Raw genomic sequence first — 72089 nt, 5'->3', positions numbered from 1 at the left:
GGGTTCAGCTGATTTTTTTGGAGATGGGAGTGGGATAGTGGAGATGAAGCAATGGACATAGGGGGAGAAGTAGGTTCAAGCTCAAGGTCAGGTATGCCATCATGGGCATTCTCAAAGAACTTTGATGAGCATTACTTCAAGACAACCCTGATCCAGTTAATTAGTCAGACAAATACTGCTCTTCAAACCACTACCAATGCAAGCACCAAGAAGCTCCTTCAGGCACATCTTGCCTCCCTGCAACTTCAGCAAATACAAGGCCTCCAGCATGCTAGAGATGTGGATTCTATGAAGGGTGATATTGAGGAGATGAAGAAGGCTATTTCAGACAGGATAGATTCTAAACTTCCAGAAGCTACAATGCTTGACATCAAGAGGCAATTAAGGAAAAATTATGATCTGTCAACCAAGATAGATGCCTTGGATACAAGAATGTCAGCCATGGAAGCATCTTTGACTGCCATTCATCTTCATCAAGCCCAACAGACTAATCTACTTCAAAAACTGATGGCAGCTCAAACCCCCTCCACAGCTCAACTTGATGATAACAAAAAGGGGGAGAAAGGACCAAGTGAGGGGGAGAAGCTTCAGATACAAATCAGTAAAGTAATTGTGCCTTCAATTACTATCTCAAAGCCACCAGTCACAGATGGTATAGATCTGATTCAAGTAGCAGCAGCCAACTTGAAAGTTGTTAAGAAAGAAAAGTTGAGTTTAGTCAACTGGGAGAAGATTGATGAGGAGATACAGAAAAAGTTTGAACTTTTCAAGGAGCCAGTTAAGTCAGCCATCCATCACTCTCAAGTCAAGCAAATTAGTGTGAATGAGATGAGCATGAACTATCTGGAAAGAGGATAATCTTCCTACATCAAGTCTCCAAAGGCTGAAATGATTCTTAAACCAAGGGCAAACTACTCAAAATCATCCTTGAAGAACCCCTTGGACACTATATATGAGACACCCAAACCTGATGAGAAGAAGCTTCTGTCAAGATCAATTGTCTTCTATAAAGATCCAGCTGATTCAGTTTCTAAAAGGAGGATTGCTAAGATTTTCAGAAATGGGAAAGAAATTTGTGTGGTGGCTGGACACCCTCAATTTGCTCAAGCAAAGAGAGAAGAAAAAGCTAGATTGAAGCAGGAAAAGAAGCAGGCTGCTCTAGATGCTAAAAAGGCTAAACAAAAGAGAGAGCAGATTGCTATCTTGGCCAAGCTACATGCTGTAAACTCATCACAACAAATTCCCTATCAATCATCTGAAGCTACTGAATCAAGGAAACAAGTTGAAGAATAGAAGAAATCTCCAAGAAAGAAGCAATTGGCTAAAAGAACTAAAAGAAAACTGGATATTATTGACAAAGAATTGGAAGATAAATTTCCTAAGGAATTCACACCAGCTACAACTCAAGCATCAAAGCCCTCTGTGGTATTTGAAGATATAAGGGTGGTGGATCCCTACAGGAATATTCATGGTGAACCTATTGTGCCCAAGGATGAGTCAATAGAATGGGAGAATATATCAATTCCAGACTTCAATCTACCAATCTTTAGCAAGCCAAAAAGGACAAAGTCAAGAGCAGTCAAGAAAGTAAAGCTTTCACCTCTCAAATCCAAATCTATAGTCAAAGCTCAACCCAAAGTCAATAGGGGAGACTATATGTACTTGTGTGACATCAAAGAATTTTCAGATCTAAATCTCTATCTGGATGAACTAGATGAAGTGAGGGCAATTGATGCATACAGAAACCTACCTGAAAGGTTAGTGTTCAAGTACAAAGGAGGAAAGGAGATTCAGTGGCCACTTCACAGGATTCTTCAAGAGAGCCAAGCTGTACTGGTTAAAGTGTATTCATCCTTCAAGAAGAACTTTGGGTTCAATGTCACTGCAAGAAGACTAGTATTGAAGAAGATTGAAAAACTAAGGAGTGTTAGAGTTAAAAATGCACTCCCAAAAACTCTAATCATCCCATACACAGGGAGAAGAGTGCATCTAAGGCCCTACTGGCTGATGGAGTTCATGGATGACAAAGGTGTGAGAAGATTCTTCAGATTAGAAGACCAATTGAGCATCTCTAGCAATGAGACTTTCTTGGAAATACAACGAAATCTAAATCTCTCAGAATCTGATAAACTGGAATTCCACAGGTAGCTCCAAAATCAGATTGATGAAAACAACTGAAAGCTTGGAAGAAGATCCAAACCTTCAAGAAACTAGAAAAATCTGCTCAGGCTAGAGGAGCATCTTGAAAATAACTGTGAGCTAAACTTTGTACATTTTGTTATTTGAAGCACTTTTCAGTATTATCTACTTTTTTTTAAAGCTGTATGTTTAGGGTGTTTTGTTATCATCAAGTATCTCTTAATTTATGGCTACAATTCCAGTAGACATAAATTGGGGGAGATTGTTGTGCATATGTTGTGTACTTGATGATTACATAAACAAAACACCTAAGTAGATTTTACTTAGTGAAATTATGTAGCACTCGGCGGATAAGAATTTTAGTCCCGACGGATAACTCATTATAGTCCCGACGGATGATGACTTATTATCCATCGAGTGAGTAGCTTATTTAATAATGAGTCTGTAGAACATTTCTGCATACACCTTTGTATAGATTCTATAGTAGCATTTAAGTCATGTTGACTTTAACTAGATATGCAGAATAGGTTGATTAATTGTACATAGATGATGCCTTGTAATTCTTCATAAATGAATTGAAGTCAAGTGCCAAAATAGCTACCGACGGATGATTAACAAAGCAGTCGACGGATGATCAAATGGCTATCAACGGATGTTCAATATAGCAGTCGACGGATGATCAATGAAGTCATCAACGGATGATCATAAAATCGACGGATGATCATGTACTCAACGGATAAAGAATTCAAATATCAGTTGACAGTGACAACTAGTCACATGCGTCGAAGTGTATGCAAATGGAATGAGGAAGCCTATTAACTGGGTAATAGAGAACAAAGTAGAAAAGCATTAGACCTGATAGTTTTTATAATGATCTTGTCTTTTGACTTTGTAATCTTGGTAATATATAAACCAAGAAGTAGCAAATAGAAATATATCTGAGATACAAAAAGTGAGAAATATTTGTAAGCAGAATTATTAGCATTTCTCTGTATTCTCAGTAGTTCATATTTGTAAGCAGCTGTGAGCATTCTTGCACACAGAGTTCTCTCGATATATATTATATATCTCTGGTGGAATTATTCAAATCCACCAGAAAGTTTTTAAAGACTCTTGTTTTTAATTACTTGTGTTTTGATTCACTTAAGTTTTTATTCCGCATTGTGCTAATCAATACACTTATATTTATATTCGAGTTTGAACATTTTATTTCAAGAAAAAGTTTCAAGAATTTCATTCAACCCCCCTTCTGTAATTCTTGTCATAATTGTTAAGGGACTAACAAATCTTCCAGTAACTTTATGTTTGTTCGTCGTGCTTCCATTTGTTCACGGGTATCTGTCATATACATATTAAGTAATATACTAGATTATTAACTGATTAAACATTATATGAATCTAATTCCAAACTGTTCACTAGTTTGTACTTTTGTCTACTGCTCTCGCATAAGAGTTTGTTCCAACTATTAACTGTAATCGTCTTAATACATATCACAAGTACAAACATTAGTATACAAATTCTACAACATACATAAGAACTTAAACATATACAAAACATATAAAGATGCAGAACATACATAATCTACTAACATACATAACAGAGTGTATACAAACAATACTTACAATAATCACAATTTGTCAGTGATAATCTAGCCCGTGCATACAATACTCACAACTTCAATCCTATTATCAATACCAATTAACAATATTCATGGGTCAATACAACACATTGAGCAATTATACGAACTTATTGATATTACTGAACCAGATAAAGTTAAATCAAAGTCAATTATTGACAAATTTGAGTGTTAATTGAAAGATAAACCTTGAAGAAACGCAAACCTGATTAATCGAAGTGAAATTTGTTCGCTCGGCCGCTATTTTCCCTCTTCTCCCTCTTTTCCGGTCGTTTTCTCCTAGATCTACATGCGACGGTTTTGTGTCCCAGTGTTTTGAGATATAAATATGTAGGATATTTTAAAAGTAAATATAAATATTAATATGTAAGGTAGTTTAAAAACAAATATAAAATGTGTAAGCTATTTTAAAAATAAATGTAAAGATAGTTTTCTCAACTAATATAAAAATTTTGTCATTAATGGATTTTATTGATATTATAATTTTAAAAGATATAGGTCAAAATAATATTCTAAGGATCGTAATATTTTCATCATTATCAACCAAAATGAACCAAAAGGAGAAGTATCAAGTAGAGTACAGTACAGTTAAATTAAAATATGAGATTATTTAAATTATTTATTATATTTTTAAATAACACTTTATTATTTAATATATAATGAAAATATATTATGAATATCCTATATTTTTAGATGTAAGATAATTTACCCAACTAACATAAAACCTGTGTCATTAATGGATTTTACTGATATTATAATTTCATTATAATATACATTACAATCACATTATACGGATACGTTATATAACCGCGGTAGAACGTAATATTTTTTTTTATCATTATCCACTCAAATGAACAAGAATTGTTGAACTATAACTTAATAGAACAAAAATTGCTCAAAAACTTTCTATGATTACAAAATTACTTGAAATAAAATAAAATAAATAAAATATTTAGAAAGAGTTAGGTGTCTGCTTATTGTATCCTCTTCAATTTTCACTGTTTCTACATGTTTGTACAATGTAAATGCAACTATTATAATACGACCGACAATATGATATTATTAATGACTCAAGAATTTAATGTGATAAATTAAATAAAGTAAAATAATTTTTTTGGAGTCCATAATAATCATTATTCCGATTGCTGTCTGTTGTTGGTTCGTATCCATTTTGTGTGTTTTATCCATAGATTACGATTGAAATGCAACTATTTTATTACAACTGCCAATTTGATATGTTATTTGCAGAAACAAGCATCTATTGACATGAGCGGTTTACTGTCACAACAATACTTATCCAACATATTTGTTCGTATGTTCTACCATTACTCCTTTCATGTCGAATACTAATTGTAAAATTTCATGAGTAGCAAAATGTTTAGTTATGAAGTAAGTGAAATATATCAGATGAAAAATGACAGAACTAATTAAATTTTACGAGATAACATAATCTTAAATTCTTTATTGTCAAATATTTCATTAATACCCATTTCTATAACACAAGTCACATATTAGCCAGAACTAAACTTATAAAACAGTTAAAATTCAATAAAATGATGTACGACACAATTCTAAATCTTATTATCTTTAATAATATTTCAAGAAATTAAATTAATAAAATAAAATAGATATGGTGGTTGTTGCTATTTATCCTCTCCATTTTTCGTTTTTTCTACCTTTATACAATTTTTTGTAACTATTAAATCTCAACAGACAATATGATATTACTATTGTCTCAAAAATTTAAAATAAAAAAATAATAAAAAAATTAACTAAGGTCCATAATAATAATCATAAACGACATGATGTCCGTTGCTTCTTATCCTATCCATTTTTTGTGTTTTCTCAATATAAGATGATATAAGTGCAACTATTATATTATAATAATAATTGGCAATATGATAAACTATAAACGAAACCAAGTACGTATTGACACATAATGAAACTTATAATATAAATCCTCAACTTAAATTTATTCGTATTATAGCAATGCAGTAAATCCTGGAATTTGCATCAACGGTTTTCTGTCACAGCTGAATTTATTTGTTCGCACGTTCTACCATTACTCTGTTCATGTCTAATACTAATCGAAAACAGCAAACAAAAAAAGTATATTCAGCTATGAAATAAGTGTTATCTTATTACGTTTTGGATGATAAAATATATCACAAATTGTAATAGAAATGTGAAATATATCATATGGTAAATCATAAAACAATTTTAACGTGTATAAATTAAATAATATTTCAAGAACTTAAATAAATTAAATAAAATAGATATAATAATTAGGAACTACATGGTCTCTACTGCTATGTATCCTCTATAATCGATTTAAATGCAACTATTATAATACAGCCATAAATATAACATGTTATTTGTAAAATCAAGTATTTGTTAACATATAAAATAATAGTTTTAAAATTGTTCGATTAGGTTCAAAGTATAATCTTAAACAATATCCCTTATTAGGTTTTTCCAATATATATGTTATTAATAACTTAATAATATTCTACATTTTTATTTTATATTTAATATGTAAAGCGATTTTATCAAGAAGCCTAATGAAGTCATATTATATATACAGAGCTCTCTCATGGATGTAGATCACGTATGATCACATGATTTAAGTTTATTATTACTTATTTATTATTGATAAATAATACATTTTGGACTTTAACAAAATCAGGTTACATTCTTATCACCTAATCAAAGTTAGGTCATATATGGTAATTTCTTAATTTCCATATGATTAGCACAATCAAATATTTATAACGATTTACATATATAAGACAAACAATGCAAATGTACCTAATTATGTGGTTTAAGGTATACAAAAATGGAAGGTAAAATGTGTTTGGAACAACTTTATTTTGAAATATCTACAAAGATATCTGATTGCCCCTTATCAGTTTATTTGTTAAGGAATGTTTAGCTGTTAATTTGTTTAGATAAATCAGAATAATGCAGGATTACAAGATCAATCAATATCCTAACAATCAATAGTGAACCATGATATGTGGGAAGATGGTAGTTAAATAGAACACGATCACATCATTTATATGATACTAAAACATCACGCAGACCTGTTTCACTACCACTGATCAATAGCTTCTCTGCAACCGGTAAAACAACCATTATAAACACATTAGTGTTTTCTTATGGAACCTTTTATACTCATTATTTGTTGAACATTTTGCAGATATGGAGATGCACAATCATTTGTCTGCTTTGAATGAGACTAGGAACGATTGGTTCCTGAGAGTTCGTGTCACCAGGATTTGGAACAATACTACTAGCTCTGGCATTTTGATTCGTTACAACATGATTTTGTTAGATTATGAGGTTAGTTACAACAAATCTGTATATTTGGAACAATACTACTAGCACTTCCATTTTGATTCGTTACAATATGATTCATTACAACATTGCATAAACTATCATATTTTCTAAATATGGAATTTAGTTTTATATAAATACATTACCCATTTCTGTTATTCAATTTCCAGAATAACCATATGCACGCGGTCGTTGCTCCAGAGCTTTGGAATCTCTTTGCTGGTATTATTACTCCAGGTAATGTCTATTGCATCAGAAACATGAATGTTTCCCCGTCCACTGGTTTGTTTAGGCCTGTACATTCGAAGGATATGATCCATTTTACTGCTTCCACCACTATTGTATTGGACCTGAACAATGATCTCTTCATCCCGAGGCACAAGTTTCATATCACACCATTGAACGAGCTTCACGATTCTTTCTATTTATATGGATCTGAAAACCAGCCCGTGTACTCTACAGGTAACTTATAAAATTTAGCAAGACCAACTGGTAGTATATTATGTATTGAACTTATGGCTAAATGTCTAAATTAACAGATGTCTTTGGAGTTGTTGAGAATCTGGAAGCCATGAGAACTGTGCAGACCCGACATGGTTTAAGGGATCTTATGCGCTTCTATATTAGTGACGGATGGTAAATGTGATTTACTTCCGTGTGTCTTAGTTGCTTATATTCAATGTTATAACTCCTTATACTTTACACAATTCACATGAATAGGCACTGTGTATCCTTTTATTCTCCATTTCCAGAACATTATGAAGCATTGTATGAAACTCAGTTGGAGAATCTTGTTATTGTTATACTGGCATCAACCAGAGTCTCAGTATTTCGAAGTAAATTATTGCATTCTATACCTATTTTCAATGTCTTTAAAAGTTCACATGCATTATTCTATTCATGAGTTAATTATGATTTGGAATATTTTAGATACATATGTAATTGGTAATCTGCCGTCTACCAAGATTTATATCAACATTAATGATCCACAAGTTTTCCTCATGCGACAGAGGTACATTAAACTTTGAACGATACTTATTGTAGTTAAGCAAGACAATAAGACAACTCAAATATTTTATCAATGATTTTTTTCTGAATTATTTAAGAATATCATGTAGGTTGGAGGATATGGCTTACCTTGCTGCCCATGCACCTTGATGATAAAATATCTCGAAGAAAGATATGGTTGCTGGAATTTACTATTCTATTCATCAATAAGACACTATTTCATCTGTTTTATTATTTAATTCTGAAATATCTTTCAATGTTAGGACATCCAGTCTTCGAATTTGGAATGAATATTAAATTCTATCCGTGAACTTATTGTCATTGTTAACTTTCGATGTTTTTCATTTGGTTTTTTGTGTCCTCTTAACTTTAATTTGTCATTAGTTTAATATGTCTACCATTTATATATCAACATTTGTGCGATTATTGAAAATCCTATATAGCAGCAATGATAAATATATCTCCATATGAAAATCGTATTAACACGACAATAATGTTGGTGAATTATAAAACGATAATATCCAATTGCTAGGTGTACAACAATAATTTTAGAGACAAACCAATTTTTTTTCAAGTATAGAGATCGAACCAATCTTTGCAAGATGGCCTTTTGAATCTAAAATAAATAAAGAATTTTATTGTCAACAAGTTTGCCTTTCTATTACGGTTTTTCTTTAACATCCATTCGGGATGCATGCTATTTATTAATTTACAAAGACAATAAATCTATATGTAACAATTTTACTTAACATTAAAGTTATTTTAACGAAAGCCTATTTTTTGTCTTGCCCAATTATAATATTTATATTATTAGTGATAAATCTTCTATTAGTTCTGAAATATTGAAAAGATAATTCAGTTTTAGATGCCTATCAATTACCTGCAAAGTAGTATATACGAAAAAATTCATGTAGAGGTGATAATTTGTAATATATAATATATTTAAATAAAGCACCAAACATAATTGTCTAATATAACTTCAGGTTTTTATAATATAACTTTAGATTTTTATAATATGAATACATGTAAACGATACAAGTACGATTTTTAAATATAATTTGATGAATTTTTCTTTGCACTATTGATTAAATCAATAATGTATACGTGAGTTGAGTATTTAAATGGTATTTTTAGTAATACAATAGTGCACTATATTAATATTGTTGCTTTTTATATTTGTAAAATATGTTATATCTTTTTATTTTTTACAGAGATCATAAAAATTAATTTGCCTCATAATTTTATGTCTCTAGATTGATATAGGTATGTAATGTATATCAGTAAAACAACTTTACAATTAATCAGTTTATCTGTCATATCTTATGATTTGTAACAAACATAAACTGATTAATCCTCCTAATTTTGTGCTTAGAGATATTTACTCCTACTTTTTCATCCATCACTTTCTTCTATAAACTGCTTCTTCTTTTTTGGCAGACCATATTTGATTTCTACAGCATACAAATTGACTTCATACAGGTAAATAACCACATCAAACAGTCCTTTTCTTCTATCTTACTATTGTACTTAATGTTTTCGTTTTATGACACAGATAACTATCCACAATGTTTGATCAGCTCTCTTCTATTGACGCTTCTAGAACCACATGGAAGATAAAGGCTAGAGTTACCAGAATGTGGCCTTCTGTTTCTGTCACGGACAATGGTACTGAAACAATGAAAGGATACAATTTAGTTTTACTGGATGACGATGTAAGCCTCTAAATTTATTATTTACTTTCTTACGTTTTCCAATTAATTAGACTCATATTGACTGATTTATACAACATTATTTTGTCTATTTTATTGTATGATCAGGACTGTCATGTTCATGTTTTTGTTTATGCTGATAACTGGAAATATCATGCTAACAAAATAGTAGAAGGTGGAGTCTTTGTTATTTCTAATTTTTACACAAAAGATGCTTTGGGCTCTCTCAGACCAGTGAGCTCTAAATTTTGCATCAACTTCTCGCCATCAACTAATATTGAAAGAGATGAAGACGACTTCATGATAGCCACACACAAGTTTGAATTTGTTGATTTGAGCGATTTGTTTGTTGTTGTAAACGCATATGAGAAACCTGATTCTCCCGATTATTCAACAGGTTAAACTATTTTTCAAGTACTTAAGTATCAATAAGTCGAACAAATTAAGTTTTTATATTAGTCTCACAAATTATTTCATTTTATACACTTATTAATCCAACATATATAATTGGTCTTGGTATGTAGATGTGATTGGTGTTTTAGTAGATTTTGAGCATGTATGGAAAATCAAAACTATGTACGGTCTGAAGGATATTTGCAAGTTCAGGATTACTGACGGAAGGTTTATACTGGACTTCTCATTGACTAATATTTATTGTTGATCAAACTATGTTTTTTTCGGCTATTGTATTATTTCATAATCTTGAACTTACATATACAGAGATTCTCATAAGGTCACTTTATGGGGTAATCTTGCCGTGACTACTGATGCACGTGTTAAAGAGGTTAAGGCAGGATTTAAAGATGGTGAGGAGGAGCCTATAATTGTTATAGCGTCAAGTACAAAGCTTAAGATTTGGAAGAGTAAGTACTATAAAATTCAATATTAAAGTAGTAAAGTGTGAGGTTATTAACATGTACTCAACAAGATTTCATTTCATATGTATATATAGGTTCCGTTCAGATTAGCACACTACCCGCGTCTAAGATATACATCAATTTGGATCATGATTTTGTTTTTGCTATGAGACAGAGGTGCATTCATTTTTATCAACTATATTTCATCTATATATCTTAGATGATTAGTTAGTTATTTTTTGAAGAGTTTAAAATCATTTATCCATATTTGCATCAGGGTTCGCGAAGAAGGTTATGTACCTTTTGACAAGACAACTTCTTCTCCAACTACGACAGATGTTAAGGAGGTGGTGCCTGTCATTGAAACGGTTACACTAAAGGAGTTAAGTGAGAAAACTTCTACTGATTTTCTGAAGGTATTCTTTATCTATATGCTACCAATTTAAGATCAGTGTGTAAGTTCACATATAATACATTCGGTATTTGATTAATATTGCATGCATACATACGAAGTAGAGTTATTTGTGAATGTAATAAATTAAAACATGTTAATGGAATATGTAGATGGGTTTTATGTGCAAAGTAAAGGTTAAATCCGTTGAAGAAAGTGACAACTGGTGGTATGGTAGCTGCAACAAGAATGATTGTCACGAAGAAGTTATAAAGTTTGAAGGAAAGTATCAATGTGCCAGATACCAGAAGAATTATCCAGTACCACAAAAGAGGTTATCTAAAAACAAATTCAGTCTCTACTCTTATCAATATAAATATGTAACGTTAAAGGTATATATGAACAAATAGCTGTATGACTAAACAATCACCAACAATTCATATATCGCATTTGCAGGTTCAAGATCGTTGTTCTTGCTGAAGATGACACATAAGCTTTTAATTTTGTTTTATATGATCGTGTCGTGAAACGACTGTTGGGTAAAACAGTAACTAAGCTGATGGCTGAAGGATACAATGTAAAGTACTTTAATTCCTTTAATGTCAATAAATTGTTTTATCCGAAACATATGTTACCGTTTTTATGATTATATCAAGTTATCTACTGATTGTAACTTTGTAGGATCCTGCATCATATCCTCCACCTTTGAAGCAAATTGCAGGAAGAGAAATTACTGTTAAAGTTGAGCTCACTGATGATAAGATATTAGTTAGCAGCACAGTATAGTATGCTCATGATGCATATGAATGTTCAGTTAGCACTTCTCCTGTGCTTGAAGACATTGATACTGGGACTTCAGTTTTGAATTATACAAATGTGAGCTTCATGTTTCACATCTTAAAAATTTCCTGCTTATTCCACAATATACCTACAATACTATATATCCTAAAGATATTTGTTAGCTCTTGAATTTACAAATGTTTTCATACTATATCCAAAATTGCAGATAAGTGTTCCCAGTCAATCAGATGGTGCAGGCACTCCAGGTTCAGCTCTATTGACTAGCAAGCGAGTTAAAAAGGTCGGTAGATTGTAGAATTACCCATTATTAGATGTGATTTATCATACAACATATATGTACAGTTTTTTATTAAATCATGCTGCATTAACATTATATTATATTCCATTATGCAGGAAAAGTAAAATATTTTGGTAGCGGACTCAAGATTCATATAATCGCTTCGTTTCGAGTAATCTTGAATGAAAATTATCCCATTTTTCCATTTCAGAACTTCAATAATTATGTTTGATTTTTATTTCCATTGTTGTTTACTGTTTTGCAAGCAGTAACATTTTGCACAACGGTGAAATTGAAACTTTTGGATGTTGTTCATGTTTTTGCAAATTTTTAAATTAATTGACCAATAATTTTTAATGGCAGGTAGTTTGTACAGTAATTTGATTATTATTTTTGTCGTTATGTGGTTAATGTTTTATACTATAAACGTGCTTAAACTATATACAAAAAAAGAACTTTTCATACTAATTGACTACAATACTATACCATTTCTTTGTCAAAGACAGAAAAAGGGAAGAGACGTTATCGAATGATTTGTTGTTAGTGTTTACACATGATGATATTGGTGTAAAAATGTTGGTACACATTATCGCAACTTCAAGAATATATATTTTAAAATTTTAAAAAATGATCGTATATAACTAAACTCCGTGTGCGTAGCACGGGCAAGATAACTAGTTCTATTGAGAAAGCAAAGGATGAGTAATTTAAACATTTTTTTTCAAAACAGACACGTACAATCAAACGGAGTAAAATCTAGGACTATATTATATTTATTGTCCATGTTTCACCATCATTAATTTGGACTTAATTGATTTCAATTTGCTTAATAAATGAATTTTTTAATTTTTACTTTAGTTTATTATTTATTAAATAAAATATATTATACTCGAAAACTTTACGAGTCGAAGAGTGGTTATGGATACACAGAAAATCTAAATTTGAAAAATCCGTCCAATTCAATCCGGGAAAAATTCGAAAAAAACCCAAATATGTCTTAAATGTTTTTAAAAATTTGAAAATTTGAAAAAATCTGATCCGTGAAAGGTTATTTTTAAAAATATTTGAATAAAATTTTGAAAAAATTATGTCTTGTTGAAATTATGTCCTAAATATCTAATAAGTTGTTAACCTTGGTTCACGTATTTTGCAGGTTATTACGTGAGCCCATAGGGTTTACTCAGTGTCCACCAGAAGTGCCCACCAGAAGGGTAGCAGCTGTTGCGGGTTACCTAAGATAAAAGAAAACCTCAATATTTGCACACCTTTAATTTATACGCGAACACTTTTTATTGATATTAAGATCGAATTATCGAGATGTAAGTCTTAAATTCTATTCTGTTCTAAAAAATAATATAAATAGTTTGTTCTGAACTTTAGTCAAGAGTGTGGACGTGTAAATAAAAATCTAAATTTGCAAATATAATCCAAAAAAATACGAAAATTGTTTATTATAACAAAAAACTTAAAATTGTTAATATTAAAAATTCAATAACCCGGCCCGATCCGATCCGCAGACCAAATCTAATTATTTTGAATTAAATCCGGCCCAACCTAATTTCAAAAAATCCGAATTTTTTAAAACCCAACCCGATCCGATTTTGTCATCTCTACCTTTTATGCACCCATATTTGAAGATAATGGCCAACTCTAACATGTCAGTTTTTGCTACTACATTTCATCTGATTAATGTCATGCTAATGCACAACATCTTGAAGCTGCCTAGAATAATTTGCGTGCATATGTAATCTTATATCATTAGTAGTAACCTTGCATATTTACTCTAAACTAATTTATTGCATCAAATAATTAGTGTTTATACATACCTGAGTTCATAAAATTTATAGTAAAATTGTACAAATAACGTTTGGAGGGTTAATGTTATAAAAACTTATCTGTGAAGCAACTTCACCCATTAAAGTTATGCTACTTCTGCTAATAGGCTTCAACTAACACGTAATACAGCTGTGCATATGCTGATATAAAGTCTGCACCAGATTGAAAGAAGAACTTGAGATTTATACACCAAAAAAAGCCCCTGAAATGGCTGTTTGTTGTAGAATATTGTGGTTCCCTCTTTTAATATCCACGTTGCTGTTCAGCATTTCATCAGCTGATCAAGAATTTTTCGATACTATTTGCGCAGATACTGATAACAGAACTCTATGCTTACAAGTTCTCAGGGATTCAGCAGATGCTATCCGCGCCAGTCTTGGGGAAACTGCAGCTAACGCAGCACTGGGACAGGTAAAAGTTACGAGGGATCTCATATACGCGTTCGCAAAGAGGGCACATAAACCAGGAGAGAAAGAGCAGTACAGAAATTGCTTAATGTCTTATAACTTTGCCATAGAAAGCCTTCATAAATATAAGACATCAATTGCCAACAAGGATTTTGATACTGCAAATGTCAGGGCTTCTGCTGCTTTGACTTATGCTGATTTGTGTTCCGATGAAGGCCCAGATATGCCTCCAGCAAATTTGCCTCCAAAACTTAAGGAAGCAAACCAGAAGGATAAAGCTTACATTACCATACCTTTAGTTGTTTCTAATGTTAAGTTTTAAAGGTTATGCCTGGCACAAGATGAAACTTTATAACTTCAAGTTCTACTAATTACGTAATTTAAAACGCTCATTATCTGATGGATGTAATTATGTTTGCACTTCTTCAATAAGAGCTACTAACAATAATTATTGGCATAGCCAATAGTTTATGGCCGTACCGGTGTTATGTGTTTCGCATGAGAACAATATTTTGCTGTATTTTTACTGTGCTTCCTGAGTTGCATGTGGCATGGAGCAAAAAACTCATGCTGAAGAGCTTCCTCTGCCCTTATTCTTGATCCTGGGTTTACGATTTTCGATATAAAAACAGTTGTGTAACAAAAAATTTAGAAGATAAAAAGGCATATTTTTGGTTTATTCACGATTGTGCAGCTTGGCAAGTTCCCACAGATCTTCACTTCCCCTCAACTTGGTAATGTCTTTAATGTTCCTTACACATACACTAATAATATAGCCAACTTAATTTAGGACATAAAGTGTAAATGGCACTTTAAAAAGAACACTGGACTTTACTGGTCTGGTTCGCCACAAATGGTGATCTTCCAGTGATCAGATAGAGCAATGTTACACCAGCAAACCAAATATCTAGAGTAAGGAAAATGCTAGAGTCCCTAAATATTGTTACAAATTTTTTTACTAAATATTTTATAAATGATAATTTTTCTGTAATAATATGGGACCCGCGTACATTCAAGCGTAATACCTTGATAAGGAGATCTGAACAACTCCTGCACATGTATAGGTTTCGGACAAAGAAGAACGGACGTGGGGGATTATTAAAGAAGCAAAATACCCTTCTCTTTTTTCTATTTATATGTAGTATTTTATTATAACGATGCTAAACATTATTTATCACCTCCGGAGCCCAAACCTTTGGTTCTGGCCGGTGTTCTAAACCTTCGGAATACTCGGACGAGTACTCGGAGAGTACTCGGAGAGTATTCGGACTCGGAGCTATTTTCGATCCGGTTTTGGTTTATTCGCCTGTAACTCGGTTTTTTATTTTGACTCGGGTCAAATTCGGGAAAAACTCGGATTATTAGGAAAAAACTCGGTTTTAGAAGAAAAAATTTGAAAAAAAAGAATAATGTTCCCAAAAAAAACTCGTAAGTGGGTATTAGTTTATAACGAATTAATACAACTTTTAAGTATTTTTAATGTTAAAATAATTGTAAATGGCTAGCCAAAATAAGAAAATAATAATTAATTATATTGCATATCATTTATAAAATATTATAAGTGAAATTCATACTAAATAAAAGTTACCGGTCATTTAAATTTTGAGTTTCATATCGAGTACTATTTCGAGATACACGAAGACATAATTATTTATCTTGTATATCATTTATTTATATAATACTTTAAGTTAAATAAATATTAAAATTAAAAATTATTATTTTCTTGTCCGAGTTTTTAACCGAGTACTCTTTCCGAGTACTCCCCAAGTACTTCGAGTACTCGTTACTCCATGCCTTCGCCGAGTCGAACGGAGTACCGATTTTTAGACCATTGTTCTAGCACATGGACCTTCTTTTTATGCTTACTTTCTCCTATCGACAACCTAAAAATGATGAACACACGGATAAACCGTAATGTATATAAAAAAACCTTTTCCCTTCACAAGTCCAGCACCTGCAAAAGCAGTTCCTGTTCAGTGCAATGGCATTGGTGTTAGTGTTAATACAATCTGCGAATAATACATATAAATCAAATAAGTGTGTGTGAGTAAACGAAATCAAACAGAGAAAGAAAGGATATAACCAAAGGGAGATCCTCGAGCCCAGTTAAAACTGTCTCCTTAAAGCTATTTCGGCTTTCACCGTATGTGCGAGTCGATAGCCTCCCAGGATAAAACGAGATACCAGTATAATCGATAGATCGAATATACTCTCAGCGAACTTGAACTAAGCCCGAGAACTATCACCGGAATATTGGAAAAAATTTAAGACTAAAGAGATCGAGAATGAAAGAGATGACTCTTATTCCCTTGACTTAATAAAACTGATGCCCTAAGACTCTATTTATAAAGAGAGGCTTGAAAGGACTTGTTTTTCTTTTCGATGTGGTACATGGTATTTATAAGAAAAACTAAGGAATAGGTTTGTGCTACTTTCGATGTGGTACAAAACCACTTTTCATATTAAAAGGTAAAATTTTGGAATATCAGTTCTCATTCACCTTTTACTCATTTTGAGCGTGTAAATATGCGTTGGAATCCCCTTGAAGAGGAGAATACGTTCCAATAAATACACACCACTAACACAGAATGTGTCTCACTCATATAGAGTCCCAAAATGATTCACAACTTAGTCTAAAATACTAAGTTTGTCCAACAGTTAGTAAGCAAGTTTTTTATCCAAAATTTCAGGATGGACAGCAACCCTTTTTCTCTTGTAAGCAGGAAATCTTGAAGCTTCATAATTTGGACCCTGCATTGCTTCTTGTGCCAAGCTGATCAACTTTCTGCCTTGGAATGGCTTCTCTCCTGAAGGAAGTCTGGTGCTTGTGGCATCTTTAGCAGAGGTTATACCAGATCCATCAGCACCTTGACTCTTTACAATATTCCTAGTACTCAAGTCAGCCGTTTCATACTGATTAGTCTTCTTCTTCATGTTCTTGACCAATGACAATGACTCGTAACCTTTTCCTGCCTCTTGATTTGTTGTTTCCAAAGCTTTAAGAAGGTTTCCACTTTTTGAAGGGGGAAGAGATTTCACATGTTAAATTTGAACATTATTGAAGCCCATATGATAGCTCATAGTTAATTATCTGTAGAGAAGCAATGGTATAACTCGGAAACAAAGAACAAGTGAAGTACCCTGCTAACTGTGTTAGCGCACAGATGTAATTCCTCTAGGATCAATTCTTATTTTCGGAAAAATATAGATGAATAAATTAAAAAGATGTATAAAATTTCTTACCAGTATATCCATGTTTCTGATGCAGATCCTACAAAAGAAACACAGAAAAACCAAAAACCAACATGCAAGACCGTCTTATTTGTCTCAAGAGGGTACATAAGGTTTAAGAAAGTTCAAAAAATTCTAGCTTCAAAGTAGCTCTCCAAGACCCATTTCCATTCTCAAAGTGTTGGTCTTCGTCTTCTATTGCATGCAGATGGAAGAAAAGACTGTGAGCTAGTATCTACAAATGATCCCTCTGCTGATCTGCATGGACTGTTTGAAACAAGCAAAGCATACCCACATGGCATATATAAATAGCAGCTAGTTCATCAATTTGGAGTGAAGACCAAGTCCAACTGCCGCATTAGCTTGGATTTTTAGCTTTCAAGATAACCCTCTGCAGGGGTTAAAAAGCAACCCATGCCCGTGTGGTATATTTCATGTGTATTTAAAATATACAATAATTTATTTTATTTTATAAAATTGATCAGAATTATTAGACTGCATAAGATAGATAGTGGTTAAGTTAGAAATTAGTTAAGTTACACTACAAGAAAAAAAGTCCATAGACATCGCTTTTTGACCGATCTATATGCTGTTTCCCAACCGATGTTGATGTCGGTGATGTCTATTCTAGACATCGGTGAATACCCGATGTCTATACTCGATTAGACATCGATTTTAGTTAGAAAACAGATGTCTATGTGTTGATTATTTACATATAATGCTATAAATAAATTTTTAATAACTAAATTACACCTAATTAAACATGTTAAACATATCATGAGCTATGTTTTTTGTCACAAAAACATCGTTTTTAATGAAAAACACTGATGTCTATGTGATGATTTTTTACAAAAAATGTTATAACAAAATTATTTAATAACTAAATTGCACCTATTAAAACATATTAAACATATATTGAGCTATGTTTTTTGTCACAAAAACATCGATAATTTTGACAGAGGTGATGTAAAATGACATATTAAACATCTGTTTCTTTAATGAAAGGTGATGTCTAATTTAGCGTATAGACATCAGTGTTTTTTAGAATGAAGTGATGTCTATGTATCATTTAGACTTGAACATGTTAGTCTTTAACATCAGTTGTTTGTCTGAAACTGATGTACATTGTGTTTTTTGACATCAGTTTTGTTTGGTTAAAAGTGATGTTTATAATGTTACTTGACATCAGTTTATCTTAAACAAAGTGATTTCTATGTTTCATTTAGACTTGAACCTGGATTTCTTTGACATCAGTTTTTTACCTTAAAGTGATGTATATTATTTTTTTTGACATCAGCTTTTCTTAATTGAAAGTGATGTGTAAGAAGTTTATAGACCAAATTGTGTAAAGTTTTACATCACTAATTGTGTAATTGTTGTCTGAGAACGTCAACCAAAATAGTAAAACATATGATCTAAAATCTAAACTATTACATTCTCCAAAAACCAACTGAAGACATTCAGTCTAATGAAAATTGTAAGATAGTTTTTTCACTATCCTGTTTTGAACACTCTTCAAAATATGAGACACAAATCCTCTCTACACAAGACAGCAAGGGCCCATATAAGTTCCCATTATTTAGATATCTGAATTCTGAGCTTCATGTTACTCCTCCTAAGCTACATGTCAGGGCCAAGGCATCCCGGTTGGATGCAGAGGACAAGACGAGCAAGCCACTTTATCCCAAGCAAAATGTCATGTGCACGATCAAATCAATCACACGGGTGCTGCATTAACCACCCAAAAAGAGCATATGTAAAAGAATTTAACAGTCAACTTTGCTCATAAGAGAAACAACTGAACCGCAAATCACAATTAGATGAGAATGATTGTTTACCTGCCTCCTGTTAAAAGCAGGGTTCCAGTTCCCCACCTCTTTGTGCCACCTATTTTCGGATCTTCTAAAGACGTTGGAAGGTCCCTTAGGGGAATTCCTATGTAAAGTGTTAGTAACAAGGCGCCTCCAACGCTGACCACTGCTCCAAACACCTTTGATCTTCCACTTTTGTGCTTCAAGTTCACTTTTTCCAGTCTTAATTTTTTGGTTAACACAACATATATAAGATCACTAAAACAATATTGCTTTCACCTTCATTATTAAGCTGCTCTAGACTTTGGCACAGTAAGTAAGATATCAATGTATAATTCGAATAAATTAAGTAATGCCTTGTTTCTGATTATACATTTATATGTACCTAATTAAAAGCGCAAGTTTCATTGACTGAGAACTACTAATACTTTAAGATTTTGGGAGATTTGATCGTCTAACATGGTAACTTATGTTAGTTCTAGCAGGGGTTCGAGTTTGGACACTTAATCTTTGAGGTGTGCATGAACAAGGGTAAACTAAATAAAAGCATCATATATCAATAAATCTACAATACTTGAGAATGAACTAATAATCTAGTCTTTCTCATATTCTCCGGCCCTACAGCATCTCATAATCTACACTGAATATGTATTTTTGGTTTTGATATACACGGGACACTGTAACAAAGGCATCAATGGATTCTAGCTTACCCAAATGGAAATGCCATTATAAATGTGTTCACAGGGACCATATTGATGAAAGCGCATGTAAATGTTGCTGATGTAAATTTTAGTCCAAGAAGAAAAAGGTACTGAGTCAATGTCACTCTGTATAAGAAACACAAAAGTAAAGCATATTAGTACTTGAGCCATTGTTCAACATACAGTGCAGAGCATTTAATACTTGTCTTTCAATAAAAAGTACTACCAAGTTTCAATATATAGCAAGTGGGACTTTCTTAATATATAGTAGGTACCTTGGCATATATTATGACCTTCTTTGCACCTCCCTGAGAAACAAGATAGAAATCCAATCAATATACCTTTCGTGAAATTACTTCACCAAAATACAAGATTACATTTTATAGGCAAATATTAGTACCTAATAAACTATTCCCCCATACAAAACACTTTCCCCACAGACAAGTTATCGAAATTAAGTTATCGTCAGTATTTGATCTATTCATTTATTTTGTCAACACAATCTTCCATTTTATTGACGGAAAAATTAGTTACCTTGCATGATTAGGAGAAACAGCTTGAAATATTAGTTTGTTTTTGCGAGGATTAACTGAGTTCGCCCATTTTGCCCATGTGTTCATTGCCTTGTCATATGCAGTTAGACGGTTCATGTCTTTCTATGTAGCATTTCCTTCTCGAATAAAATCCCAGCTGCGAAACATAAAGACAAACAACTTAATTTACATCAGAACTTGAGAAATATTTTCTTTTTTTATTCTGCATCGATCACCAAGATGAAAATCCCTTGTTCAATTTAATCATAGATAGGTTGCCCTTACAGTTGGTCCCTGCCGGTGTGAATCCACCAATGCTACGAGTCAAAAATCAACATGTCCATTCTCTCCCACAATCCACGGCTATCTTCTACCGAGTCTATGTACATAACTCTGTTGGGAACCACGGATTTAGGGTGTTACTACGTTTTACGATAAAGATTACGAAAAGAGGATTACCTTGTTAATGGTTGATTCCACGCTCTTCTATTGTATTCCCAAATTCCTTTGAGCGAAGTGTGGCCTCCGTCTTCTCAAGTTATCCTCTCTTCTTGCTCCTTGGTGGCTATAATATGTTTTCACACAATTCCAAGCAAGAAGAGAATAAGAATATATATAGGCTACAATAGGGACCATGGATAATTAGGTTGGGCCTTCTAATTACATCTTGAGCCTAGCCCAATGTAATTAAATATTAATTCAATCCACTAAAGAATTAATATTTGCACTACCTTTCCTAATACCGTAATTTAATTAATTCGGTTCCAATAATATTTGCTTATTAAATTCCCCATGTTTAAAATATCATATGTCCATTAATTAAATAAATTACTGATAATTTATTTAATTAATATCTTTTATCCTTGATCATCGACTCAACCTTTATTTAATTATGCCAGAATAAATTCCACCTGCAGGGTTTCACATAATTAAATCTTTTTGAGCTTTCAAGGGGACATCATTAACCCGAATATTATCAGGACATGGATTCCTTCAATAAATAATATCCACCATGTATATAATTCCATCACCCAAAATATAATGATATAATTCAAAAGAATTATTTCATATATAAATCAAAGCATGTAAATAATATACACGTGTCAATTACTATTTCCGGATTAAGAACCTAAGCATTAATAATAACATAGAATCTTAGTTCTCCTTCTTAATCAGTATTAAGGGAACAATTCTAAATTTGATCATGTTCAATATACATAAAGTATACTAGCATTATTTATTAGTCAATATAAACTAATCTAAATAATACTACAGCCATACCAGTGGATTGTCCAACACCACCTGTGCTGTGAACCTTATTATATTATATAACCGTTTTAACAATCTAATATTCTGTATCCCATTTGATACTAGATTGTTCACAATATATAATATTAGACAACATGTAAACATTCAAATGATTCTCAAATAAACTGGCCAGAAATAAATGTACATACTTCAAATAAATATTTTCAGTATACACTAACAATCTCCCACTTATACTCAAAATATTCTATGTGTACATCAGTGTTTATTTAATCCACTATTACATAAAAATCTATGTGTCCATCCATCTGACTCCTATCGCTTCCACATGCTTGTCAAAAACCTTGGTTGGCAAGCTCTTTGTGAAAGGATCTGCTCGGTTGTCTTCTGATGATATGTGAGCCACAACTATATCCCCTCGCTTTACGATTCCTCGTATGAGCTGATACTTACGTTCAATATGTTTAGCTGCTTTGTGGTCTCGCGGTTCCTTTGAATTTGCCACAGCACCAGTGTTATCACAATACACCGTCAAGATCCTAGGCAAATTAGGTACCACATCTAAGTCCAAAAGGAAGTTCCTGAACCATACAGCCTCCATGGCAGCCTCAGAGGCCGCCACGTACTCGGCCTCCATGGTGGAGTCTGTAATGTATTTCTGCTTTACACTCCTCCATATAACGGCTCCACCTCCCAAAGTAAAAATATATCCCGAGGTTGATTTCCTCTTATCCCTATCTGATTGGAAATCCGAATCAGTATATCCCAAAGGAAATAGATCTGAGGCCTTGTAAATTAACATATACTCCTTAGTCCTTCTCAGGTACTTGAGTATAGTTTTTACTGCACTCCAATGTTCCTGACCTGGGTTCGACTGATATCTACTAACCATGCCTACATCAAAGCAGATGTCAGGCCTCGTACATAATATAGCATACATTAAGCTTCCACATGCTGAAGCATAAGGAACTGCTTTCATGCTCTCTATATCCTTAGGTGTCGAAGGACACTGCTTCTTAGACAGAGCAACTCCATGCTTAAAAGGTAGAAAACCTTTCTTGGAGTTCTGCATGTTAAAACGAGCTAATACTTCATCAATGTAGGGCTCTTGAGATAAAGCCAACATCCTTTTCTTGCGATCCCTTATAACTTTGATCCCAAGGATGTATGCCGCTTCACCTAAGTCATTCATGTCAAATTGTTTGAACAACTATGCCTTTACTGATGACAACATCTCAACATTGTTTCCAATGAGTAAAATATCATCTACATATAGTACTAGAAAAACCACTGCATTACCTTCACTTCTCTTATACACGCACGATTCGCTTGGACTTTGAGCAAATCCATATGACTGGACTGCCTGATCAAAATGAATATTCCAGTCTCTAGAAGCTTGTTTAAGTCCATAAATAGACCTCTTAAGCTTACATACCAGATGCTCTTGGCCTTCCTTAATGAATCCTTTTGGTTGCTGCATATAGATGGTTTCTTCAAGACTTCCATTAAGAAAAGCTGTCTTGACATCCATTTGCCAAATCTCATAATCGAGATGAGCTGCTATAGATAAAAGAATACGGATTGACTTAAGCATGACTACCGGTGAAAAGGTTTCCTCATAATCGATACCTTCTTTCTGAGTATACCCTTTCGCAACAAGTCTTGCTTTCCAGGCTTTCACCTTTTTATCTAATCCCCTCTTTTTCTTGTAGATCCACTTACATCCAATAGGTTTTATACCTTTGGGTGGTTCCACGAGCTCCCAGACCTGATTAGAATACATTGATTCTATCTCAGATTCCATTGTGTAACAGCCCGCACTTCCGGACTATTAAATTCTAAATCGAAAACTAAAAATAAAATATATTATTACTCGATAATTCTAATAGATCACGAAATTCAAAGCAGCGGTCAAACTCAATAATCAAAATCATAAAAATAGAGACGCAGCTCCACAAATCCGATAATAATTGTCTAACAGATAATTAAATTTATTCTCTAAAAACAAAATCTTTATTCTAATTCAAATAGCACAAAACGAAGCAGCACAGATCTCCACATAGTTCTCATTCCTTAATCTTAATATGCTCCAAATTCCGAACCTGAAATGTTAAAAGGGGTGAGCTACACAGCTCAGCAAGTACAAATTGACTAACTTTTAAACAGAAAAACAATGGGTGTTTTGATAAAACGATTTTTCTTAAAACAATAATAATTTTGTAAAACATTTTCTAAAATAAATCCAACCCAAAGTTTTATATTTTAAAATTCAGAATTTAAAACAGAACAGAGCAGAATTTATAACAGTACAGATTTTATAACAGATCTGAGCAGAATAAAACAGAACGAAACGATAATTCTTATAAATACCACAGTCTTGATCTACGGCCACACTTTGCCAGTAGCCGGCATCTAATTCTTATTCTTATTCTTTATACCACACTTTGCCAGTGGTCGGCATCTAAAGTTCAATAATTACGCGCCCTTAATAGGTATCTAAAGTTGCACACTTGTGCGCCTACTAAGGGTATCTAAGGCTAGTTCCGGAACTATAGCGTAAATTACGAACGGTTCGAAAACGTAGAGACTGGGTTCTAAAATTCACAAATACTTATATCTTATAATTTCGAAATCAAAGTTTTTATATCTTATATGAAATTAAAAACAGAACTGAAATATCTTTTCGGAAATTTAAAAGTAAGTCAAAAGGTACTTACCTCAAAGCCTGACCAGATCTGAATTTACTCTTTTTGACCCTCTAAACGATATTTTCTTGAAAAACACGAAACACGAAAGCTGAAGATAACGAAAAGACCTTTCTGAAAAGTCCAGAATCACTGAATTCTGACTTACGATGAATTTTCTACGAATTTTACAAGACAGCTGATTTTTGCTGAGAAAGTCCTACGAATTTTAATGATAAAAACAAGGAATACGAATATGGTGTATTTATAACGATACAAAACCCTATATCTCAACTAGGAAATAATAATATTTCCTCCTAAAGATTTACAACCTCTCCAAGTAAATTCCATAAATAAAATATTTGATACACACAATTACCTAAACTAAAAAAATTTCGATTTTCTAAATTATTCTTACACTTATTTCCACAAATAACAAATCTTTTCACAAATCAACTACCTTGCACAAAATGTTTTCAGAATATTCTAATTTTAAAATATTTATCTAGACAAATTAATATCTAATTTCTAATAAATAAATTAAAAATAAAATTACGAATTTTACATCACCCTTGCGTTAGGGACTGCTTTTCGGGGCCTTGGAGCTGATATCCAGTGGCCAGTTTTTGGTGAGGACTCTGCATACCCGCCGCCTGATACTCCACCCACTGAGGGTGATGATGATGATGACTCCGAGTAGGTATACCCTGTGTTCCTTTCTACTACTTTCACTGAGGACAGTGAAGATTTTAAGTTTGGGGGTGGTAGTTAAGGAATATTGTGTGTGTGTCATATAGTTGCATATTCATGATAGTTTAGTTCATATAGTTGCATAATTTATGCCATATAGTTTTTTTGTTATGAATGTCATGTAGCTCATGCATTTACCATGATCCCTTTTGCAATGATTTATCGACTGAATTGTGATATTGATGCGAGTGTAGTGATAGCATTAAAGTGATATTAAGTCGTGTAGGTTTGATATGCATGCTAGAAACAATTGTAAGTCCACTAAGTCTTAGAGAATGCGTAAGGGCTAGATTGTTGTTATGATTTGGTTGTTTTCAAGGTCAATCTACTTATTATGCTTAGAATTCGATTATAGGTTCTTAGTGATAAAGGCATGAAAAAGAAAAAATTTTGGAGAAAAAAAAATATGGAAGTTGTTGCTAGTTGTGGCTAGGCGTCAAATGGCTAGTAGCCGGCTCGCATATGGTGCGAGTAGTCTAGGGTTGAGCAAGATGGAGCGAAACGCACTTGCTCAGAAAAAAAAAATTAGTTTATGCATAATTGATCAAGAGTGTGCTCTTTGGTATTCGAGTTATTAAGTTCTTAGGGGACTTTGTGCCTAGTGACCTAAGGCTTTTAGAGTCTGGGATCCGCTAACCTAACGCTCGTTACATGGATACCATTGTATAAGTCTTTTGTGGACCTCACTCATTGCACGGTCAAATAAGCATTTGAGTTGTGAATAAAAAGCACGATTCCGTAATAAGCTCCAGAGTTCTTGTAGTGTTGTATATCACTTTGTGCCTAGAATTTTTATTCTTTGTATAATCATTGGATTGCCTTGAGGATAGTCTAGTCATAATAATTGGTCTAGTTCCGAAGCATATCTGTTAAGCATTTGCACACACCACGTTTCTGGCTGTATGTCCGTTTGCATGAGTTTATTGATCTTAGTTGTCTAACTGCATTCGTTGAGATGTTGCAATTTGGTTGGTTAATCATAGTAAGGGGGATCGCTGCATTTTCATATAGATTGCATTCATGCATGTTTTTATTTGTTTTTGAGTCTGTGACGCTTGAGGACAAGCATCGATTTAAGTTTGGGGGTGTGATAAGTGGCATTTTATACCACTTAGAACGTCTTAAAATGGCTTAAATTGGTGTCTTGAAATCAAGTATTTTGTGTATTTGATGCATTTTTCTAGTGTTTATGCATTTCAGGGTATTAGTTGCATTTCGGGGGAGGAATCATCAAGAATAAGCCTTGGCATGTGTTCACCATTGCGAGAGGAAAGAAACGGGCAGATTACGGCGGAGAAACGGAGCAAAATCAGATTTTTTCCAGTAGAGGTCTGAGCGCCCGCTCAGCATTGCTGAGCGGCCGCGCAGCAAGCTGAGCGCCCGCTCAGCTATGCTGAGCGGCCGCGCAGGGTCGGGAAAAAAAGATATAATGTTTCTGGACTTCTACTTCTGTTTGGTTTCCACTTCTATGTAATCTGAGTTTTATGGGACTATTATATAAGTAGATTTGAGACGTTTTCACAAGGTGGATTGAAGAAGATTGTTTTTTTACGCAAGGAGCGAAAGAGATAAGGAAGAAGACCGATTTAGCACACCGCAACGAAGAGGAAGCATATCTTCTTGTGATTCTTGTTTCGTTGTAATGTTGGATGCTAGTTTTCTTGCTTTGAACTTATTTACTCTTGTGACATACTCTGTTTTAATATAATTAGTTTAGTTATTATTTTCTTGTGTTTGTTTATCATGATTTCATATGAACCCATGATGATGATAAGTGCTATTATGGGCTAATCGTGATCATGGGATTGCAACGGATTTATTATGGAATTCTTTAGTTAATTGTTTAATACTTTAGTGTGTGATGATTGTATGATATCTAGTATTGGTTGTGCGTATTCGTCTTATGTGCGTCGCGAACATATAAGATAGGGTGTTAATCTCTTGTGAAGCGACGATGGATCTTGAGATTTAAAACTTGCCATGCTAGCATAGGTTCATGTACGTTGTGCATGATTAGTGGGTAACTCTAACAGTTTTATTTGCCCTATGTAATCAAAAGGAATAACTTGTGCTTAAATCGTTGTGTTTTCAATTTCTGTAGACATATAGGAACTCAACATAATTGATGACTATTCAACTTCTATCTTAATTGTGGATGCTTGGTAGAATGGTATTAGTGCAATGAAAGTTGGCTTTTATCAGTTTCGTGTTATTCGATTAATATCATCAATGTCACATGCTAAAGGTAATAACAATGGCTATAGAAGGAAGTAATAATGAAGTTGTGATCTCATGAGTGTTTTATTATTGATAAATTGAAGTGTTAGTTAAGTGATTAATTAAGTAGTTAATTATAGTTAATATTTAATCAACAATTTTAAGTGTTAGTATCTTAACATTGAGAAGTAATCATACATTGGTGAGTGAGTTTAATTAGACAATAATTTAGTCTGAGTCTCTGTGGGAGCGAACTAGAAAGTATTCTATATTACTTGCGAACGCGTATACTTGCGTGAATATTAGTGCATATTTTAGCCCTAACAATAACCAGTTAGATCAAAACCAGAATCTCTAGGGTACCAAATGCCAAGGTTTGGTGTTCCCTTGAGATATCTGAAAATTCTCTTAATAGGTATTAAGTGAGATTCTCTATGATCAGCCTGAAATCTAGCACATAAACATGTAGCAAACATTATATCTGGCCTACTAGCTGTTAAGTACAGAAGTGAGCCAACCATGCCTCTATAGCTTGAAATATCCACAGACTTTTCAGTAGTGTTTAATTCAAGCTTAGTTGCAGTGGCCATGGGAGTTTTTGCAGATGTGCAATCCATTAGATCAAACTTCTTTAAAAGATCAAAAATATATTTAGTTTGACTAGTGAATATTCCATCACTAACTTGCTTAACTTGTAAACCAAGAAAGTAAGTTAGTTCTCCCATCATACTCATTTCATACTTACTTTGCATCAATTTGGCAAACTTTTTGTAAAGTTTCTCATCTGTGGAGCCAAAAATAATATCATCTACATAAATTTGAACAAGTATACTAGAGCCATTAACATTTCTGAAAAATAAAGTTTTATCTACAGTACCTCTTGTGAAGTGATTTTCCAAAAGGAACTTTAATAAAGTGTCATACCAGGCTCTAGGTGCTTGCTTCAGTCCATAAAGTGCTTTCAATAGATAATAGACATACTTTAGGAAATTTGGATCTTCAAAGCCAGGAGGTTGACTTACATACACTTCTTCCTCCAAATCTCCATTCAGAAAGGCACTTTTGACATCCATTTGATAGACTTTGAAATTGACATGGGCTGCATAGGCTAAGAAGATTCTGATGGCTTCAAGTCTTGCAACAGGAGCAAATGTTTCATCAAAATATATTCCTTCTTGTTGACAGTAGCCTTTGGCAACCAATCTAGCTTTATTCCTGACAACTATGCCATTTTCATCCATCTTGTTTCTGAATACCCACTTGGTGTCTATTGGATTCTTTCCTTTAGGCTTGGGTACCAGCTTCCAAACATTATTCCTTTCAAATTGGTTTAGCTCCTCCTGCATAGCTAAAATCCAATCAGGATCCAGCAAAGCTTCTTCAACCTTCTTTGGTTCTTCCTTGGAAATAAAGCTGCTGTATAGACATTCTTTCTGAGTTGCTCTTCTTGTTTGAACTCTAGAAGAAACATCACCATTGATAAGCTCAAAGGGGTGATCTTTTGTCCATTTCCTTTGTTGAGGTAGATTAGCTCTAGATGAAGAAACCTCATTGTTGTCTTGATGTGTGATTGAGTTTTGATTATTAGAAACTCCCCCTGAGTTTGTGGATCTTTGATTTGAGAAAGGGGAACTTTCTATAGGTAATCTGTCTTGACTTCCTGCTCCTTTTGATAACCCGACGGATGGTGAATTTTGAGTACCGACGGATGAGGCAGGTTGTCTCCCGACGGATAATGCAGATTGCCTTCAGACGGATGACGCATTATGCAACTCGACGGATGTTGAGTTTTGTGCTTCATTGGTGGTAGATTTATCTGCATTATCCTTAGATACATTCTCTTGATCACTTTCATCATCACTGTCATCACTAATCATCTCCATATTGTCGAATTTGAGGCTCTCACGGTAATCTCCATCTTTCAGTCCTTCAATCTTTTTATCATCAAACACAACATGTCTTGATTCCACAACAATGTTGGTTCTTAGATTGTAGACTCTATATGCTTTACCAACAGCATATCCAACAAAAATTCCTTCATCTGCTTTAGCATCAAACTTCCCATTTTGATCAGTTTAATTTCTCAGAATATAGCATTTGCAGCCAAAGACATGAAGAAAGTTTAGAGTTGGCTTCTTGTTCTTGAACAATTGATAGGGAGTCATGCATATTGCTTGATTAACCAGAGAAATATTCTGAGTGTAGCATGCAGTATTTACAGTTTCAGCCCAGAAATATGTTGGTAACTTAGATTCTTCAAGCATTGTCCTATCAGCTTCAATATGTGATATGTTCTTCCTTTCCACTACTCCATTCTGTTGTGGAGTCCTTGCTGCTGAAAACTCATGCAGAATCCCATTTTCCTCACAAAATGCTCTCATGACAGAATTCTTGAACTCAGTTCCATTGTCACTCCTGATTCTTCTTACCTTGAAATCAGGATGATTATTGACTTGCCTTATGTGATTGATGATGATTTCACTAGCCTCATCTTTAGACTTTAGGAAATATGTCCAAGAGAACTTTGAGAAATCATCTATAATTACTAGGCAAAATCTTTTCCTTGAGATTGACAATACATTGACTGGTCCAAACAAATCCATGTGAAGCAGTTGCAAAGGCTCTTCAATTATTGAATCAAGTTTCTTCCTGAATGATGCTTTAATCTACTTCCCTTTTTGGCAGGCATCACACAGTCCATTCTTTGAAAACTCCATTAGAGGAATGCCTCTAACCAGTTCTTTCTTTACCAGCTCATTCATGGTTTTGAAGTTTAAATGGAATAGCTTCTTGTGCCATAGCCAACTTTCATCCTGACTTTCTTTACTGAGAAGACAAGTTACAGACTCTGCATTGGATGAGTTGAAATCAGCTAGGTACACATTTCCTTTTCTCACACCAGTGAGAACCACTTTGTTGCTTCTTTTATCAGTCACAACACAGGCTTCTGAGTTGAAGGTTACTGAATTGCCTTTGTCACAAAGCTGGCTGATACTCAACAGATGTGTTTGAGACCATCCACTAAGGCAACCTGCTCAATGATGACATTGTCCTTTGAAATCAAGCCATATCCCATAGTATAACCCTTGTTGTCATCTCCAAAAGTAATACTTGGGCCAGCTCTCTCCTTAAACTCTGTTAGCAGGGTAGAATCACCAGTCATGTGTCTTGAACAACCACTATCCAAGTACCAAAGATTCTTTCCTGTTTCCCTGCACACATCAAAATCAAATCAAGTTGATTTTGGTACCCAAGTTTCCTTGGGTCCTGCCTTGTTAGCTTTCTTTTTCTGTTTCTTAGGCTTTATCTCATTTGGCTTAGAAATTTCAGAAACATCCTTAGTCATTTGAGTTGGGCCTTTGAAACCATTCATTGTAACAGAATTATCATGCATATTATGACTAACAGGAAATGGCATGCTATGTGCAAACATGTTATTCCAGTAAGGCATGCTAAATGGCATTTGTGGCATACTATATGCAGCATAATAAGGATTAGGTGCAAATGGCATATTAGCAAACTGTGCATTCATGTTCTGTGTAGACATAGCATTAACAGGCATGGGAGTCATGGCATTCATGTTATGAAATTGAGGTTCCACAGACATGGAAGTAGGCATGGCAGATTTGCAATTAACAGACAGATGATTTATACTACCACACTTGTCACAGATTTTCCTAGGAGCATATTTATCAGGTGTGTAGTTATTGTGTTTGTTAATCTTATTTTACCATTCCTATTATTTTTCCTTTTAGTCTCTGTTTTTACCTCAATTTTTTCAAGTCTGTCACTTAACTAATTGACAGTCATGTGACCAACATTAGCCTTTTTCCCTTTCTTAACTTGACTTGACTCTCCTGAAACAATGTTCTTGGAAACAGACCCATACTTCTCATTCAGCTTAACTAGTTTGGCTTTACTAATGGGCTTGCTCACAGCCGACGGATGGTGATTTTCATCATTCGACGGATAACACTTTTTGTTATTCGATGGATGATCCTCATCATCCGTCGAGTCTACATCTGTTAGTAGTCCATCTACCAAATTAGGTTCTAGTTTCTCTTTGTTCTTTTTCCAGGCTTCATCACAGAAGGACTCGATTCCTTGAACTTTGGTGATTTGAGCATGGACATCTCTGGATGTTTTCCATGCTTTAATCACCTCTTGTTCACCCTCGAGATGCTTCTTCAAAATTTCTTCCTTCTTTAAGGACTCAGTTAATTCCTCCTTAGCAATCTTACACTCAATTCTTAATTTTTCAAAATCAATAAACCGAGACTCAAGCACATTATTCCTCTCACTCAAAATCAAATTGTTTTCTTTGATTTTAGCATTTTCTTTAGTAAGAGACTTAAGTGTAACACGCAAATGATATAACTCTGTAGACATGTCATTAATGGCATCATTACACTCAGCTTTAGATAAATGTGCAAGGTTTGTAGTAATTACCTAATTGCTTGAGGAACTTGTCTCTGTCTCATCAGACTTGGCCATTAGGGCTAGATTGACATAGCTGACATCTTCATCTTCATTCAGACCATCTGCTGCCCAGTCATTTTCTTGTGTAATAAAAACCCTTTCCTTTTGCTTGAGTAGATCAAAGTATTTTTGCTTATAATCCACAGACTCAAACTTTTTCTTACTGGAATCTGACTTCCTACACTAACTGGCAAAATGCCCTGCCAAGCCACATTTGAAACATTTGAATTTTGATTTATCCACCATGTTTCTATTTGGCTTGGCTGCTCCAAAGTTCTTCTTGAACTTGAGCTTGGCAAATCTCCTGGAAAAAAATGCTAGGTGATGATCAATGTCCTCCATGTCATTTTGGCTCAATGAATCTTCACTTTCTACTGCAAGCCCCTTACCCTTGTTCTCACAGACCTTTGAAGTTGATTCAACAGCTTCCATCTTCACTTCCTTCTCCTTCTCCAACTCAGCAACTAGTGCCATGGATCCTCCTTTCTTCTTTCCTCTCTCCATCCTTTCATCCTGCTCTATTTCAAGCTCATAGGTTTTTAGGATGCCATACAGTCTCTCCAAAGTAAACTCCTTATAATCTTGTGAGTTTCTTAATGAGACTGTCATTGGTTTCCATTCCTTTGGAAGAGATCTAAGGAATTTCATATTGGAATCTTTAGTCTGATAGACCCTTCCATGCAAATTTAGAGCATTTAGTAGTTTCTGAAACCTACTAAAGATGTCAGTGAGAGACTCACTTTCTTCATTATGGAAATGCTCATATTGCTGAATCAGGAGCTGCATCTTGTTTTCTCTAACTTGCTCAGTGCCATCACAGATGATTTGTATTGTATCCCAAACTTCCTTGGCAGTTTTGCAGTTGATAATGTTGTCAAACATATCTCCATCAACTCCATTAAACAGGATATTCATGGCCTTTTTATCCTTCCTGACTTGTTCAATGTCAGGATCAGACCATTCATGCCTTGGCTTGGGAACTGATGGCTCGTTTCCTGTTGCAGCTCTCATTGGAACATGAGGACCTCTTTCTATGCAATCCACATAGGCCTCATCTTGAGAAAGTATGTGAAGATGCATCTTTACCTTCCAATGATGGTAATTATCTTTATTCAGAAAAGGGATCTTGACTCCAACATCCTTCTTGTTCATCTTGCTGTATTGTTTTGATCTTTAAACTCTTTGTAGTTAAGAGCTTGCTCTGATACCAATTGTTAATCCCTTAAAAATTATGACAAGAATTACAGAAGGGGGTTGAATGGAATTTTTGAAACTTTTTCTTGAAATAAAATGTTCAAACTCAAATATAAATATAAGTGTATTGATTAACACAATGCGAAATAAAAACTTAAGTGAATCAAAATACAAGTAATTAAAAACAAGAGTCTTTAAAAGCTTTCTGGTGGATTTGAATGATTCCACCAGAGATATATAATATATATCGAGAGAACTCTGTGTGCAAGAATGCTCACAGCTGCTTACAAATATGAACTACTGAGAATACAGAGAAATGCTAATAATTCTGCTTACAAATATTTCTCACTTTTTGTATCTCAGATATATTTCTATTTGCTACTTCTTGGTTTATATATTACCAAGATTACAAAGTCAAAAGACAGGATCATTATAAAAACTATCAGGTCTAATGCTTTTCTACTTTGTTCTCTATTACCCAGTTAATAGGCTTCCTCATTCCATTTGCATACACTTCGACGCATGTGACTAGTTGTCACTATCAACTGATATTTGAATGCTTTATCCGTTGAGTACATGATCATCCGTCGATTTTATGATCATCCATTGATGACTTCATTGATCATCCATCGACTGCTATATTGAACATCCATTGATAGCCATTTGATCATCCGCCGACTGCTTTGTTAATCATCCGTCGGTAGCTATTTTGGCACTTGACTTCAATTCATTTATGTAGAATTACAAGACATCATCTATGTACAATTAATCAACCTATTCTGCATATCTAGTTAAAGTCAACATGACTTAAATACTACTATAGAATCTATACAAAGGTGTATGTAGAAATGTACTACAGACTCATTATTACATAAGCTACTCACTCGATGGAAAATAAGTCATCATCCGTCGGGACTATAATGAGTTATCCGTCGGGACTAAAATTCTTATACGTCGAGTGCTACATAATTTCACTAAGTAAAATCTACTTAGGTGTTTTGTTTATGTAATCATCAAGTACACAACATATGCACAACAAGATTCAAACATCGTCAGTAAAGCTATTATTTCCATTCTTTAACAGTCCTTTTATGTATATATATAGTTCAACCTCATTTAACCGTAAGATCGGTTTCACAAATCAACTTGAATTTTTTTATTCTATAATTTATGTTTTACATTATAGCTCAAGTACTATAGCAAGGACTATCCTTCATTCCTTGTTTTTCTGCCGGGATTTAGAGAGGACAGAGAGGTTGATTCGGTGGTGAGATTTCTTTTAATGTTTATTATGTTCGAATCATATGAAGTATTTGATACATATGCCATATTAAATTATAAAAAAATTTAATCTTATCGCAGAGGCTACCGGAAAGTTTCATTACGACTGTTCGGTCAAAGATACCGGGAACTGTTATAATACAAATAGCCAATGGACATGAGTCACATGTTCTATTTAGGAAAACAGAACAATCTCTTTGTCATATGTCAGAATTTAATAGGGATTGTCGTGGTTTGTTTGGATCAAAAATGATTTTCTCTTATAATGGAAATGGAAAGTTCTTTGCAAGTTTTTTGAAAGATGACTTAAGTGAGGTGATTTATTTCCTGAATCGAACTATACCACGTGGCACGTTTTGTGATCAAGGTGACTTTCTCATTCTCAATTCCAAAACTCAATCATATTTGTACATTCTTTAATATAGTAGTATACTTTTCAACCTGTAATTTGAATTAAATTGTAATTTTATATCTCACAAATGGGTTTGGGTGGAAGATACTTATGTTTCTCAACAGTGAGGAAATTAAATTTGGAGAAATAGTAAGTAACTGAAAACCAGTGTTTTCTGTGTTATTTTTGTCAGCAAGTGTTCATGTAACTAAAATTTACTTATTTCATATAATTTTTAAATTTTAAATATTAATTTTAGTGTAAAGCTACCATAATATTTGTTTGTTGGATTATATTTCCTAGGTGGTATAATGCGCTTTAACCTTTTTATGTTTTTCAACCAATTCTGGGACGATTCTGGAGACATTTTGGAAAAGTGCTTCCACCTAATTTATCATTTTTTCTGAGAAATGGAGATCAGTATGACGAAACCTGTTTCCCAAATATTCGGAAAATATATGTCATAGCGGATCTTATGGCTGACTATGGTTTAACCGAGTCTGATAAAATCCTACTTATTTACTTTGGCAATGGAAACTTTTTAATCATGGTATTTAACATTTTAGGTCGAAGTTACGCCGATGGACAACCGTTCAAGTGATACAGGTCATTGTGCTCTTTTTAAACTTTTAATTTGCATTATGCAGTGAATCTATCTATTTTTATCTATCAATTTGCTTAATTATTTTTTTACATATAATAAATATGACCATTATTTACTTAAATTGATTAATCAATATTTATTTGAATGTGACAGAAATGGAAAATGATATCGAACCTGAGGAACCAGAGAACGATGAGCTTGATCTGGAGGTTGGCGTGGAGCACATTGTAGCATGAATACAGCAGGCAGGATTAAACATTGATCCTATCAATTTTACTGTTGTGATGAGCCAATCCAATATGGACAACACAACTCATGGACCGGTACGTGAAATGTATAAATTTGTTAATAATATAGTTTGCTGTAACATCATAGTGTTTGTATTCTAATATTCTATAAATAACAATTATAGTTCACTGTTGATATTGTGTTGGATTGATCAGTTTCATAAAAAACTCTCTTTCTGTAGTATATCCCAAAACACATCAGTCCACAAAATCGGTCTTTTGAAGTTGGCGACAGAGTTGTCCTGAGGACTCCAGACGGTGAATGGAGTGTTGCGATTGTGATATCCAGCAGAACTTTTAGGATGTCAGGAGGATGGAACCAGTTTGCAAGAGATAACCATGTATCTTTGAACGATACTTTGGTTTTTACCCTTTTGGAAGAAGATGCTGTCGTATTTCATGTTAGTTTTCCCGGTAGAAATTAAGTAACCAGCTATCTTTTAAGCTGATTGAACTTGCTTTTGTCATGTACGGTATTTCGAAAAGACGTTGCGAAGGTTTCTATTACTCTAGCATTTCACAATTTGCCATAAACTATGTTATAATTCCATCAAGTATTTCAAAGTAGGTTGCTAAGTGCGAGTATTATACTCCGTTTATTTGTCATTTTATGAATGTTGTAGAATTTTTTAAGCATTGTCAATTGAAATTATGTTACATTCGATTGCTTTGTTTAGTTTTGATTAGTGTATGGAGGCAGCTCACAATGGATTATTTTGTTTAAATTAAATGTATAATAGAATAACACATATTTTTTAACTATTCGTAGAAAGATAGAGAAATATTTATCAACACTATATGTAAACAGTGGAAGAATTATGTTCAAATCTCAATAAAAATACTTTACATATGGAAGATCAACGATGTCGATTTCACATTACTATAAATTAGCCTTTAAATAAGGCAATTATGAATAACTTAAAGATTAGGAAATTAAGTGATACATATCAACCCTATAAATTAGCAAGATATTCTGTAACAAAAGTTGTTATTAGCGATAAATGCAAATTATGCAATTACCGATTTTGATTATCTTTGCTCGGTAAATTGTAGAAAACTTCTTCAAAAATTACATCAGCCGTTACATTTGTATATCATCCGATGTCACTGTCAATCAGAATATGTAAGCCTGAATGAGAAGTAACTCTCGATACAGCAACATAAAGTTGTCCATGTGTAAACACGGATCTCGGCAAATAAAGTCAAACCTTATGAAGCGCCTGTCCCTGACTCTTATTGATCGTCACAACATAACACAACTGGACTGGAAATTGAACTCTTTTGAACTCAAATGGCCATTGAGTATCTGAAGGTTCCATTTTTATCCGTGGAATAATATGAGTTGTTCCAAATTGAGAACCAATAAGTATATCACATACTATACTATTGGGCAAACACCTTTTGACAATCATTCTTGTCCCATTACAAAGTCCCATGATCTGATTGAGGTTTCTCATGAGCATAATCACGCATTTTTCTTTAATTTTCAAATGATGTTTTGGCAGGCAAGGCATATTAATGGAATTCAAGTATTCAATTGGAAAAGCAGAACCAAAATCATTGTTATCACCTTCACTGTCTACCAAGGAATCTTGACTAAAATAAGAGTGCTCCTTTCCTGGAACCTGATCAAGAATGTATGAATTTATATCACCCACAATGGCATTCGTTGGAGTAATAATTGATCTTTCCCTCAAATAGTCAGCATTCTTTATGTTCTTTGCAAGATCGGGATAAACTACGTCAACAACAGCCTTTAGTGGGTTCTCTCTTGCTTTAATCAGAAATTTATCCGGAATCACTACTTCCGGATCACTGATTATATCATCTGGATGAACATTAGGAAGAGTACCATTACCAACATCAAGTACCCACTTGTTAAATTCTGCAACTTCATATTTTTCTTTTTCTGTTTTCCTAGAGGAAAGACGCATATTTTTTTCTAGTAGGAATACCCGACAATGATCCCATATCTTTGAACTATTTAAAGAAGCACTCACAACATGTGCTCTTGAAGCTTTTGGTATCACAGGGAGGATTTGCCGAAAGTCTCCTCCAAAAACAATAGTTATACCGTCAAATGGTTGACTGGCTCTTTCAGGATCCAATGATGTCATAATATCTCGTAAACTGCAATCAACACTTTCGGCAGCATGTCGGTGCTGTATGGGAGCTTCATCTCATATAATTAAACTGGTCTGCTTCAATAATTCACCAAGTTCAGTACCATGCTTGATTCCGGCAACCGAGTGCTCATCAATCTTCAACGGAATGTGAAACCTTGAATGTGTTGTTCTTCCCCGGGAAGTAGCGTAGCTGCAATGCCGGAAGAGGCAACAGGAAGAACTACCCTTCCAACACTACGTAGTTTACAACAAAGAGTATTCCACGGGAAAGTTTTTCCACATCCTCCACTGCCGTATACAAAGAAAATACCTCCTTTTCCATTTTCAACGCTGTCAATAATAGAAGCGTAGGCATGAAGCTGCTTTTTATTAAGTGATTTATAAAGTTTATCATGTTCCTCATGCTCGTGTTCCTTGTTGTAAGAAAGTTCATCAGACAGTAATCTGTTATCGAGTCCATGCATAAAACTGCCATCAGAAAAAGGCATCGAGTTGTAATCTTTAAGACTTTTGCCAACATCATTAAAGAGTTTTTCAATTTCTGCAATGTATTTATAAATCGGAATTAATGAAAAGATTAACATGTTACTGTATCGTATACCTTTAACAATGAATTTTGTCGAAGTATAACTAATTTAGAAGATACCTGCCAAAGCAAAATTCTGAATGTCTGATTGATTAAGATGCAGTTCATTGTTGTTGGTTATCCATCTTCTGGTCAACAGAATATCCTCATACATGGATTCCCAATGTTTCTCCCATAGTTTTAAAGGGTCAGCAACCTGATTGTTTGATAATATATGCACAAATAACTGTCTGAGTTGATGTGGCATTGCATGAACTACATTTTCTAACATAGCAACATCCCACTGTCTATCGTCCTTTAGAAGTCCAAGTGCGTCACACGCTTCTTGAAATGAATTATGAACAAATCCATTGACAGTCTTGAGATCTTGGTATGATGTGGCACCTTTGATGTGCATGAGTAACATCCTCAAAAAAATGCTTCACCGGAATGTGAGTGAACGTCTGATAATCGACCAAACACCTGACCACGTTGTCGTGGCTTCCACTTAATAAGTCTTCCTTCCAAGTAAAATATGTTGGAAATTCAGTATAAGTGTATTGTCTTGCCTCTGGGAAAGTTTTATTTGCTTCAAACCAGCATTCAAGTTTGGAAAATCGAATTTTGGCTCTTTCAGCAACATCTCCAAAGATCATCGTGTGGCTTAAACAAAACACTCTTCTCATCTTCCATGTATACCGGTAAGCGCTCAACTGAAGGGAAAAGATGGTGTATGTCAAAACCTAGCAATCTCCAAACTGCTTCTGAAGCACATATATAACGACCATCAAGGAAATTTTTGATCTCATCCGTTGACTTTACTTTAGTAGTCGTTTCATCCGGTGCATCTTTTTTTTTTCTTTCTAAGAAGCATTGTGGCAGTATCATGACCTTTCAAGCAGTATTTAAAAAGATATTTCAAAGATCGCGAGGAGTTACAGACCTCGAGATTTATATGACAATGAAAGCGCAACAACAAATCTCTATTGTATGGTACAACATACTGGTTGTCAAGAAGAAATCCTTTCTTCAAAACACTTGCTTCAGTCCTCCTTCTACGATATATAGGAAATCTACAATCATCGAAGAAAGTGTTCGCGTTATACATTTAAGCAGAGAAAAAGTCTAAATTAAGCGATGCATGTTTTCGCGTATATGATAAATTGCAGTATTCAATTAAAAATTAAAAATATTGCTTGGATCGCAATATCTTTAATACACACTTACTTTTTAGGAAAATGACGTCCACACTTTCCTTGCACCATACACGGAGATTAAGAAAAATCTTTACCACATGGTCCATGTATCATATGCGCTTGGACTACGTTGTAGCCGATAGGATCTATATTTCTGTCTGATATTTTGGCAGATATCAATTGATCAATCTGTTGCACATTTTGTGGTCTGCTTTGCGGGTGCAACCATATTAACATGTGACAATGAGGAAGTCCACGCTTTTGGAACTCAATAACATGTATAACTGATATTAAAAATAAAAAAAGAAAAAAAATCATGTTAAATGCATAAAAGACTACTGTTAAATTTAAATTTGTTTAGGCATAATGAGTGTGTGTCATGCAAACTTAAAAAATTGTACCTAACCTCCAATGCATTTCCCGAAGTAGTTCTTATTCTTTATAAGGTCTAAGAGTTGATCAAGTTTCAGCTTAAACACTCTAGCTATCACATCGGGTTTGTTAGATACATCTACTCCGGGAAGATATTCCATCATTTGTTTAATTTTTGGCCATTGAGTATTACATGTCATTGTCAAGAATAATGATGGATGTCCAATCGTATGACAAATAGCCAAAGAATCTTTGAAATATTGGTTCATGTACTGTTGAGAACCTATATGGGTTGCTGGTAATATGACATTCTTACCAATGTTTCCATGATTTGTATCACCTTTAGTAAGGGAATCACGAATAGACCTGTACAAATCCAAACGAATGGTGCTTTGGTGGTTTCTAATCCAGTCCAATCTGTACTGTTCTACCGCAGCAAATGCGTCGATAACAAATTGTTGCCAAAGACGACCACCAAGATGTAGATTCATTCCTAAAACAACATAAATAGTATAACGTATGAAATAAAAAGTTTCCTGGATTTAACATGAATTAAAATATAACAGATAATACCTTTATCAGGACGTATCATAAGCTTATAGGCATAGTATTCCCTCATTGTGACTGTAGTTCGGTGTCTGATTTCGTCAGGATGTTGATCATTAACCACTTCAGCAGACACATTCTGCTTCTTGTTCTTCAACGGTATATTGAGATGGAATCCATCATCACCATACGGAAAAAGTAACGGATACTGCAGAGACATGAAGTGCTTGCATGTTTCATAAACTCTCTTAAGGAATTTTTGCTTTGTCTCAACTACAATATCTCTGAATGGACATGTATCATCACTGTCACCAATAATTAACGCAACTACTTCATTGGATGGTCCAACCTGATTTTTTCTGCCGGATGCAGATTTTGAAGATACCAGAATCAAACTAAAATCATCTGTATCCGAAATATTAAGGCGATCACGTGCATAACGGAATCCTTCAGAGAGCTTATTATTCTCATCCAACATCTTTAAGAGTCCTTCGACGATCTCTGGATCAAGACCATCAGATCCAGGGACCGCGTCCATCCGATTCTGGATTTCATTGTCATTGTCATACACATAGAGTTGAGCAAACTTTGGTGATTGTCCTTCCTTTGGTTTAAGACTTCCAATCAGATGATAATTTTGACCATTCAACTTAAAGCAATACGGACCTCCACCATTGTTGATTTTACAATCTATTTTACCTCCAAGTGAGGTAAATTGAAATAAGGAGTTGTATGTCCTTATATTTTTCAGGAAATGAGCAGTCTTTTCACTTCCAGAAAGCAAATAGTAAAGGAAAGGAGGAGGAGGACGTTCTTTAGTAAGTTCAACCTGACCATTTTTGCAGCAAATTGAGAATATAGGTGGACTGTTTTTATTTAATTTGTTGTTCCTCTCTTCATTCCACATCCTCGCTTTACATTTTCCACATATTTTCGATGGTGGTCCAAGATCCATGTATCCTTTCCAAAAATCTGGAAAATATTTAAAAAGATTAGTATATGTTTTCATCAATTTCTTTCTATAAAGTGGATAGGTGAATTAATTGAATTTTCATATACCTAAATCCTCATCTATATATTCATCGTTACAGTCTGATAAATATTCACCTTGGCGTTCAGTTGCATCAAGTTCATCATCTGTAAAAACATTCAGGATGTAAAATTATCAACATTCATCTTTCATGGATGTTTCCCAAATTATCCGAAGAATATTCAATCTGTGAATGTGACATTACCAGTTACGTATTGCTCATATTCTGGCATATCTTCCAATACTACATCACTTGTATTATTGAAAGCATCCATCAGATTTACTCTGCTTGTAGAGGTTCCTTCTGTATCAAACATTCACTTCGAGAAAAATTGCCGAAAAAACAAAAATCATGCTAGAATAAATGCCTTTAAAAATAAAAAGATATTCAGACATAACTAACCTTCATTACGGGGAAACCAGTCAGCAGACAATTTTTAAATTTAACAATATCAATGTAAAAACAATGAAAGAACTACAGATAAAATAATTAATATATTAATATTGAAAACGATCTGGTAGTGGAATACCAAGATCCTCAGTCTCTGGAATTGTAATTGATATTGTATTTCGTCGTTCTCTTTTCTTAGCCATGGTAGAATTTTCAGTAATGCGAGCATCAATCTGCACCTTTTTGTCTTTACTGTGTAACTTTGACGGGGATTGTAAATTCTTACCAAAATGAACTGGATCGTTCTTATTTAAGTTTGGATTATTGCTTGGTATTATCCTAGATGCAGGGAGCTCAAACATACTGTGTTTCTTAGCCATTGTTGGCCTATTCTGTAATATTCGAGCTACTGGACTTTGTTGCAAGACTTGACAAACATGGATTGAAAAAGTTAAATGTACTACTACTAACTATCTGAAAGTTATAAAGTTTTTGAAAAGTAATAGTTATACCTGAAGACGCTGACTGTTTAGGACTATATGGATTAGCCGATGAGTTTATGTGCGTCAATCCATATTGAGGTGTTAAATCAAATAAATTAAGTCTTCGTTGTGATGGTGTAGTAGTAACTGCAGGATTACTTGCATGACGGAGAAAACCTAACATACGAATATTGTCAAACATGCGTGAACGGGCAAGATATATGTTGACAAACAAAAATGCAAGTGAATGGAATACTATATTTACCGTTTTTAATTGATGCTGAAACATTGGGGTCTGCATTCTCATCAAGTGAATGTTGACTGAACAATTTAGATTGTTCAGAAGATTGCAGAGTTTTTTTCCTCAAAGCTGAAAATATGCTCAAAATATTTTGTTAGTTTGATTTGTGAATTAATCTAGGTTAGTTGCATTACTACGTTTAAAAAATGGCAGACCTTTAGGAACGGACGAAGGAGACAATGGTTCAGGAGAGATCCGCTTATGACCTATTGTAAACAATTTTGCTTATGACCTATTGTAAATGGGAGGAAGATCATTAATTTGCAAATAAATTGTAAACAACATATCGTCCAACAAACCTGGTGATGATTCATGGTTCACATGTCCTTCCTTTCTGGAACCTGTTAATTGAGTTGTTCTAGAGTGGTTGGCATACAAGAAGCGTTCATCCAAGCTTACAAAAATTCAGTTACAAATGCTGAGAATTTTGTTGAATACCCAAACCTACAAAAACAGAACACGAATTAGATCATACCCAAACCTTTTGATGAATATGTCTGAGACAACGGGCCAAAAGGATTTCGTTTAATATCTACAAAAACAGAACACGAATTAGATCATTTAAGATTGCTACAAAAACATAACATGAATTACACATACCTGAAACAGAAGATCCTTTAACATTGTGATTGTGTTTCTCAGGAACTTAGAATTAATAGAAGAGTTCTCTTTACCAACTGAAAATGGAAACAACTGAATGGTTGTTTTTCTCCTAGAACCTACAACAGATCATGCCATAAACAAATTCAAAAGTTGGTTAATTTGAATATGATTTTCACGGGCAAGAGAGTACTACCTTACTATGCAGAAGAAGGAGATAATGGACCATTGTTAAGCCGTTTCTGTGCAGTTGGATTATCCTTTTCAATCATGGCAATATGCTACTGTGTCATAGAATCCAAAAAAATCAAATATTGTAACTGATGTATTGTTAATTGATATGAAGAAAGAATACATTTGAATTTGAATTATATGTTTAAACTTGATTGAAGCTTTAGTGTATTTTGAATTTGAATGTAACTTAAATTGAGGAGTAATCTTAGGCATGATTTTGTTATTTGTTACACAATATTTGATATGATTTTACATTAATAGACATGTGTTTTATTCACGAAAACGGATTATCCATCTTTTTACCCAAAAAAGTGTAAAATAGAAGAGCTGGTTTACCCATTTAAATATGGACTATCCATAGCTGAAAGTATATTTACCAAAATGGGCATAGAGTAGTACAATTTTTTTTGGATGGGAGGGTATTTAGTGTAATTTGCTTTTTTCTTTGCTAGCAAAGTTTAGGAATATATTGATATTATATATCAAAATGTCTATTTTCTTCTCCATAAAATTTAAAATGTTCAAAAACGTTGATACCCTTCTAAATACCCATTAAATATGTATTTTAGAGATGTATTTTTGAATACGAATTTTAAATATGTGTATATCCTTTATTTATTTTTCAATTCTACTCAATAATATATATTTGAGAAATGAGGATAAGGTAAACATAGAGAAAAGATATTTTTAGATAGAAGAACCCGAAATTGAGGTATTTTAAGAAATTTATTTCTTCGATACAAATTGAAATGTAATTTTTTAAAACTATATATGTATTTCTTATTTCTAAAAATTAATTCTATCTTTATTTTTCAATACACTAAATAAGGTCTAGTTAGACCTATTCAAATTAATAATCCCGGGATCGGAAAATAATATTTTTATAGTAAATTTATTATTTTATCAAAAATAAAAAAATCACTATGTCCATAATATTAATACAAGAACAACATTATAAAAATATTATTCTTTTATCTATTATTAGTTTCAACTCTATTTAAAAAATCTTATTTAAGTAACTTTGTGAGTGAAGTCCAACTTTAACATATTTTTATATATATTAATAAAAATATATTCTAACACGCCTGGCCTTGAGAGGTATATAAATGTGAGAAGATACTGGAATTTAAAATTGGTCACCGTTTAGGAGTGATTTTTTGTTATTTTTTTCTATGTTTTTTGTAATATTTCTAATTTGATCGAGGAGTATATTTAACAAATGATTTTACACTTGATCAACAAATTCAAGCCTTCCGAGCTCAGTGATGTCCCCCTCCAAACCCAACACCCTCCCTCTCATAAACCCCAACTCCACCGCCGCCGGAGAATCACCACGAATCCGGCAACCACCAAAACGCTTCATTAAAAACCAAATTCCCGATTCAATCCTCAACAACGCATCTCTCAACGCTGCAATCTCTCTCCTCCCTTCAAACTACTCTTTCGAAATCCACAAATCTATCTGGCGCGTCACCTCCACGAACTCCAAGCGCGTGGCTCTCCAGTTCCCCGAAGGCCTTCTCATGTACTCTCTAATAATCTCCCATATTCTCACCGCCTTTGCTGGCGTTGAGCGTGTTTTTATTCTCGGTGACGTCACTTACGGTGCGTGCTGCGTAGATGATCTCTCTGCCGAAGCGTTAGGTGCTGATTTGTTGATTCATTACGGGCATAGTTGTTTGGTTCCGGTTGATAATACTGTAATTCCTTGTCTCTATGTTTTTGTCGATATTAAAATTGATGTTAGTAAGTTGGTTAGTACGATACAGTTGAATTTGCGTGTGATCAAGTAAGTGATATTGATGTGAATAAGATTGTGTTAGCTGGCACGATACAATTTGGTACTGCTATACGTGTTGCGAAGCCTGAATTGGAGAAGTTAGGGTTTAGGGTTTTGGTACCGCAGTCAAAGCCGTTATCGGCTGGGGAAGTTTTAGGTTGTACTGCTCCGACGATTGGAGGGAAGGAGGTAGGTGAAGTTGGGAAAAATGTGCTTGTTTTTGTTGCGGATGGGAGGTTTCATTTGGAAGCGTTTATGATTGCGAATTCGGGGGTTAAGGCGTTTAGGTATGATCCGTATATGGGGAAATTGTTTTCGGAGGAGTATGATCATAAGGGGATGAAGGAGTGTAGGCGGAATGCGATATTGAAGGCTAGGGAGGCAAAGAATTGGGGATTGTGTTGGGGACTTTGGGGAGACAGGGGAATCCGAGGATTTTGGACCAGTTGGTGAAGAAGATGACGGAGAAGGGTTTGAATTGGACCGTGGTGTTGATGTCGGAGTTGTCTCCTGCTAGGATTGAGTTGTTTGGGGATTCTGTTGATGCTTGGATACGGATTGCCTGTCCAAGGTTGTCGATAGATTGGGGTGATGCATTTGTGAAGCCAATTTTGAATGCGTTTGAGGCTGAAATTGTGCTTGGAGATTTACCTGGGTGGTGGGAAAGGAGTGGGGTGAACTCAGATTGTAGCGAGGGTGTGGGTTGTCAAAAGAATGAATCATGTTGCGGAAGTAATTGTACCGGCAAAAAAGAGGAAGGCAAGACGGTTGCTGATTATCCAATGGATTACTATGCCCAAGATGGAGGGGAGTGGAATTCTTCCTACTCTAAGAAGCAATCACGCCCTTCACGTAGAATTTTGGTATCTGGCACAGAAAATGGTCATCCTTTGTGATTTGTGGATTTTTTTTAGGACATTTATGTTTTTATGTTCCTTGCTCCTTGTTGAGAGAGGCCATAAGAGTGATCTTCTAAGCTAGTGTCCTGAACTTTCTAATACTAAACATAATGGGTATTTGACATGTATGTCTTCCTGATTAACTGGAGTAGCCATTGCTATAGTTGGAACTACTATTATTTAGCATCAGGTACCAATTGCTGTAATGAAAAGAGAGCGCTAAGATGTGTTATCAAATGGGTTGGATATAAGCGAGCTAAGTATATTATTTGATGTTAATCTGGGGTCAAGTTTTCGTTAAAATTTCATACTGCTGTATCAGAACACAGAAGTGGTACCGTTGCAGTCTTTTCTGGTTTGTAAGGTCACGGCCAAGCAACAGATTTTTAGAGCTTGTGGAATCAGCAGCACTGCTTGATGTACTGTATACATTCTGTTTAAATGGATTCAGCTTCCTTTTTTTTTTCCATAAAAAACGTTCATACATTAAGTTATGGGTGAATTTGAAAGGGCTCTTGGATTTCTTTTTGCCTATTTTGACTCTGTATGGCTTCTTTTTCCCCCCTTGTCTAGTGAATAATTATGCAAAAGGCTTTTTTTAGGGAAATTAAGCAAAAGTTAATTTGGTTAATGTTGAAACTATTCATGCTCGTAACATTTTTTATCTTCGTAGAGTAGCACCAATCTCATGAAAGCATGGAGTCCGCACAATGTTTTGGCCATGCTAGTGAGGGAAGATCCTCGAGGAGTTATCCTAGAAATTAATGACCCTCGCGCTAGGGAGATTACATCTGCCTTATCAGCAATTCACGTTGAATGAGCTTTTATTTTTATTCCCGTAGTTTGCATAAATTGATTCTGAAGTTGACATATCTAGTCATTCAAAATTGTTGTCATGAAGACTTTCCAGCCGTGGAAGCTGTAGAGTACATTTGCATTACAACAAATATCAGATCAAGTCATTGTATTCTTTCTCGAACAAGCTGTATTCTAGAGGCCTGAAACTTTTTTATTTTTGTAATGCGATTATTGTTGTATAAGAATCAAGTGCAGAATTCAGGAATTTGTCTAGACTGTAGAGTTGTTTATGTACTTCTATATATTATACGCCAACACAGGGGTAAATTGAGACAGAAAAAATATCTGTGAAAGGACAAGTATAGCCCCAAGAATTACATAATTACTGATGTGCAACAACACACTCGTTTTTTTCCCAATATTGTACCCAGCCCTATGTGTGATGTATATTCTACTGCATCTTCAGGCATTGCCAAGCATACTGGCGCCTCAGCTCTGCCACGAATATAAGTGGATTTGTGGATCTTTGTGCGGTGGAAGAGGTATTTTAGCTCTATTATCATTCCTCTAATTGTATTTCAGTGCTAATTACTTAAATATGTTTGATGAGAAAAGAAACCTACATAAATGTGTTTGATGAATTGATTCTATATGATGGTTGAAGTTAGTTTCGTGATATTTGCCGTTATGTTTTTTTTTTTTTTTTTTTTTGACTAATTTTGGCTTATAGCCTTACAAATGAGTATCTGTTCTCAACAATTTTCGGGGTGAGCCAGGATCGAACCCAGGATCTGGGACGACAGAGGATAAGCCCTTTACCACTTGAGCTATCCAACCGTGCTCTGCCGTTATGTTTTATGTGCTTGGAAAATTTAATCTTGCAGTGCTATTCGTGATATTTGCTGTTATGTTTTATGTGCTTGGGAAATGCAATCTTGCAGTGCTATTCAGTTTCATCTTTAGGTTTTGAATTAGTTGTTACTATACTTGTAAGCGGTTTCAAGGTGGCTAATAAGTTAATTCATATATCTATTACATCTTTTGGTTTTGAATTAGTTGTTACTATACTTGTAAGCGGCTTCGAGGTGGCTAATAAGTTCATATATCTATTACTTTTTTCCCAGGTGCTCATTGTAAAAATTGTATGCCCACTTTTATATGAAACTATATGCTGGAAGTTTGTGCTTTGCGGTCAAATATGGACTATATAGATTTATGATCATTTTTTATGTTCCTCCGAGAATGTGTTTATAATCTTAATTTGCGGAATTTTGAGGCAGCTAACTGACTTACTGTGAACAGGTGGAGCTCCATCAGTAACTGACTTACGAGTGACTTACGAGTTACTGTGAACGAGTGGGGCTCCATCAGTACGAGGGGCAGCAGTTTGATAATCATGGATATGATGCTTATAGATGAAAAGGTGTGCACTATTTCACTCCCCAAACTTCAGTCTCTGATAATTTTGAATAGAATTTGTGTGAGTTCAACTAATTGGCATTTCTCCGTGTTTGACTCTGTATGTTTGTTTACTGCATCAAAATTAACGCCTTAAGACTGTAATTATGAGTTAAAATCTCTGTCAAGAATTTGGTAACTGTCAAAGCTTTTGTTGTCAGCTTTGTGTTGGGAATTTTGCTTAGTATAATTGTCATGAAGTTCAATCTAACCACTGAGATTGTTCCTTCTCTTAACGTTTCCGCGAGGCTTTTGGGATTTTTCTTTGTTAAGACATGGATTAAGTTCTCGGAAAGATCAGGTATGTTGAGGCAACACAATCATATTCTAATATTCCAGTTTATATATTTAGCATTTAGCGCTTGGAAAGTAAAATTTCACCCGCAGAAATTGAAAGGTCGTTTACCAGACAGTGAAATACCGTGATTCAAACATGCATTGTCGCAACAGCTGGTATTGCTTTTAGTGGTATGCCCTCTTATCTTTATGTTCTAATTGTGTGAATATACTGTAAAAGAAGAAAATTTCCTAATGATGCAGTTATCACCCTTTATAATGATTTGTAAAATTGAAGTAGAAACAGATTTGATATACTAACATCTCTACCATTATGTTGATATCAGTTTTTTATATATGGTTAACAGCAGTTCTAGTTGTATATTAAGTAGGAGGATTTGGAAGCTATTTATTTGCAATGAGTGAAGCAATTAGCAAGCATGTAACAGAAACTAATGATTCTCAGAATACAAAAAGCATGAGCTTGGGGTGGATCATTGGCTTTCTCTTCACCGTCAGTTTCCTAGGCCTATTCTCACTTATCAGTGCTATCTCTGAGAAAGGTACAAACTTTACTTTAAAGAGAGTGATATAAAGATTTAAATGGATCGACTATGTGTTTCAATTTTAAAGTTGGCAACAAGTTGCTGAACATGGCTTCAATTCATTTCTTAATGACTTTCTATTGTGATTTGTTGTCTCAGATTATGATCATATACTACAAACTGATATATCCAAATGGTACTGCAACCGCTCACCCTATCAACAGCTTTCACACACCTCAGAGTGCAAAGCTGGCAAAGTAATTTCTTTCAACACTTTAGTTCCATTGATAATACTTTGTTTTACTAAACTAATAATAACTTTTCAGTTACTCTTGTATAAATATATATAAATATGACATTTTTTGAATTCGATGAATGCCTAATATATATACTAGGGAGCAAGTGAAAGCATTAGGCAAATTCTTATCCTTCAGCTTCTTGTGGGGGGGTTTTTCAATGGTTCTTTGCTGCTGGAAGTGATTGTGGATTTGCAAGTTTTTCTTCTTTAGGGCTTAAAGCATATGAAGGCAGGTACCTTTTCACATAATTCTTCTTCCTAATAGATAAATAACATAACATTATTTTTCACGCTCCTACAAATTGTAAATAAAGATAGTAATTTACGTTTTTTAATCTTATAATGAATTTTAGGCTAGACATGAGACAAGGCTCTTTACATTAAAATCAACACCGTCAGACTATAATTATTTATAAAAATCTCTATCAGGAATTTGGTAGAAGTGCTTCGTGAAGGTTAGATATTGATAGTCTACTCTGCTGTATTGTTTTTTTCTTCTGTTAGGGATATAGACATAAAAAAAACTTCCTTTTTATTAAGTAACCTAGGAATAACCACATCCTTGTAGTATATAATAGGTGCCCATGCCTTTACTCAAAATTGAGCAGATTAGTCATATTAGAGTCAAATCCATAAGGTACCAGGAATCGTGTCACTACTCTTACATTCGAGCCGATGGGTTGGAGACATACTACCATATTTAAATGGTTAAAGGCTTAAGCTCACTACTCCCTCTTTAATTAAACCATATTATATTAAATTAGATATTAAATAATAATTGTAATTTGACCATTGTTATTCAGCTAACTATAGCGGCAGTTGTATCAACAATTTAAATGACTTGTTTTAAAAGGAGCTGTTCTGTTTTAAATAGTGTTTGTGCTATCTTATTCTTTTTATCTGTATATGGATAGTTATTTTATTTTTCATTGGTTTTGGTTTGTTAAAGAGTGTGTTAGATGATTTGTTGTTGGGGTTGTAAGGTTCATTGCCTGATGTAACGACAAAAAAAAACTTCAATCATAAGGTTATATCTGTACGGGGATGTAAATTGTTTAACATTAACCCTATAGAAGATGGGCCGTTAAGGTGGTTGGGCTTGGTTTGGACAACTCCTTGAACCTGTAGTTAAGTTTAGAGGAAAGTAGGAATGAAAGCATATATTTTATTTAGTTCAATTGTGTGTTGGATTCTTAAAACAGAATAGAATGCTTCTACCTAAAGCTCCAAAAGGACAGGGGTGCCGCAGTGCTGTGTTGTTCAATGAGGATGAAGATGAGGATGAGACAATGACGCCTGCTGCACTTTTAATTTTAGTTAATTTATTGTTGATATGGTGGGGCAAACAATGGTAAAATCATCCCCGCAAACACTGGAAGGGGGGTTTGATTTCCGCTTGGATTCAAAAAAGCAGAGATAAAATGCCGCCTCGTATATTGTCAAGGCTATTAATCACCAAGAGTTGGCAAAGCTCACTTGAATATGATTTTAGAGAACAAATATTATATTTGTTCCCACTATAAATTTTAGTTGGCTTACAATAGAAAAGGTGGAAATGTGATTTTTACAATCAATGACAAATTTTGACCTGAGCAAAACATTTGTATACCCCGTAATGTTGTATTCTTGGCTTAAAATTTTATGATTCTGATCAAAGATATTTGAAAGAAAAAAATAGTTGTGAATGAATAATTTTAAAACTTGTACTTATAATACTTATAATTTGTGGTTAGTAAGCCTCCTCTTTCGAAAATCTAAAAAAAAATTAATAATTTTTTCGCACTACACGAAACGCGGTTTGTTCAAGTAGTATAGTATATTCACTTTCCAAAGAATGGTAATATAGGTTTAGATTCAAGTTAAAGAATTTTACCTTTGGCCGATTGACAAATTTTTGCAGGTCTCCATGATGATGCTGACCGACACCATATTCAGAATGAATAAAAAATGTTAGAGCTGTTTGGGTAAGACGCATGCATAACCATTCTTTAGGATGCTCTGTAACATATTTAGGTTTAAAAATGTTAATAAGTTTTGATGTTTTATTGTAGGATACAAGGAAATTCTAGATTCGGAGAAAAAGTCTTATTTTGAAGTGAAAATAGAAGAAAATTTGTAATATTGAACTACACGTGCTGCAAATACTGTTTAGGCCGTATTTAGAGATCCAGAAATCCGATTTTGATGATCTTACTGTCCACGCGAAGCCCATGAAATTCTATTTAATTCAGAGATGGTACAGTAAGGAAAATACAACTGGAGCAGCCCAGAAACTGCAGAGAAAAATCAGCTACGAATTTTTATTAAAGAATCCTACTCGGTCTAGAACTCTCGCTTGTTATTTTATTAAAATAAGAAAACACTTGTATCATGAGACAAGACATCGGATTTATTATTAGTTCTAGACAGATTAGAGATTACGAATGGTTAGGGTTTTATATACAGAGAAGAAAGGCGTGGATTTTGATCTCGTGACAAGATTGAATATTACAGATTTTTTTTATCTGATTTTCTTACGTATTATTATTAGTTTAATTATGCTTCTGTTAGGTCACACACACTGTAGAGGGGGTGAATACAGTGTATAATACACTCAAATCGAACTTTAAGAACTTAAGTAACAGAAAACAAACTTTATTGAAACAATAAACTCTGTTACAGTATGGAACTGTTACCTCTCAGTGATGAACAAATATCACGAGAGCTGCTAGGGTTACAATGAATAATCTTTTCTAATAATGATAACACTTATAGTGTAAACCCTATGTCTGTGTTTATATACCACACAGTTACAAGATAATCGCTAATTGATATGGAATATAATTCTGCTTCCTAAAATATATCAATCAGATATCTTTTCTTCCAAGTATTCCATTCTTCACGGAATTCCTTCTTCATGCATATCTCTTCTTATGTTTATCTCAATCTTCTTTCCTTTAATCAGCTACTGTCCTTATCTGATTATCCTTCAGCACTTAAGTTCTGATATCTAACTTCTGATGATTATCTCCTGATAACATACGTACTGATATCCTTAAGTCCTGACTTCCAGTATAAGTACTGATTTATCCTGTTCAGTAAGATCTGAAAGCTAAACATAAAACATATTAGCCATGACATTATCAAATATATCTAACAATCTCCCCCAACTTGTAAATTAACATAATATACAAGTTTAACAGATATTTGATGATGTCAAAAACATTAAGTACAAATGCATGAGAATTAGACTAGATAACTACAACTTACCGTCCTTAAAGTTTTTACCAATTTCAACTTCTGATAACAACTTCAGTCTGTATAAATATCAGAATTTAAGCAGTTGTAGATCTTCGACTTGGCTTCTTCATTTTCTGATCTCTCTGATGTCAGTAGTTGTTCAGAGATAGTTCTTCAATAAACATTTCTCAGCATATCTTAGTTCATCAATCATTCTCCTTTTAACATCTTTAAGCTCTGCAGTATCTTCACCAGTTTGAAAGATTGCAGTTCTGAGATCATTGATCTTTCCTTTTCTCAACTCCTGATCTAGTCTTATGACATAAGCTTTGTCAGACTCTAGATTGAATTCAAGTCCCTTAATACCAAGATACGTTCTGATCTGTGCAGTATTAGGCTTCATATCAACAATATCACCATTGTGATCTCTGTACTTTGGAACATATATGCTGTCAGACTTAACAGAATAAAGCCTTTTCTGTCTCTGAATCTGTTCTTTTAAGTAGTTTGCAGCAGTCCCTGTTATTCTGTCATCCACTTGAAGTAAGAAAAGTACATGCTCCAATTCTTCAAAATACTTCAATGGAATGACATTTTGTCTTATATGATAAACCATACCATCTGTCATGAAATACAACATGATGTATTCTTTCAAGTAGGTATGGTAAACCATCTGTACAGATTCCAGTTGATTCAATCTCTCAGGAGTTGCTCCAATATCTGGTTCACTCAAGGAAGTTGGATCATTGGTAGTGTTGTGTACTCTTCTTTCATCAGCACTTCCCAATCCAGTTTTATCTCTAGCTTCCTTTCCAGTAACTACTCTTACTTCAAAACCACTTGCAGTAGTCTTCAAAGATTGAGTCTGTTTTGCTTTAGTGAATCCTGGTAGGAGTGTCTTTGATCTATTTTCTGATATCAAGTTAACTTGAGCTCTGTCAGAGGTTACTTGCTTCTTTTGAATATCAGAACTTACAATTTCTTGACTCTGAACAACTTGAACCATGTCAGAGGTTGTTTTAAGAACTTTTCTTGAAGTCAGAGCAAGATCATCTTTTTCATCAGCAATTTCTTCTTCCTCAGGAGGTACACCAACCTTTTCTTTACCCTTGGATCTTGGATCTATCTGTGGTTGTGATCTAGCCAATGTTGCTTCAGTATGTGTCCTTTCTTTGATCACAATGCCTTTAGGTTTTGGAAGTGACTTTTTACCAGAAGCTTCAGATTTAGATGTGACTTTCTCTGATTTAAGTCTGGCTTCTTCTTCCTTTAAACTTTCCAAGTCCATTCCTGGATTTTCTTGAAGAAATAACTGTCTTGACATTTCTTCATCAAGATCTAGAAGTTCATCAGAACTTATCCTTTTACCAGTAGCAGAACTTATTCTTTTCCCAGTATCAGAACTTGTCCTGTGACTAGCTTGTCTTGATGTAAACCTTCTACCTTGACTATGACCGCTACCCATTCCAGAGTTTCCTTGGTCATCTTTTCCATCATCCTTTCCTTGTAGTGTCTTGTTGGTTTTGCATTTGGACTTAATTACCTTCTCCCCCTTTTTGGCATCAGCAGGTAGTAAAAGAGAGATAAGTAATTCCAATGAGGATTGGATTTCAGTAAGTTGCGATTGCTGAGAAGCTTGATTTGTCAGAATGGCATCAATCTGAGCTTGTTGTTTCTCTTGAGTTTTCTCAATATAAGCAATCCTGTCAATGGTAGGTTGAAAGAACTTTTTCTTATCAATTTTACAAACTTGTTCTTGTTTGATAAAGTTCTCCTGAATCTTGTGTAGCTCTGCATGAGTAGTTGAATGAAGACCTTGTAGATGTTTAGTACTCAATGCAGTGACTCTAAGCTGGGTTTTAAAATCATCAGAATTTAACATTTCATCAGCTTTAGTCAAGTGCTCAGCAAGATGTAATGCATTTGGAATACATGAAACTGAGTTCCATTCCTTAGTCCACTCCTGACCTGTAGGAGTTTCACTCCAAGGTACTGGTGCATCCCTGATAACAAACTCCTTTACCAGTTCAGACTTAGGAAGAGTCGGTTGAGGAGTATGTCCTGAAGGACCTGCTTCATCAGCATCTACAGTTGGAGCAGCTTCACCAGTATCTCCAGCATTTGCAGCATCAGAACTTAAAGAATCAGTATCTTCTGATAAGACAACAGTGTGAGTAGCAATGGAGGCTTCAGCATCCTCTAATTGCTGATCTGATACTAAGTTCTGATCAACAGCCAAATCCTGATGCTCACCTAAAGTCTGATCATCAGCATCTTGATACAAAGAAGGTGTTGTTGATAACTCTGGAGTTTGAACAGCATCAGTAACAGGTGTTGTGGAAGGATTATTTGCTGTTGGAGCTTCTAAGAAAAGTATTTCAGGCACAACCAGGTTCTGAATATCAATTTCAGCACTTGTGCCTGGATCAACAAGTAACACAGATGGTGAGATAGCCTTGTCAGATATAGCTTCCTGAGATGGAGTTGATGGAGAAGAAGTGACTGGAGCAAATTCCTTGTCTTGTGAGATCAAAGATTCCTGATCCCCTTCCTTAACTGCTTCCTCTTCATCATCTGAAACTGGCCTTTGTGCCCTCTGTTTCTTGTACTTCCTTGTTGATTTGGATTCTTTAGGAGTTTCAGGAACAATCATTCGTCTAAGCCTTTTGAGAAGCTTAGAACCCCCAATATCAGAATCCTTCTGAGAAGTTGCTTTCTCAGCTTCATCTACCATAGGTTCTGAAGAAGGAATCTGTTCCTCAGAATCTGATTCATCTCTCAAAGTAATCCTCCTCCTCTTTTGAGGTATTTGAGGAACAATCTTTGTTCTCTTTGGCTTAGAGGATGTAGGCTTCACAGTAGGTGCTGAAGAAGAAGGTTGAGCAGTCTGTGAAGTGGAGAGATAGGATTTGAGATAAGTTCTGAGGGTAGGCTGAGATATACCCTGAGTGGTAGGGACTGAAAATGATGAATTTTGGTTATGGTGAGTTGGTTGAACATTGGAGTAAACAGATTGGTAAGTAGCAGGATTAGCATTTACCATAATCTGTTTCACAGATTGAGGAATCTGTAATGGTCTCACCATTGATTTCTTTGTGTCAGCATTTATCAGGTCGTTAAAGTACCTTTTTGCAACCTTAAAAGGTGGGGTTTGAGTGCTGACTAACTGATGTGCTGACTCATTATTGGGATAGCATCAAAGTTTGAACACTTGTTTCCAAAAGCCTTGGTGATGCAATCGAAGAAGAAACTCCATTCTCTTCTGATATGAGCCCGTTTCAATTGTCCTAGTTTCATCAGACTCTTTTCATATCCCAAATCAGTCATTAACTCCCGAAGTTCTGATTCCTCTGGTATAGAAAAAGTACAATCTTCTGGAAGATGTAATGCTCTTCGTACTGTACCAGGAGTGACTACATAGGATGAATCACCCACTTGGAAGATAATACTGGGAGTTCCTTGTTTACCACCATCATCAAAAACTCCAGTCCTCTAGAACCTCAGAACTTGTTGACTTGAAAATAATTCAGGCTGAGTTAGGGCGTACCCAACCTCACTATGTGCAAGAAGATCTTGCACAAAGTGCAATTCAGATGGAGCTTCAGTGTGATCAAGAACTGCAGCATAGTTGTTTGGAACAAACTTAGCTCCATCAATGATTAAATCCTTTGGTGCCATGTGAAAAAATATTGAGATTCAAGTATGCCTGTTAGGTGTTTGAGATAATGTCTGTATGAAAACAACGGAAAAAGTAAAGTGAAAGAGAGTAAAAGTAAGAAGAGAGATAAAAGATGAAGAAATTAAAAAGATTAAAGAAATCTTCTCTCTGCTGTACTTATACAAAAAAAATATTACCGTTGGACACCTGTCAGACATGCAGTAATAACGGATAGTTACTGGGCTCGAGAAAACAGTAATCATTACTTACCCATTTGCCAAGTTTCAAGGAAAAACTGTTCCATTTATCAAGGGAAACAATTTTAATTCAAAATTTAACCCGTTAGCACTGATTGAATTATTTTTCACTGCAACATTAATATTCTGAAAATAAATCATGTTAAAAATGACCGAGATAATTTCGATGAATAAGTGCTGACAGAGAATCAGAACTTAAATAAAAACAAAATTTAAATGGTTATCAGAATATCAATCAGGATTTATCAACACAAGACAAATAACGCAGAGATCAAATCTTGAAGTAAAAACAATTTTCATTAATATATCAAGACAATACATTCATGAATTAGAAATTTACATCAGTACTTATACAAGATTTTCCCTAAGCTTCTAAATCTAACATCAATAGCCTTAGTCCTAGCTAAGAAGCCTGACAAAGCTGATGATGAAGAAAAATAGGAAGAAGACAAGATTAAGTCATCTTCCTCTTCCTATCTTCGACAAACAAGATGGCGAGTCGTATGATTCGCTCTTGCTGACGGATACGACGAATGTGAAGGTCTCTTCGAACGGCCACCAGATCACGTTTGATAACCTCTGGAAATTGAATCCAGAGATTGTGAGGGATGTTGGTGATAGGGTAGGGAGTTGGAATTCCATTCAAAAAGACATGCACAGTCTCATCACCGTAATTGTAGAACCAGCCAAATTCAGCCATTTGTGATAGTAAATGAAAAACAAGACTGAATTTATGATAAAAGTGTGATGAGAAGACTAATGTGAAGTGGCTGTTTATATAGGCAAGAGAATGTCAGGAGACGCAAAGATATTTAATGCTGACAGGTAGAATTAATTCTACCTCGTCTCCCTAGACTTTGAAAAAGAATAACATTCATTGGAAAGAGGAATCATGGTCTAGACCGCACAAGACACAAGAAACAGTGGACTGTTCAAGTACGAGTACCATTAATCCTAATGATAGTGACTATTAATCTTCCACTTCAACATATTCTAGTTCGAACTGAGACTGTTATCAAATTTTATTCACAGATAAGCCAAGCAAAGGATTAGACTGAAAAATCAGAACTTAGACCTATACCAGAACTTAACAGTCATCAGAACATAATTTCTTAACTCGAAAAAGGAATGTCCATCTTAGTAAATCCTCATACAAGTTCTGAGTTATAGATGTCAGAACTTAATCATCAGAACGTGTAACTAGAACTTGTCCTCAGAATTTGTGCAAAAATGACACAATGACTGTTTATCTAAAATAACATAGACCACCACAGAAATTTTCATCATTCAGATGGAGTGATTAGTGTGTGCATTAAGCTAAATAACAGACAAAGAGTAAAGTCTGATTCACTTCAGTACATCTTAGAAATAAGGCATAACTAAAATTTTGCTAAAGAGCTGTCATTGTCCTGAAACCTACCGATGAATGAGTTTATGCTCGAGTCCACCTCAACTGTTTTGTGCTAATTTTATGCATCTTTTGAAATTCTATTTTACAGTGGCTTCTCAGTGTAAGTGAGTCAACAGAATTTATGCTATTATCAGAGTATTTCTCCAGTAATCATAGAGTGTGAAAAGTCACCAAGAAAATATTTTGCTTTTCTAATGCATATTTACTTAATACCAGCAATGCACTTGGGTCGTCCCTTCCACATTTTTACTCTAGATCTCAAAGGAGTACCTGATTTTATTCTTTGATCTTTTTGCTTTTTCTTTTGATAAGTGAGGTTTATCAGCACTTAGTACATTCAGCAGTTTTACTAGTATCAGAACTTAACAGATGAGTAGCATTATTCTAATTTGTGACTTAGTAATAAGATATACAAAGTAAACTTAACTAAGCTCAATTATCAGAATTTGCTAGTGTCATAAGATTTCCACTGAAATAATTACTTCTTACATGGAATCATTTGTTTATTGAAGACTACTAGGTCAGTATCTAGCACAGTTATCCTCATAGGATTGAATAGGTACTAGAACAGACATATCACTTATCAGAGTTGAGAAATATATATCAGACAACAGTCAGTACTTAAAAACATTTATCAATTAAGCACAGAATACACAATGAGATTAATTCTGTAAATACCGAGCATAAAGTCTGATAACACATAACAAGACTAAGCAGATTTAGAGAAAGAACCTGAAACCATTCCAAGTTCATTTACCAATCTTGTAAAAGTAGCTTCACACAGTGGTTTTGTGAAGATATCTGCTAGTTGTTGATCTGTGGGAATAAAATACAATTCCACTGTACCTTCATCCACATGTTCCCTGATGAAGTGGTACCTGGTGCTGATGTGCTTTGTCATAGAGTGTTGAACTGGATTAGCTGTCATAGCAATAGCACTTTGATTATCACAGTAAATAGGGATTTTGAAATATGTTAACCCATAATCCAGTAACTGATTCTTCATCCAAAGAATCTGTGCACAATAGCTTCCTGCAGCAATATACTCTGCTTCTGCAGTTGATGTGGAAATTGACTTTTGTTTCTTGCTGTACCAAGAAACCAATCTGCCTCCAAGAAATTGGCAGCTTTCACTTGTGCTTTTCCTGTCAATTTTGCATCCTGCAAAATCTGCATCTGAGTAACCTATTAGTTTAAAATCTGATTCTCTAGGATACCATAATCCCAGAGCAGCTGTTCCTTTAAGATACTTAAAGATTCTTTTTACAGCTGTTAAGTGAGGTTCTCTTGGATCTGCTTGAAATCTTGCACAAAGACAGGTAGCATACATGATATCAGGTCTACTAGCAGTTAGATAGAGTAGAGAGCCAATCATACCTCTGTAGTCAGTAATATCTACTGATTTACCGGTATCCTTATCCAGTTTTGTAGCAGTGGCCATTGGAGTAGATGCACTTGAACAATCTTGTATTCCAAATTTCTTTAGCAAGTTTCTGGTGTACTTGGTTTGACAAATAAAAGTGCCTTCCTCATTCTGCTTGACTTGAAGGCCCAGAAAATAGCTAAGTTCCCCCATCATACTCATCTGATATCTTGACTGCATTAGTTTGGCAAACTTCTTGCAAAGTTTGTCATTTGTAGATCCAAAAATGATATCATCAACATAAATCTGGACCAGAAGTAAGTCCTTTCCATGGTTGAGATAGAACAGTGTTTTGTCTATTGTCCCTCTGTTGAATCCACTTTCCAGAAGAAACTGAGCTAAAGTCTCATACCATGCTCTAGGAGCTTGCTTAAGTCCATAAAGTGCTTTATCAAGTCTGTAGACATAATCTGGATGTTTGGTATCTACAAAACCTGGAGGTTGTTCAACATATACCTCTTCCTCCAATTCTCCATTGAGAAAAGCACTTTTCACATCCATTTGAAAGACAGTAAACTTTTTGTGAGCAGCATAAGCCAAAAATATCCTTATGGCTTCTAACCTAGCAACTGGTGCAAATGTTTCATCATAATCAATTCCCTCATATTGAGAATATCCTTTTGCAACCAGCCTTGCCTTATTCCTTATAATTATGCCATCACTGTCAGTTTTGTTTCTGAATACCCACTTTGTACCAACAACAGATCTATTCTTTGGTCTTGGCACTAGGGTTCAGACTTTGTTTCTTTCAAATTCATTCAACTCTTCCTGCATTGCTTGCACCCAATCAGCATCTTGAAGAGCTTCTTCCACTTTCTTTGGCTCAGTCTGAGAGAGAAAAGAATTGTAAAGACAATCATTTGAAGTACCTGTTCTAGTTCTGACACCTGCATCAGGATTTCCAATTATCAAATCAGGTGTATGTGATTTTGTCCACTTCCTTGCAGATGGAAGGTTTTCTCTAAAACTGGATGCTCCCCCATGATCCATGCTATCTTCATTTTCATTTTCTGATGCTCCCCCTGAAACTATGCTCTCTGAGTTGGATTCTTCAGTATTTAGATTTTCAGCACTATCAGAACTTGGCTTATCAGAACTTGACGAATCAGAACTTGAAGAGCCAGATGCATGTTCTGATGTTTCTTGAGATGTGGTAGGATCTTGAGTATGCCCCCCCTGCATAGGTGCATCTTCCTTTGACGTAGTCCCCACAGTTTCAATAACATCAGAGTTTAATCCATCAGAGTTTACAGTATCAGGACTTAGACTGTCAGGATTTTCAGTATCAGAATTTGAGTCTTCATTTTCAAATCTCAGCTGATCATGGTCGATGAAATCTTCAAGACCAGTAATCTTCTTGTCATCAAAAGAGACATTGATAGATTCCATGACCACTTTTGTTCTCAAATTATAGACTCTGAAGGCTTTTATGGAAAGTGGATATCCAACAAAGATTCCTTCATCAGCTTTTAGATCAAACTTTGATAGCTGTTCAGGATGAGTCTTGAGAACAAAACACTTGCATCCAAATACATGAAAATATTTCAGATTTGGCTTCTTTTTCTTCACCATCTCATATGGTGTTTTTCCATGCTTGTTAATGAGTGTTGCATTTTGAGTAAAACAAGCAGTCTGCACAGCTTCAGCCCAGAAATAGGTTGGAAGCTTTGCTTCTTCAAGCATTGTACGTGCAGCTTCAATGAGAGTTCTATTCTTCCTTTCAACAACTCCATTTTGCTGTGGAGTTCCAGGAGCAGAAAATTCCTGCTTTATTCCATGGCTTTTGCAGAACTCTTCCATTATCAAATTCTTGAACTCAGTGCCATTATCACTCCTTAAAATTTTCACAGAATCTTTGACCATTTTATCCAGCTGTTGACATGATCAATCAAGATAGATGCAGTTTCACTTTTTGTGTGCAAGAAATACACCCATGTGTATCTGGTGAACTCATCCACTATGACCAACGCATACTTCTTCTTTGCAATAGACATGACATTTACTGGACCAAATAGATCAACATGTATTAGATGATAAGGCTCAAGAATTGATGATTCAGTCTTGCTCTTGAATGAAGATTTTCTTTGTTTGGCTTTCTGACATGAATCACAAAGACCATCAGGAGCAAATACTGTGTTTGGCAATCCTCTCACAAGATCTTTCTTGACCAGTTCATTTATATTGTTGAAATTTAAATGAGAGAGTTTCTTATGCCAATTCCAGCTTTCTTCAGTTGATGCTCTACTCATCAGACAGATTGCAGAACCATCAGTACTTGTTGAAAGCTTAGCTTCATAAATGTTACCACGCCTGTATCCTTTCAGAACAACTTTGCCTTTAGATTTACTCACAATTTCACAGTGTTCTTCAAAGAAATCAACATGATAACCTCTGTCACAGATTTGACTTATACTCAGTAGGTTGTGTTTAAGTCCTGAGACCAGAGCTACTTGTTTAATTATGACATTTCCAAGATTGATATTGCCATATCCCAATGTTTTTCCAATGTTGCCATCTCCATAAGAAACACTTGGGCCAGCTTTCTCCACAAAGTCTGATAGCAGGGCCTTATTTCCAGTCATATGTCCTGAACATCCACTATCCAGAACTAGAATATTTTTTCTGTTGCCCTGCAATCAAAAGACCACTAATTATTAGTTTTAAGGACCCAGACTTGCTTGGATCCTTTGGCCTTATTAAGTTTGTTAACATTTGCAGCGGATTTAGCATCAGAGTTTATGTTAACATTTTTCTTATCAGAACTTACACTATCAGACTTTGAATCAGAATTTACACTAGAAGGAACAATGGAAACTTTCTTCAAAGAAGGTTTTATTTGATAATAATCATAGTAAAAACTTTGATATTCCTTACAAGTATAAATGGAATGCCATAAACTACCACAATGAAAACAAGGATTTTGTGGTTTGTATCTAACAGACTGACTCTTAACTCCTGATTTTGAAGGTAAGGAGTTAATATTCTTATTCTTCCTGCAAAAAGAAGCCAGATGGTTAGAACTTCCACAGTTATGACATGTTTTCCTAGGAGCATCAGGAACAGGTTTATAATCATTGCTTTTATTCACACCTTCCTTTCCATTCCTATTTTTCCTAGGTGATTTTACCTTGTTTGCATTCTTAACATCTTTCAGCTTATGTTTAAGCTGCTTCTTTGTCATTAAGCCTATGTTCACTTCAACTGTCTTTTCCTGTTTTAGTTTTTCAGAAGTTAATTCCTCTTTAACTTCTGATTTCTCATTTTCAGACTTTACAGTTACAAACTTAACAGGTTTAAACTTTGGCTTTTGCTTAACAACAAGCTTAATTTCTTCAGTTCCTTTATCATTCTTATCTTCTCCATAACCTAAGCCCTCTTTCCAGTTTCCACTACTTAGCAAATTTTGAGTTGTTTTGCCAGAGTTAGTCCAAGTCCTGATAATCTCTCTTTCCTTTTCTAACTCAGTTTTTAGAGATTCATTTAATTTTAGCACTTCATTCCTAACATAAAAAGCATCATCTCTATCCTTCTGAGTTTGATGGAACATGACTAACTCTTTTTCTAAGAAATCATTCATTTTCTTAAATGCAAGATTTTCAGAAGTTAATCTTTCATATGTTAAAGTTTGATCTCTATAGCTAACAAACATGGTTTTAAGATACCTTCTCAACTCATTAATATCATCAGTATGAAAAGCATAAGTAGTCTGAGGTACCTTTGTTTCAGCAGCTTCAGAACTGCTCTCAACACTTTCTTTATCAGCATTTGCCATCAATGCATAGTTCTCCTCACTTTCAGAATCTGAGGTGTCTGTCCAGCTTTTCTGCTTTGTGACAAGAGCCTTGCCTTTGTCACCCTTTACCTTCTTGCAGTCAGGAGATATGTGGCCTTTCTCACCACAGTTATAGCATTTAATATTGGTGTAATCTCCTCTGTCAGACTTTCCTCCTCTGCCTTCAGATCTTCTGAAATTCTTCTTATCAGAACTTCTGCCTTTCCTGGAAAACTTCTTTCCCTTCCTGAACTTCCTGTATGCAATCTTTGTGATTCCTTTCACCATAAGAGCACACAGCTTCATCATCTCCTCATCAGCATCAGTCTCAGGCAAGCTTTCAGAATCTGAGTCATCATCACTCTCAGAACTTGATGACTCAGTATCAGACTTTATGAAAAGAGCTTTACCCTTGTCTTTCTTTGAGGAAGCTGCTTTGGGAAATTCTTCTTCAGCCCTAAGAGCAACTGTCCTTGACTTTCCTCCTTTCCTCTTGCTTCCTTGTTCCATCTCCAGCTCATGAGTCTTGAGCATTCCATAGATTTCGTCAAGAGTTGTTTCATCAAGATTGTAGTTGTCTCTTATTGTCGTTGCCTTCAAATCCCAGCATTCAGGAAGAGCTAACAGGAACTTAAGGTTTGAATCTTCAAGATCATACTCTTTATCAACCAATGACAAATCATTCAAAAGTTTGACAAATCTATCATATAAATCATTCAATGACTCATTAGCCTTTGAGTCAAAGTGTTCATACTCTTGAGTGAGTATTGTCTTCCTGTTCTTAATTGTGTCAGTTCCCTGACACCTTGTTTCCAGAGCATCCCATATCTCCTTAGCAGTCTTGCAGTTGATTACCCTGTTTGACATTACATTATCAATGGCACTATGCAGTAAGTGTCGTACCTTAGCATCCTTAGCAATTGATGATATGTCTTCAGCAGTATAATCACTCTTCTCCTTTGGTACGGTCTGTGCTGCTTCACCTGCAACTTCCATATGGGATATTCAGATGGTCTCAGTATGGGGACTGATGGTCTCATACCGACTCTGAATTTGTGTCTTTGGTGGTTCCTCAGTTGTGGTAGGCTTAGTTGGAGTTTCTGTGTCCGACATGATTGTGTTTGGATCTTTAACTGTATGTGTGTTAACAGAGTAGCTCTGATACCAATTGTTAGGTCACACACACACTGTAGAGGGGGTGAATACAATGTATAATATACTCAAATCGAACTTTAAGAACTTAAGTAACAGAAAACAAACTTTATTGAAACAATAAACTCTGTTACAGTATGGAACTGTTACCTCTCAGTGATGAACAAATATCACGAGAGCTGCTAGGGTTACAATGAATAATCTTTTCTAATAATGATAACACTTATAGTGTAAACCCTATATCTGTGTTTATATACTACACAGTTACAAGATAATCGCTAATTGATATGGAATATAATTCTGCTTCCTAAAATATATCAATCAGATATCTTTTCTTCCAAGTATTCCATTCTTCACGGAATTCCTTCTTCATGCATATCTCTTCTTATGTTTATCTCAATCTTCTTTCCTTTAATCAGCTACTGTCCTTATCTGATTATCCTTCAGCACTTAAGTTCTGATATCTAACTTCTGATGATTATCTCCTGATAACATACGTACTGATATCCTTAAGTCCTGACTTCCAGTATAAGTACTGATTTATCCTGTTCAGTAAGATCTGAAAGCTAAACATAAAACATATTAGCCATGACATTATCAAATATATCTAACAGCTTCTTTATTTTATTAGTTGTTTTACTTGTTTAATTATTAGTGAGTAGTCGTTTTCTAGGGCATTAAGGGGAAGTCATGTTTGCACTATAATCTTGGCATGATCTTCACAGTATTTTGATTTATTATGGTTAATTTTAATTGATTATGATTTATTATTAATTTGTGTAATCGGCCGATATCATTAGTTAATTGAATGCAATAGGGGTAATAGATCGGGAGATTTTACTCACTAGAGGCACACATACGATTAGCAGAATTGAAAGTGAGAGCGGGAACATCATTGGAATTCTGAGAGCGTTAATGCTCGGGAGTGATTAAAAATTGCTCTAATTACCTAACTAATTAAATTACTAAAAGTGATAAATTATGTAAGATTTCAATAGTGTTAATGTTCGGGAGAGATTAACATACTTTAGTTATGTGATCACATTTATCGCTGCAGCTTAGAAGCCGGTTATTTTGTAAGCATGGTGGACCTGATTGCCCTAGGTTTTTAATTCTTTGTTTAACATCTAATTAATTAATGTTAATTTAGTCATAGTCATTAATTAGTTAAAATTTTTATAATCGATTTGTCCTTGAAATAATTGATAAAAACTGAATCAAAATTGATAGAGCCTGTCTTCTTGTGGATATGACCCACTTGCCACTTTGTACTAGCAATAGCGCTTGTGGTTATATATAATTTTACACATCAAGTTTTTGGCGCCGCTGCCGGGGAGACAACTAGTTTCTGTTGGTTTTTAATTTGGTTATTTAGATTGTTTATATTGTCTTGTTGGAACTTTGGTTCCAATCAAGGCTAGTTTCACTGTTTTCTTGGCTTTGTTGAGTGATTTCAGATTTGCAATGGAAGAAGATGATATGTTGCATACCTCTCCTCCTTGTTCGAGGCACATACTCAAGAAATTGCCTCATATAATACAACAGAACCCGTTATGTGTCCAATGAGTATCAATGAGATGTCACAAGTGGCCCCTACAACTTATATTTTTTGTCAAATTTGTGGTGTACAGGGTCACAATGGGTATGAATGCTCGTACAATATCTATAATTCTCAAAATGCTCAGTTTGACAAATGAATTCTTTTAAAGATGGATATGGATACAAGCAGTACTCTAATACATTTGATCAAAAATGTATGGATCAATCAGATTTCTCTTACATGAATAATGGCGTTCAGAATTTTTCATATCACGATCAACAACAATACCAACAACAATATTATAAAGAGCAATATGAGTCACTGCAACAATATCAATATTCTCTACGAGAAGAGCCATAATTTACTCTGGCTGATGTGGTTCTGGAAGCTGAATGAACTAACGAGATGTTGAAAGAATTGATGCATGAGATCAAGGAGCTAAAAAGTCAAATTTTATCAATGGAGGCTCACATTGCAGAGCCGGTTAACTCTTCTACTACAAGAAAACTCGATGTTTTATCATCACAACCTATCCAACTAGAAGATGACGAGAGTGTTACAACTCTTAATAACTATCTTAAGGATGACAATTTGTCGATGTTCGGTGCTGATATGAATACTATTTCTAAGGAGGAGCATGCCACTGATTATAAGATCAATGATGTTGTTACTAAAGACATTGTGAGTGAGGATGAAGAATCAAGGAAAGCAATACTCAGATGGTGGTTGTTTCTCTTCCATAACTTGTGCCCAAGCTACCATTCCTATATCGAGACATAGCTTCTGTGGACCAACAATTAGGTATTGGTAAATTTATTTTCACTTTAGCCTCTACTTACAAAACTCCTATACTTTAGGATATTTTCTACAATGTTGACGTGATTACACCGATTGTCCAAAATAGTTCTCAAACTTTGATCGTTGATGTGATAAGCCAAGATGTTCGACTAGATCATAAAAAAGTGAGAAGTGAAAACAAGTCACCACCTAAACCTCCACCTCGTATGAATGTTAATGGAGTTTGTTATTTTTATGGTGTTGAGTTTTTTCGTTATTTTATCATAAAATTTTCCAAATCTGCACATGCATGTGCTTACTGATGCCGTATTTTATTTTTTTAAAGCTTGTTTGGAGGTTTTTTGCAGGATAAAAAGAATTTTGAAGGACACTCTTAATAGCTTTTGTAGTGGTGTATTTATGATCGAGAAAGTGGATATTCCGCCTATATGCACTTTGGTTTTGAAGAGGTCGAGCTAAGACCATGAAAAAAATGTTTTTTGGGAGGCAACCCGACATTGTTTCGGGTTGTAAAAAAAATAAAAAAAAAGCTGCGGTGCAAATTTCCGATCTTCTATATTCTAAAGTCATCCAGACCATTCCGATTTTCTCTAGAATCTTCGGCGCTCAAAGAAGTTGAATTTTGTCGGGGCGTGACAAAGTGCCTGCTTAGATTAGTTTAATAGGTACTCGCTCCATCCTCTTTTACATGTTAATTTTTAAAATTATTTTTTATTCCTATTCACGTGTTCAATTTTAATTTCAAAACAATTTTGGAGGAAATTTTCCAATATTAACCTTATATTTTTAAGGTTTGAATTTTTTTAATTAGTACTTAGCTGAATATTTATTAAATATTAATAATTCTTTTAAATTTATCCCAAAATATATAAAGTGAATCTACTAGCTACGGTAGTACGGTTTGCGTGAAGCGTGCAATTGATATTTGAATTTTTGTAATTCTTCGAGTCCACAACATACACTGCTGAAATGCTAATGAAAAATTTGGCCGTTGTCATTTTCCCTTTCCCCGGCCGGTTTTTTGTGCTGCTTTTCATTTTCTAGTTAAATTAAATATTTTTTGGAAAATACTTGTTGTACATAATTGTGTACAAAATTTTGTACATAATGACATGTGTTGGATTTTAATTGAAATGCCCCGGGTATTTACATCAATAAGCACAAGACATCCCACATCAATTGTCATGTCATTGTGTACAATTTTTTTGTACACAATTATGTATACCTAACTCATATCTTTTTCTATATATTAAAAGAGGACTATGAGCAAATTGAGCCATTTTAATAGCTGTTAAAAATTTTGCCCTTTATATTGGAAAATTATAAAAATGCCATCCCCATATAATTTTGTTAAAAATATCTAAAATATTGTTTCTATTAAGAATCAAACCCCAGACTGTCTACTCAAACATTTCATATCACTACGATTGTGCTACACTTCTTGAGTTAACTTTAAAATTCTTATTAGATAAGCCATATTCTCTTTTTTTTATCAAATTCATTTTATTACTTTAATTTTTGAGTAAATAAAATGTTGATTTAAATTATTTACGTGCCTCCTTTTTATTTAGTTTTTATAGTTTTATTATAAAATTTCACTCACCTCATATTCATACAATTTGTTTCACTCACTTCACATTTATAAATTCTATTAATTAACGTCGATTATATATATATATATCATGATGAGGTATATATTTTTTATATATTTTATTAAATAAAGTTTTTAAAAAACAGTATTTAAAAATGATAAATTTTTAAAATAATTCATAATTTTATTGATCTATTTTTTAGCATTATAATATATTATATATTTTTATTTTTTCATTCATTTACATTATAAATCAGTTTAATATGATTTGATATTAAAAATATGAGATATTATCAATATTTTTATATATTGTGAATTAGTAAATTGTTTTAAAAAAATACAAAAATACAAAATTATTATTTTTAATTATTCACCGCATCCCCGGGCGGAGATCGTTAATGAAAAGAATCTTCGTTTCGGATTAAAGGTGTGTTCGGGGATCATGTTCGGGGATAGTAATCTCAGACCCCGAAGTGACCTGATGCATATCCCTACAAACAATTTCAAATATTTTTGTTATAATAATATAATTTTATTTTTTTATTAATTAGGATCATATAACTTTCAATAAATATCTAATCTCAAAATTCTCGGGATAAGTTAAAATCGAATTGTATGATAAAAATAATCTCTCACCACTAAAGTTATCTAATACCGCTATAATAGTGTGTATAAAAAGAAAAAGAAATAAGACTATATATTAAAAGAGAACTAGGGGTAAATTGAGTCATTTTAAAGGCTGTCAAATTACAATTTTGCTATTTTATTTTGGAAAATTATAAAAATGTCATGTTAGATATATTTGATAATGTCATGGCTAATATAATTTATGTTTAGATTTCAGATCTTACTTAACAGGACAAGTCAGTACTTAACCATTAATCAATACTTATACTGAAAGTCAGGACTTAAGGATATCAGTACTTATATTATCAGGAGATAATCATCAGAAGTTAGATATCAGAACTTAAGTGCTGGAGGACGTTCAGATAAGGACAGTAGCTGATTAAAGGAAAGAAGATCGAGATAAACATAAGAAGAGATATGCATGAAGAAGGAGTTCCGTGAAGAATGGAATACTTGGAAGAAAAGATATCTGATTGATATATTTTAGGAAGCAGAATTATATTCCATATCAATTAGCGATTATCTTGTAACTGTGTAGTATATAAACACATACATAGGGTTTACACTATAAGTGTTATCATATTCGAGAAGATTATTTATTGTAACCCTAGCAGCTCTCGTGATATTTGTTCATCACTGAGAGGTAACAGTTCCATACTGTAACAAAGTTTATTATTTCAATAAAGTTTGTTTTCTGTTACTTAATATATTAAAGTTCGATTTGATTGTATTATATACTGTATTCACCCCCCTCTACAGTGTGTGTGACCTAACATGTCATCCTCATATAATTTTTGTTAAAAATAGCTATAGTATTATTTTTACTTACAATCGAACCCCAGACTTTCTACCCAAACATTTCATATCACTACCATTGTGCTACATCACTTCTTGAGTTAACATTAAAATTCTTATTAGATAAGTCACATATTCTATTTTTATCAAATTAGTTGTATTACTTTAATTTTTGAGTAAATAAAATGTTGGTTTATATTATTTACGTGCCTCCTTTTTATTTAGTTTTCGTAGTTTTATTATAAAATTTTACTCACCTCATATTCATACAATTTGTTTCACTCACTTCACATTTATAAATTCTTTTAATTAAAGCCGATTTGTTATATATATATATATATCATGATGAAAGGCATATGTCATAGCCTACTCGTTTATTCGAGTATTTAACTCAACTCAAATAAGAATGTAATAAGTAAATAGTGGATCAAGCATCAGAGAGATCTCACAAAGTAACATCTGTCAAAGAATAAAGAAACATTGTTCATCTGCAGACTTGAAGATTCACTGGAAGAAGTTCAAGAATTTGATCATGCCTCAGTGATATAAATCAAGATCGTGGATTTAATCAAGTGACAGAGATCTCGTCAAGGTATCATTTATTACAAGGATTCAATCAGAACAACAGAGTCAAGACATGAAGAAACGTCACGAAAGTTAGTCACTCATGAACCAGACAGTACATCGAGTGTCAGCATTGAAGTGACGGAATTGATTCAAAAGTCTCAGTGACTTTCAGAAGATTGTCAGAAGAATGGTTGCTGCTCAGCGTTAGTATTAATTCTCCATTAATTAATTAAGTCATATAATTTAATTAAGAAAATAAATTATATCTGCAAGGATTAATTTATTAATTAATTGAATTAAATTGATTAATTAATTTAGAACTAATATTAAGGAATTACAGAATTTTAATTGGTTTAAATCTATTTAAATTGAAACAAGACAATCTGGATTGTATTAATATGACAATCGGTATGACAATCAATAGTCATACCGAAAGTCATGCTAATTCATTTAATTGTCTTGTTAGAATTTTTATTAGATTAAAAATCTGTTATTAATCTTTGCAAGACAATCTGAATTGTACTTATGTAACTATCGGTATGACAATCAATTGTCATACCGAAAGTCATGCTGGTTCAAAGAATTGTCATTGCAGTTCATTCATCTCGGCTGTTTGATAAAAGAAGCAGAAGACTTTTTGTTTATGGAGCAATCAAACAGAACACACCACAAGAACAAAAGAAAAAGCAGCAGAAAAATATTCCATCTATTCTGCAACTTCAAGATCAATTTTCTAGATTGTAAAGTTAAATCCAATCAACTAGAAATACTTATCTTGTTCTTGTATATCTATCTAGCGGATTAAAATCCCTAGAACTTAATCTCAAATCGCTTTTAGCATTTGATCTTTTAATTACAAAAATAGAAAAAGTTCATGTCGAATTTATTCTAAATTTGTAATAATTGATTTGAGATTAATCCCTTGTAACCGATACCGTAGTTGTAACACCTTTCAAGTTTAATAAAAGTTTTATTTAACTTGAATTTTGTTTCACAATTTTATTCCGCATTTTATTCGACGAAACGGTATTGTTTGCATTCAACCCCCCCTTCTACAAACAAATTGGGACCTAACAATTGGTATCAGAGCCTTCTGATTAACGTACAAATCAAGATCCTAGACTTTTGTGTTTCTTTCACTTCTTGAATTTTTATTCACTCAAAAATTCATAATGACTACACAAAAAGTTGGAACCGTTAAAATTCCACTTTTCGATAAAGAAAATTATGTGATGTGGAAGAAGAAGATGCTACTGTTTTTACAGGTTGCTAATCCCAAATATTTGCAAGTGTTGAAGAAGGGTCCAAAAATTCCTATGGTTATTGAACCAGAGGTAATAGAGAATGATGTGGTGATCACCGAAGCGAGAACTTATGTGAAGGATCCTGAGGACTTCTCTCCTGCTGAAATAGAAGAAGCTTCCCTGGATGCTAGCCTTCAATTAATCTTAGTAGATTCCCTTAATCCCCTAATGAACAGACATGTGATGAATTGTAAAGATTCTAAACATATCTGGGAAACTATTGAGATTATTAATGAAGGCACAGAGGAAGTT

The 72089-nt window shown here is 34.1% G+C and overlaps 3 protein-coding genes and 1 pseudogene across 3 annotated transcripts; 3 read left to right on the top strand and 1 right to left on the bottom strand.

Annotated features, from left to right (window-relative positions):
* Nucleotides 1–9684: 9684 nt before the first annotated feature.
* On the top strand, nucleotides 9685–12279 carry LOC141691916 (uncharacterized). The gene is made up of 10 exons (XM_074496666.1): nucleotides 9685–9831; nucleotides 9937–10225; nucleotides 10353–10449; nucleotides 10549–10691; nucleotides 10781–10862; nucleotides 10963–11101; nucleotides 11250–11468; nucleotides 11758–11856; nucleotides 12083–12157; nucleotides 12271–12279. The coding sequence occupies exons 1-10, from the start codon at nucleotides 9685–9687 to the stop codon at nucleotides 12277–12279; spliced, it is 1299 nt and encodes a 432-aa protein (XP_074352767.1).
* A 1918-nt stretch (nucleotides 12280–14197) lies between these two features.
* LOC141691915 (pectinesterase inhibitor-like) lies at nucleotides 14198–14719 on the top strand. The gene has a single exon (XM_074496665.1). It carries the CDS (start codon nucleotides 14198–14200, stop codon nucleotides 14717–14719), a length of 522 nt encoding a protein of 173 aa, XP_074352766.1.
* A 22309-nt stretch (nucleotides 14720–37028) lies between these two features.
* On the bottom strand, nucleotides 37029–38935 carry LOC141691914 (uncharacterized). The gene is made up of 3 exons (XM_074496664.1): nucleotides 38599–38935; nucleotides 38107–38493; nucleotides 37029–37999 (listed from the first exon to the last, which is right to left on the bottom strand). Exons 1-3 carry the CDS (start codon nucleotides 38933–38935, stop codon nucleotides 37029–37031), a joined length of 1695 nt encoding a protein of 564 aa, XP_074352765.1.
* Nucleotides 38936–44804: 5869 nt separating this feature from the next.
* Nucleotides 44805–49072, top strand: LOC141690078 (uncharacterized; annotated as a pseudogene).
* The last annotated feature ends 23017 nt before the right edge of the window (nucleotides 49073–72089 follow it).

Source organism: Apium graveolens, chromosome 10, assembly GCF_009905375.1.
Source record: "Apium graveolens cultivar Ventura chromosome 10, ASM990537v1, whole genome shotgun sequence".
Lineage (NCBI taxonomy): Eukaryota > Viridiplantae > Streptophyta > Magnoliopsida > Apiales > Apiaceae > Apium > Apium graveolens.
The sequence above is the reverse complement of the archived record's forward strand: the minus strand, read 5'-3'. Positions and strand labels throughout refer to the sequence as shown.

Coding starts and splice junctions, on each gene's coding strand:
- LOC141691914 (XM_074496664.1), bottom strand. CDS start 38,935: ATGCACATCAAAGGTGCCACATCATACCAAGATCTCAAGACTGTCAAT. Junction 38,494..38,598: donor TCAGAATTTTGCTTTGGCAG/GTATCTTCTAAA, acceptor AATACATTGCAG/AAATTGAAAAACTCTTTAAT. Junction 38,000..38,106: donor GGAAGAACAACACATTCAAG/GTTTCACATTCC, acceptor TATGAGATGAAG/CTCCCATACAGCACCGACAT.
- LOC141691915 (XM_074496665.1), top strand. CDS start 14,198: ATGGCTGTTTGTTGTAGAATATTGTGGTTCCCTCTTTTAATATCCACG.
- LOC141691916 (XM_074496666.1), top strand. CDS start 9,685: ATGTTTGATCAGCTCTCTTCTATTGACGCTTCTAGAACCACATGGAAG. Junction 10,450..10,548: donor TTCAGGATTACTGACGGAAG/GTTTATACTGGA, acceptor TTACATATACAG/AGATTCTCATAAGGTCACTT. Junction 10,692..10,780: donor AAAGCTTAAGATTTGGAAGA/GTAAGTACTATA, acceptor ATGTATATATAG/GTTCCGTTCAGATTAGCACA.